This window comes from Solenopsis invicta, chromosome 7, assembly GCF_016802725.1.
Source record: "Solenopsis invicta isolate M01_SB chromosome 7, UNIL_Sinv_3.0, whole genome shotgun sequence".
Taxonomy (NCBI): Eukaryota; Metazoa; Arthropoda; class Insecta; order Hymenoptera; family Formicidae; genus Solenopsis; species Solenopsis invicta.
The window spans coordinates 16,100,283-16,172,371 of NC_052670.1; the positions used below are offsets into that span (position 1 = coordinate 16,100,283).

Sequence of the window (72,089 nt, forward strand, 5' to 3'; positions counted from 1 at the left end):
ACGAAAATTTTCATCACGTGCGACGTAACACGAAAGACTTCTATAACGAGAATCGATCGCGTTTATGATTCGAATTGAAAATGTATTGACGTGGTACTTGAAGAGGCAAGCACACAGGTCACTTGCAAAAGAAAGATCGGACCCGCGACACAAAATGATTTAACACTCGACACAAAATAATTTAACACTTTTTTATAAAAGAAACTAGCTTTAATTCAAAAGCTGAATGCAACGAAATAATCAGCGGAATCATTTAAATGTCAGCTGTTAGCTCCGCGTCTCGAACAAGATAACAAAAATCGGCCCCGCGCCTCTCTTGTCCGATCGATCGATCTTCCTTCGGCAAGCTTCTCAAACTCGGCCGAAAAACGAGCACAACAGTATTATATGTTATCGCAAAAATTATGATAAGCGTTACGACCAGGGCATGTACCAGGGAACTTTTCGAAACAGATTTCGTTCGGAATTATTCTGTTTCCCCTAGAAGACACAATAGAAATTTAGGGAATGACTGAACAATTCTGGTCGGAATTTATTCCAATCAATTTCATAATATTATACGTACTCTGAATCGCAAGAATTCGATGAAACTTTAAAATAACCATTTAAAATAATAATCGCTTGAAATAAAATATAACATCTCGTAATCAAATGCATTTTTTTTACCTCTTCTACATTGCACGACGATTCTTTGGTAATCATCCGGGGACATACCGACTTTCCACGAATAATTTTCGCTGAGCCATGAAAGTGTCCTGGCTCGGGGCATCTGCTCCGAAGCATATCTCCCACATTTCGTACCATTTTGAATGCGTCGGCGACGAGCGCGCGAAGTTTCCGCAGATGGAAACTTTGCTGCAGGTACCATTCTCGGTGCAAGAATCCTGAAAAATGAATTTCGCATTACCGGTTTACCACGCTATTTAATGTTGTTTAATGAAGACATAGAAAACAATCAACATTGCAATCAAAATGATATATTCGTATATGACAAAAAGGAAAAAGAGATCTAACAAATTTGTAATTAATTTAATTTGTATTAAAATGCAAATTAAATAAATCACGAAATTTTTAGATGTCTTTTTTTGTTTTAATAGCGATGAAGAATAATAAATACACCGGAGTAAGCTCGTTGCGTGTTACGAAAATAAGTAATTGAAGATAATCGTACTTTTCTAATTTATTTCAGCGCGTAGTTCGAAAGAATTGAAAATTGTAAAATTATACAAAATATTATTTCAATACCAATATTTTACTGTGACCGTATGGCTCATTTTTTATTTAAATTGTTGAATACAAATCACGTTCTTGAGTCTCATGTGCCTCATAAATATTATTCAAAGAAAAACTAAAAAATACAAGTCAATCAGTAATTTACAAGACATAAATAAAAAACAAAAAATGCTCGGGTCGTAAGTATTTTCTGATTAGGTAAAATTATTATTAAGGACTAAATAACAAATTATCGTAAATTTTACATGATAAAGGCATCTCTTGCTTTAGTAGATAATACTAAATAATTATTAGTTGTACGGAAAAAAATATCTCCGAGTCAAATGGATTCGGATTCAAATACCGATATGCATTTTAAATGGTTTAAGAATTTTCAATTTATGAAGCTTTACAAAACAAAAAATATGTTTCCAATTGTACATATAATCATTCTAATAGTTTCCGATACTTACAATTAATTTTTAGAAGAGTAAAGGGTATTATGGCTACTGTCGAAAATATGGCTACCCCTATTATCTCCATTATTAGGTAACGTATTCTAACAATTGCTTATGGAGTTATTCGTTTAATAGCCCGTCGTTTTTTAGTGATGCTAATATGTCAATACATAATAACTGGCAATTATTATAAGGCATTTTTACTTTTAAGCACTTCTAAACTTTTTCAAAGTACACTTTTAACTTTTAATTATATATACTTTCTCGTTATTCTAAAGTCGAGTGTATTATTACATGTACATACACTCAAGTGTTTTTTGTTATTTAACTTTTTATTCAGCTGTACACATTTCGCGTTATACAAAGTTAAAACAATAACGTGGAATTTTGTTAATATGGTTTCTTAAGCGAAATTTTTATATTGAAATATTTCTTCGATAAATCGATTGTCATTTTAAAAGGCGGTGTTTAGAAACAATAGAGACATTATTTTGTTCTTGTTGTTTAATGTTCAACAGGAATAAAATAATATTTTTAATGAAATTTCTAACAGTATTTCTAAAGTTTCTGAACACAGGAAAATTCTAAATCAAAAAAATTCTAAACAACGGAAAATTAATAATATGTAATTTTGTAACAAAGTATTGTGTTTATTTTAAACTAAACTAATTTTCTAAAATTATTTTTATGGATAGCCATATTACAGCTACTTTTTTTCTTCAGCCACCGATTATGCAATGCATTAGACTTTATAAATAAAGACACGTCCTAAATAATATTTTATTACTTTAAGCCTGTCAAACAACACTTTGATAAATGTAATCGTTCAAGTTTCAATAGAAAATGTTAATTATAAACAAAGTTATTCAATAAAATAAAAATGGGTGTCATATTACCCTCTTCTTCTCTAATATTTGAGTATTCACGTCTTTCAATCCACATATTTCCTCTTCTAGTTCTGTCAAAATTAACTTTTCCTTACTTATAATCGAGAATGCACTTCAAAAACAAGTCATTTTACCTGATATTACACAAATTTTAATTCATAGATATTTTGGCATTAAAAATAGATCTTAAACTAATATTTCCTCTTTCAAATAAACTAAAACTATTTCTACTTTTTTTATAAAGACAACATGATGGATTGATTTCAAGTTTATTATATGTATTTTCAAGAATATGTAAAATAAAAATTGTTAAAAAAGGTATTAATTTGGGTAAAAGATATAAAATAATGACGAAGGCTTCTAAAAAAAACTTGCTTTTTTACGAACACTATAACTTAATTTATATTCTAAATAGACATATACTAAAGACATGGAAGATGGGAAATAATGCATTATAAATAACAAGTTGCCCTTTACTTTTATTTATAATAACGAATAAATTAATAAAGACGTTTAATTTTTCATAACGCTAATGTCAACGTCTGGATTAGGACAATCAAAATTTTGACAAATAACTTTTTACTATTACTTAATGAAAGAAATAAATCGTTAGTAAACTCGTTGCGTAACTTCTTTTCATAATAAGTGGCTTGTCAAAAATGATTAATCCAACCCTGACCTTATAAGAAGTTGCATAACGTCCTCACCAAATCGCTATTATAAAAAAAGTAGGGATGACGTAATAGCGTTACTCAACTCATTACTTCTCTGACTAATTGTACGAATATGCTAAAATAGAAGTCAATAATTTCTTAAATGTCATATTTGCTCCTTCGTCATTATTTTATAATCTTTTAAATAAATATATATTTTTTAACAATAATTTTTACATTGTTAAAGATACATAGAACATATACAAATAAATATACGCTAAAATCGCATTAAAAAATAATATTTTCATTATATTATTGATCTAATGGTTTAATGATTCAAAATATTTCAACTTGTTTTTCAGAAAATTTTTTTTTGCGTTACTTATGTTATCTGTTCTGAGCGATTTAGGAATATATAATTAAGAATTAAATATCTTACAATTAAATGCAAAAATGTCATAATATTATATGAAAGAATATTCAAATTCCATTTGATTGAAATGCCTCATTTACATAATAATTTATGCAAGTTTGTTGATACGATAAATTTTTAACGAATTTTTGCTACGACGAATAACATTAAATCTATGGTAAAATATCTCAATTGTATATCGCTGATATTGTATGGTCAATACATATACAAAAATGTAAAAATAAATATGAAGATAAATAAATCTAAAAAAAAAAAAAATTATATGTGCACATTATATACATACATATATGTGCATACTTACGGAACACGGTGCAAGATGAACTGTCACTCAACGTCGTCGTTCCTTTTTTATTGATCTACACGCGCCGATGAATAGTCGCAAATCGACTAAATTGCTCCGTGTAATCACTATGTTATATTCGTAAAGTACACGAGACGAAGGCTCGAATTTATTCAGATGTATTATGGCTGCTTTCTTTTTAGAGGATACAGTCGACACTTTTGACACAAAGCGACACACGTCGCTTTCCGTTTGATACAAACTCTATCGATACTTTTCGACTCTACTCACGAGGAGAGTCTGAGTGTTCCACTAACTATGACGACTCTCTGAGTTCGAGTGTGCTAACTTGTGTCGATTTGTGTCTTTTAAAAGGAAAGCGGCTTATGTAAAGATGACGAAAGGGACGACACGTGCGTCCCCACCATGATAACCTTCCGCCGTCACCTCCACTACCACCACCACTACCACCACCGTGACGGTCGTTGAACGATCGTTGACACGAGTTAATTTGGAGTATGCTTATACTTATTCTTTACTCGGTTGATGTCTATGCTGCGCAGTTTTATCTCTAATCGCTGTTTTAGGTATAACAGTTTTTATGAATAAACACCAGCGCTCGAGCTTTTTGCGAACAGACACCAGCATTCCACGCGTACGTGCGCGTGAATATTTGTATCGCGCTATTTATAGTAACACAAAATATTACTACTTCTATTTAACGCGACACAATAATCTTGAAATATTAATGCGAGCGCGTTTGATAATTTTATATATTTCGAGATATTTATGCGTCATACCTTGCGCGTATGAAGGAACAGAGAATGTATATAAGGATAAAAAAAAGAGAAAATAGTAACGGCACTATTATAAATCGATAATGGCAAATATTCTAACTTTTAATTTTCGCGGCAAAAGAAGAAGAGAAATAAAGTAATAAAATTCTGTTGGAAAAAAAAACGCTGGCACTATCAATGTCGCTGGCGCAACCGCTAAAGTGGAGGACGGCGCAATTTGCGTGTGTGTTTTTACGCACCGGACGTAACGGTAAAAAAACATATTTGATAGCTTCACAGTAAATCAATCTTTACAAACATAAAAGAGAGATACTAACTTTGAATGGTTACAATCTCTTCGTCGAATTTAACATCTTTCTCGTTTCCTTTTTTGTTGCCTTATTTGAAGATTTTCTTGTTATAGAGCTCCGTTTTAGATCGTCTTCTTCGAACATGGATCTAGCTGCGTTTCTTGCAAATGGGGATGCATTGGTATCGTTATTTATTAAAATACCGTTCCACTTTTCATCTGAAATTCACACATTACCTCGGTGTTTAATCCAGCACAAAGTAGCTACTGTACAAGCAGTAGTATCGACAGTGAGTATAACACAGTAGCCTGTAATAATTATACAGCTATCCGTAATAACCACACAGCTGGCAGTAGCTTTTTTTCGTAAGGCCAAGTTGGAGACAGTCGTGTAATGTAAATTTTTTACGCCGATCTCTAACTGTTGTAATAACAGTAGTTAAAAACCGCTACTGAGATGCGTTCAGACTTCTCACCCGGCGGATGAAGATAAAGTAGACTGGGCGTAAGCGGAGCTACAATGGGGTGACTTTGATAGAATAAAGAATCTGAACGCACGTGGCATTCTGGGGACTATGTAAAGACGCCACTTACAAACAAAGCGTGGATATGGGGTCGCGAACGTGTTTGTCCGTTAACGGAAAAAATATTTTTGTAACCGTCGATTTTGCGTTACAATTGACTGCCATCAAACTTGTTTTATATCAAACTTTATGTTTGCCACTATAAAAATTTTCATTTCCTATTTCCAATTTATAAATTATTATTTATTATTATTTTTAACATTGCTCGACAGACAACATTTTTGTTTCTGATACAATGACAACTGATATTATTTATCTTTAAAAATTTATCAAATAAAGTAGACTCACATACAATATTTAGTAAGAAGGATTAGTAAACTAAACAGCTTGCCTGAACAATTTATTTCAACCAGCAGATTTAAAGATGTTAGAAATTCAGATGTTACATCAAGGTGCACTGGACAATTATCTGTTAAAATAAAAGAAAAGTAAATATTGAACAATAATTAAGGCTCAAATATTTAAAAATAATACTAAATATGAACTACGAGCTGAATAAGTTTTTTAATGTTTTATTGTAAACAATTCTATATATAAGATTTGTTCGCGTCGCATGCTCCAAGAGCACTTGGATCACTAAATGTGATAAAAGTGATCCAAGTGATCCAAGTGCTCTTGGAGCATGCGACGCGAACAAATCTCTAATGATAACATATATTTCAACTTACGGGTCACCTTCAGTGTAAAGCAATATATATAAAGATAATGCTATAGCATTATCTTTAGTTATAAAAAATAACAATAATCATTTAGAGAAAAAGAGGGTAATATGGCACCCATTCTCATTTTATTGAATAATTTTGTTTATAATTAATATTTTTTATTAAAATTTGAACGATTATATTCGTCAAAGTGTTGTTTGACAGTCGACAAATTAATTCACGCTCTATTTATATAAAAACAATATAAAGTCAATAGGTCAAATAAAAACAAAAACAAATAAAGGTGTCAATAAAGAAAAATATAATTGTTACATGGTATATACAATAATCACTGGACGTTTTAGGCTTACTTGCCCTTTGTCAACATAAAAACTTAAAAAAATTTACATGTTATAAAACACGAACGCAGGCACAGTAGAGTAAATTAAATACGCGAACGCAAATTCAATAGGAACGCCGATGTAGAAACAATATATGACATCTTCAGAATTACATTCTCTTTCATGATTTGGAGATGTAATGAATCATTTAGATGGAAACGACAGCTTCGTAGTGACAATTATATATAGCGTTATTGTGAAAGGTGTATAAATTATTTAATATCCTATCCATGGTCAATATTTTAAGATTCACTGAGCACACAGTTGTCGACCTGTCTCCATTCCGTTACATCTCTCCTCGGGGACAATTGTGTGCTCAGAGAGTCTGAAAATATTGACCATGGAGAGAATATTAAATAATTTATACACGCCTTTTACGATATCGCTATATATAATTGTCACTACAAAGCTGTTGTTTTCATCTAAATGATTCATTACATCTCCAAATTATGAGAGAAAATATAATTCTGAAGATGTCATATATTGTTTCTACATCGGCGTTTCCATTGAATTTGCGTTCGCGTATTCAACTTACGCAATTGCGTCTGCGTTCGCGTTTTATATCTGATCATGTAAATTTTTTAAGTTTTTATGTTAAAAAGGGACAAGTAAGCCCAAAACGTCTAATGATTATTGTATATATCAAGTAACAATTATATTTACATTTATTGACACCTTTATTTGTTTTTGCTTTTATTTGATCTATTGACAACTTTATGTTGTTGTTTGATAGATTCTAAACTCAAAGTAATAAAATATTTATTATATAGGATGTGATTTATGAAAATCTAATGCACTGCATAATCGGTGGAAAGAAAAAAGTGTTGTATTATGGCTATTTATAAAAATAAATTAATAAAAATTAGTTCAATTTAAAAGAAACACAGTATTTTGTTATTATATTATATATTTTTAATTTTCCATTGTTTGGAATTTTCCTGCGTTCAGAAACTTTAGAAATATCATTGGAAATTTTATCAGAAATATTATTTTATCCCAGTTTAACATTAAACAACAAGCATAAAATGATGTCTCTAATGTTTCTAGATACCGCTTTCTAAAATGACAATCGAATTTATCGAAGAAATATTTCGATACAAAAATTTTGCTTAAAAAACCATATTAATAAAATTTCATGTTATTGTTTTAATTTTGTATAACTCGAGAAATGTGTATAATAGAATAAAAAGCTAAATAACAAAAAAACACTCGAAAGTATGTACATTTGTGTGATAATACACTCAAGTATAAAAATAATGAAGAAATATGTGTAATTAAAGGTTAAAAGTGGACCTTGAAAAAGTTTAGAAGTACTTAAAAGTAAAAATGCCTTATAACAATTGTCAGTTATTTATGTACTGGCATATTAGCATCACTAAAACACAGTGGGCTACTAAACGAATAACTCCATAAGCAATTGTTAAAAAATATATCACATAATAACGGAGATAATAGGGTAGCCATATTATTGCCATAACAGCCATTATATCCTCTTCTCCTCTATATAAACAGTCAATTAAACGGTCAGTTAAAAATTAAATTTATTCGCAAATATTAGTTATTGAGGTAGAATATTTAAACAAACTGTTCACCTCTGCTTTAGCAATTTCCAAACTGCGTACATTTCCAATGCACATACTTTTCCGGTTTCAATTTTTAATATTTATTTTGCTTAGGTTGGAAATGGTTAAAGCGGAGATGGACAGTTTGTTTAAATATTCTACTTTGATAATTAATGTTTGCGAACAAATTTAATTTTTAATCGGTTGATCGTTTATGCATATACATTTATTGTTATTTAGCTTGTATTATGTGTGTGTATATATATATCCGCTTTAACAATTTCCAACCTAAGCAAAATAAATATTAAAAATTAAAACCGGAAAAGTATGTGCATTGGAAATGTACGCAATTTGGAAATGGCTAAAGCAGAGGTAAACAGTTTATTTAAATATTCTACCTCAATAACTAATATTTGCGAATAAATTTTATATATATATACACATATTACATTACGTACGCTGAAGATGATCTGATGTAGGTCAAAATATTTGTTATCGTTATATGTAATATTATTTATAAGTATATATTACAATTAAAACCTAATTTTATTCGACTTATTACCTATCTCAGACAACACATGACATCCATTGAGCGACCAGATTTGGTTTCAATTTGGTCCAAACGTCCATAGACTAAATATAAAAGTTTTAAAAACGTACGTTGTTCAACGTACAAAGTATATTTAGATTTGAACATTTGAGAAATGTTTATCTTATGCAAATAATTTTCTAAAACCGGTATTCATAGTTGATTCCTTTGAATTTATTTCGTATAGAGAATATTTGGTCTAGATATATCCCAGTGAGAAATGATTTATTGAATCGATGTCAAAATAATATTTTGATGATTTTGGCATTAAATTAATGTCAAATTATTATCAATTGCATTATCATTTTTCACTAGAATTGGATAATAACCTAAAACTTTTTACACTACAAACCATACAATTCTTATAGATTTTTCGTCATTGAAAACAAATCCGCAAACAAAATTTCTATATCACATCACATTCAAGTAAATTAGACTTGCCAAAAGTTGCCAAAATGGATGAAAAAAAATATATAAATCTTGTAATTTCAATCTCACTTCATGAATTAAAACAGATTCAAGGAAGTCTTAAACTTTAATTGGAAAAATGATATGGATTCGTATGGTCATTGCCAAATCAAAATTCATCATTTTTTAAATACATTTCTATTTATTTTAAATATTTTGAATCCATTTCCGTTTATTGAAAATTTACTCTATTTAAAATCTTTCTCTTGTACATTTTACTTTAGAATAATTGCGTTTTTTTTCTACTGCTGATTCTATTGTTATGCCTGCATTTTGGCTGAGCTTGAGAAGCTGGCCGAAGAAAGATCGATTCATTTGATAAAAGAAGCTCGACCGGTTTTTGTTCTGTTTCGGGATGCGGAGCTGTCACGATATTTTGAATAATTCTGATGCGGTTTTATTGTACAGAGTTATTAGATTAAAGTCAGTGTTCTTTTTTGTAAAAGAGTGTCTAATCATTTCGTGTCGTGCGTTCATTCTTCCCTTCGCGAGTGTTTTGTGTGCTCGTCTGGTCGAGTACAAAACTATATTACGTCGCACTTATCTTTTTCTTCTTTTTGAAAGCAGGTGCCAGAAATATCCTATTTTTTGGTATAAAATTTTGATTTCATTCTTTTCTTAATTTATTTTTAATGAGACTTGATTTATTTAATTTTTTATGGATTGGCACATTATAATCTACTGCTATTAGATAGACACGCGATAGACATGCAGACCGAATGATCGTGACGACATTCGAGATAAAGAACGAAAATAAATTATTTATTGATCAGATATTTATGACTGCGTGTCCTTTTTAGTCCAGTTTCTGCGAACACGCTCCTTCGCATATGTCGTAATTTACTTGGCTTCTATCATGTGGGTCTCCGTTTGACGTTCAAAAAACTTTCCTATTACCACTTATCTCGTATTTATCAGCGTGACACAGCTTTAAAAGTCATAGGATATCACAAGAAAAAAAAAGAAAGAAATAACATAATATTTTTGACGCAGTACGAATTTATGGGGAGAAAAAAAAGAGAGACACGAGCACCGCGCGTGTTACCGCAATGATTGACGTTTAGCCAAGTATAATTTCTCCGACGTTTTCTTTTTTTCTCTTTGCTCCGGACGACGAGAGAAATAAGAAATGGAGGAGCGCACTAAAACATTCGGCAAACGTTACCGATTATGATTATTACATACAAACGCTAATAACAATTCCGTAACGCGGAAACACTGAGGTTGCGACACTTCTTTTTTTGATAAATTTCAGAATGCGCGACGAAATTCAAGATGCGAATCCCTGTCACGCGCTCATGCGCATAAATGACTATGATGCTGTTAATTTTTTATATATAATATGTAACAAATTTAAACGAGCGTCATGTGCCGCGCGCAAAATTTATAAGGGGCAATTAAATGAAAACGACGCAGACTGTATAACGAGCATTTTTCCATCTGTCTCGTTTTCATTTGATTGCCCCTATAATATAATGAATAAATAAGAAATGCATGAAATGTGTTTGTTTAAATTTGTTACATATTGGCTATTGATTACTATTGAAAATATATAGTTTACGTTACGTAAACTATAGATTTGCAGTACTGGCAGTGAATTTTGGGACGCACCTATTATATATGCAAATTTAACATCGTAGTCATTTATGCGCATGAGCGCATGACAGAGGTTGCATTCCGAGTTAAGGCTCTAGCACACACTTTTGCATAGCTGCATAACCATATGCATAAAGAAATTGATTGGTCCATTTCCTTATGCATGTGCTAATGGACCAATCAATTTTCTTATGCACATGGTTATGCAGCTATGCAAAAGTGTGTGCTTCCGCCTTTACGCATAGAATGCATAGAAAGTCGTTCCGATTTAACCAATGCGCGCGCATTGAAAGCACACTGAAAGCGCTAAGGATTCCCCAGATTGTATTAACTGTCCTGAATTTGTAGCATCCCCCCCATTGACTGCATCAATTTCGACTCAAAGCAGTTGATGCGTCTGATGCATTTATGCAATTAATGCGCTTCATGCGTAATTTGGAACGGCAATTGACGACGACGTTATTTTTGCTTGACAGCTAATGGAACATTTGTACTCGTTTATTGCGTTTTTGTATGTGTATCTTTGCGATGGAAGAGCAATTACACGAACAATATTTCTTTTGTGTAATTTGGAATAATGCGATCGGCGTATCTAATTTGTAATTTTTTCGAATTTTTCTTCGCGTGACTTACTTAACATTAATATAAAAACTAATATCTGCATATCTCTTAGAGATATGTCTTCAATATTTTGATCATTTTCACTATCGCTCGATGCGGAACTATCGCTTTCATCATTTTTGTTCAAAAAATATTGAAAAGATTATAATTATTAAAATTTCAGAATTGACGTTTTATACGGCACCTATTTTCAAATTTATTAGCGCGCAGACCGCATAGACAATCGAATAACTAAAGCGCATGAAGCGCATTGTTAAAACGAAACGATTTCAAAGTGCTGCGCAGCACTAATGCGTTCCATGCGTTTCATGCGCAACTCGGAACGGGGAGGCATTCGCATTTTGAATTTTGTTGCGCGTTCTAAAATTTATCGAAAGAAAAGTATTGCGCCTTCTAAAATTTATCGTAACCTCAATGCTCCCGACTAGTATATACATGTACTATCTTTCGTTTAAAAAAATTATCAAAGATACTACGGTCGGTCAAATGAAAACCGAACATCCGCTATGGCGGGTGTTCGGTTTTCATTCTAGCCCTAATAAAAATATCATATTTTACATACATCGCGTCTAAAATTGTTTTCGTCGCAATACGTACATATTGGTCATTTACACATTGCTTTTCGTACAGATAAATAAAACGTTAAAATGCAGCGAGGTATTCGCAATTATTATCGCTAATTTTCAATTTGATAAACCTGAAGAAACGTGACTGAGGATTACGAATCCTTCAGTCTTGACCATGGCAGTTATCATTCCAGTATAGGTTAAAGTTCACTAGACCACCATGATAACAACCGATACGAGCTATATTGCTACATATTCGCGTAATACGCAACACGTACGCAGTTCGCCACTATCGTATCTAATATATGTCATTTATCTTCTGTACAAACATCAAATAAATTATTAAATTAATTAGCAAAATTTAACTTTGTGATATTACATTAGGGTTCTTCTTTAGAGCTGTGTTTTAAATCCGGCAAATACGTGGTGCGCAGTTTAGAGGCAATCTTGTAAATGTTTATAGAATTCACTTAAAAATATTATTGAATATTACTAAGAACTGCTTTCGACCGGCAATACCGTATTCATTATCAATTTGTTATTACAATTTCCGGTCTTATTAGGATTATTTGTATTGTAAAATTTTTTGCTTTCTTGATAGAGGCGCATTATAAAAGAAAATAAATTTGTTCTATTTATTTTTTAACACTTTCTATACACAGAGAATTTTTTTTTCTTACCTTCAAAATCGTGCTAGTTGAGATACATCGTCAATTTCGAATAATTTTATTAGAATTTTAGTAAAATTTTATGAATATTAAATAGATTTAAGGCCAATAAACGAGCAATAGCGGTTGTCGTATATAAAATATTTATTCCGTTATGAAGTCATAACGGAATAAATATTTTATATACGACAACCGCTATTGCTCGTTTATTGGCCTTAAATCTATTTAATATGTATACAATACGAGCGTAAAAAATTTATTTAAAATTTTATGAAATTTAACTAAAATTATAAAATTTAACAAAATCTATAGTTGTCCCACGTCCCACAACTATCATATTTTTAAAAATAAATTTTAATAAAAAATTCTCTTCGTGTAATTTTTGTTAAGTATTTTAAAATTATTTAGTTACCTGTTATAAAGAGACCCGTCACTTATATTAAAAAAAAACCGTAAACGATCTGCTTGTTAAAAATGGCATTCTAATAAATACATTTTCAAACAGAAATTTTACTCTTTCTGGGGGAGCGATTGTTCGTTATCAAAGACTTATGGGCTACCTAAGATATATAAGCCTAAAGCTTATAGCACATGAAATGCATAACAAAACATAAACGTAACATAAGACCGATGAGTCAATGAACATCATAGCATAAAGTCGCCATATTGATTTACACAAGATTCTTATTGGTCTATTGGTTTTATGTTATGCTTGTGCAGTGTTATGCATTTCATGTGCTATAACTTAACACTTCATTAAGAATTATTATGTTTTCAGTAGGAACAGCTCCTTTATCCACTAATAGCTTTATTACAAAACATATAATATCGGACAGTATTCCACAGGTATTGGATCACGTCGATAATAGTTTCGAACTCTGTAAATTGTTAACGAACAAAAGCTCAACTTTTGAGAACTCAACTTAAAAGATACCAATATTCCGAGAGACGAGTTTATTGCAGCAGTACAATTTGTTTTAACGTTAATATATTTTACTTTTAACAATAATATTTATAAACAAATTTATAGGGTTCTCATGGGCTCACCGCTATCACCGGTGATAGTGGATATAGTGATGCAGGACATAGAGTTTAAAGTTTTGAGTGACATAAAAATTAATTTATTGTTTTACGTACATTATGTAGACGATATTGCGGTACCCGCTGAAGCAATAGAAAATATTTTAAATGAATTTAACGTTAACGAATACCACAATCAGTTGCAATTCACAATCAAGCTTGAAAAGAAACGCAGCCTCAATTTTTTAGACACTTCAATCAAAGTCATGGAAAATACTATAAATATTGATTGGTTTCATAAAGACATCTTTTCAGGAAAATATTTGTCTTATTATTCACACCATCCGATATGTCAAAAAAGAAGAACTATTTACAGCATGGTGGATTGGGCAGTTTTATTATCAAATCCATAATATCACAAAAAAATATAGAATTTTGTTTAAATATTTTAATTGACAACGGCCATTGAAACGTAATCTTTAACAAAATTAACACTACAATAAAAAAATTGTTTAATACACTGAAAAAAAAAGATTTGCCGCAATGGCCAATCTTTTTTATTAGCTGCATAAAAGTTTGCTGTAATAATCATTTACACTATTAAGATAGCAAATCGCAATGCCAGTATATGAGTTTGACTAGGCTAACGAACTAACTTTCAAAGGTATTAAATAATTGGTTGCACTAGACAACTTCTTAGTTGCAATAGCTTTATCGACTAAGTTGATGAGACAATTAGTTAAACTAGCTCAGATTTATGGTGCGAGCAGCAATCAGCGCGTCGCGATAGGAATTTGTTCCGCGATGCTCACTGTTTTCTCGAATAATCTAATGTGCACACGTTTTTCACTTGTTCTGTGTTGTGTCTGTTCGTGCATTGCTTGAATATAAGTGAAGAAAGAGTTTGATATCTACATATACAGCAGAGTTCTGACGATTTAAATAAAAAATAAGTGTGATCCGATAATTTGCTAATAGGGGAAGGTGGGAGTAAGACAGGGTAGTTAAGCTTTGAAAATGAATAAAAGCTAGATTTTCATAATTAACGAGTCATCTTTATTTTTATAATACTCTTTGGACATTTGTCTTTCAATATATTTATCATTAAAATAAAATTTCAAAGTATTATAAATTTTATTTAATAAAAACTACAAGCTAGAGGCATTGCTCCCCATCTTGCCCGGGTGGGATAAGATGGGTATTCTCGCGGACAAGCTAGAATACCTATACGTTTTCAGCTTAATTTTTATCTCATACGTTTCTTTGGCTCTTATATAATTTTATTTCATATTTTTCTTGCTCTTTTCTTTTCTTTTTTTTGCCTCTACCTGTTTTCTTTCTGTTATATCTTCTTGTAGTGTAAGAAAATCGCAGAAAAGTATAAATTATAATATATCTCAATAACGCAGCTGTCTATTTTGCTGACTCGTAGGTAACTTTTAATGATCAAGGAGTCGCATCTAACACGTATGCTCAATTGTGATTTCTGCATTTGAATCGCGCGATACAGGCAATACACCGTTTTACCTCCCTACCCTTTCTTGCCCCACTTCCCCTACAGAGCATTTTTTATATTCTGTTTTTGAAAAGATCTATCGATGATATGAGATTGTAGTAATATATACGTGCGCAGTAAATAACATACGGAAAGATCAGGATATCACAACAGTATATAATATTATTCTTTGCCCATATGCATATAAAATGATTGTAAAACCATAGTTCTGTTATAATTATAAGAATAAATATTACATTGAAAATTGCTGTTGACATAAGCTTATCTACACTTCTCACATACAATTCTTATAGTTATAACTGGTTATAACTAACAGAACGCGCTTCATATTCTTTACCTGTGTGCAAATCATAGTAGACCAGTGGACTATCGATATATTAGATAAATGGGAATTGTTTTTGTATAAAACAATATTTCAAAGTAATTTTATTTTTCCTTGTTTTGTTACATATTGTATAATTTGTGTAATATAAATTGTCTGTATTTCTTGTCTATATAAAATTAGTGCAAAATAGAGAGATATTCGACCGATACATGTAACATACAATTTCAAATAAGAAGGCTTATTCGGTCATAGCTAGATCTTAGTGCTTTATATATACGTGTGATTTTATATATTTTCTCAGACTCAACCAAACTGCGCGCCGTTACTTTTGGTCATATAACACAGTTATGATCGAATAAGAGTTAGTAATATCACTTTTATTAAATTAAAATTAATTTAATAATACTTGATGCTTACTAGCATCTATATTAACCCTCCCCCTCCCCTGAAAAAAGATGCTAGTAAGCATCAAGTATTATTAAATTAATTTTAATTTAATAAAAGTGATATTACTAACTCTTATTCAATCATAACTGTGTTATATAACCGAAAGTAACGGTGCGCAGTTTGGTCGAGTCTGAGAAAGTATATAAAATCACACGTATATATAAAGCACTAAGATCTAGCTATGACCGAATAGGCCTTCTTATTTAAAATTGTATGTTAGTGCAAAATACTTTAAATAATTTGAAATCATAGTATTTGTACTGTTATCGTTATTCTACAATTAACATTTTTTTCCCTTGCTGTCTTTCTCTTAGGGCAAGAAATAGATAAGGATAATTTTCTAAAAGTAAGTAAAGAGTACATACGTTTATTGATTCCTCGAGGGTCTTTGGCCCTCAAACTAAATTTTTAAATTTATGAAAAAATTTAATGTCTTTATTACAAAAGGTAAAATATGTTCACTGGCTACAATAATGACAATTTAAAAATTTTTCTATAAAATGTTTAGCAATACAAAGTACAGTGCAGTGCAGTAAATCATGCGGGTAAAACAAAGAGACTTATCGATTTACAGATTGATTTACCGACGGTGAGTCGATGACGCTCCGCGTACGCTTATTCAAATAAAACATATATAATAAACATGAATAATAGTTTTGACTCTCTTACTAGCATAAGAAAAGAATTTAAACAAAATATAATTGCTGATCTATTCATATATTTTGACTTCTCGTCTAGTATTCTCGTCTAGCGTTCTCGTGCAACCTTGGCAAGCATATTTCAACGTGACCGCATAATTGGAATGTGGGAAGATGGAAACAGCGTACAAAAAATCGCACGTCGTATTTCGTGCGGTGAGCGAACCGTGAAAAATAGATCAAGCGATATCAAGAGAAAGGAGAAGAAGGTATGACGGAAACACAATGAGTAGACCGCAATTAACGATTGCTGAAGAAAATGTAGCCTTAATCAATCAGATAGATTCTAATCCTTTTCTTCCAGTATCGCATTCTGTAAATCAAATTGATTTACAGATATTTAATTGGATAGCGCGAAGGCGTTTACACAAAGCGAACGTGCATTGGTATCGTGCCGCGTGTAAAATTCCTCTAACGAGAAAACATCGCGATGACCGTGTAACTTTTGTGCTGCATAAATTAAACACGACTATACTTGAAAATTGGGACAAAACATATCTGGACTAATGAAAAAGTATTTTGTTCGGCGGATGATCGTCATTTACAAGTGTGGAGACCGGAAAATTATCGCCTCGACTCAAGGTATGTAGTTCCTTACGGAAGAAGTGGGCGCATCACTTGTACTATGTGGAGATGGATAAGTGCTCATTGTTCGGGAGAATTAATTGAACTGTCGCCGCATATGGGTGCTTTAAAATACGTGAATAGAGAACGTGTTGCTTCTCAGCGTTTGCAGAATATACACTAAAGAAAATATGCAGAAAATATGCATTTCTGTTAGTTCAAGACAATAGTGCTGTCTATATTGCCCACATACAGGGTGATTATTAATGAATGTCCCCACTTTTTACCATAAGTGCATGATTTACCCACGGATACGTATTTCTAACATATTATTATATTAGAAATTACAAATACGTACTCCTATGGTAAAAAGTGGGGACATTTATTAATAATCACCCTGTATAGTAAGAGAATGGATAAAACTCTAGAAAAGGAGAGCAGCCTCTGACCTTGACCTTGATGTATGTATAGAGGCAAGGATACTAAACAACTTTTTCATATAAATTAAAATCGGCGCTCTCGTACAGTTTTCGAGATATACTTGGTAAAAAAAAAACAGTTTTTTTTTATTATTTCAAAAAATATTCATTTTACAAAAAAAATATGTCAAACAAAAAATGAAGCTAATTAGAAAATAGTTAAAATATGTATATGACTTTTTTATAAAGCTTATTACGAGCTTATTTTTTTATTTGACACATTTTTTTGTAAAATAAATATTTTCTAAAATAATTAAAAAAAACTGCTTTTTTCTTTTACCAAATATATCTCGAAAACTGTACAAGAGCGCCGATTAATCTATAAAGAAAAGTTGTTCAGTATCCTCTCTTTGATAACATAGACATCAAAGTCAAGATCAGAGACTGCTCCCCTTTTCTAGAGTTTTACCAAAGAATGATTCGCTCAACATCCAAAAATTAAAGTTGATTGGCCAGCCAAATCCCTGGATCTCAATTTAATAAAAAATGTTTTGGAAATAATTGCAAATTCGTATGTTTCTGGACATGAGAGAACTAAAAAACATCTGGTTGCTCATGCAAGAAACTCGTGAGAAAATTTGAAGCGTAAGCCTCAATATCTTAAAAATTTAAGCGATTCTGTAGAAAAGAGATTGCAGCAAGTGGTTGCATGAGAAGGATACTGAACAGACTATTGAGTTGTTTGGTTTCATTTAAACAGTTCTTTTTAGAACTACCAACTTATTTGGTGGAACATTCATGCAGTAAATAGACCGATTATGTTTTGTTAATATTTCTTTTTCATGCTAGTAAAAAAGCCAAATAGGGGAAAGTAGGTTTATTGTACCCACTGGATAATTGCACGCTTCTTGGTTTGACATCTTCCCAATGAATAGAGATTGTATCACAGTAATTTTTGTAGGTTGAAGGTAGTTTTTTTAATATATAACTATAGATCATTTAAAAACATAATTAATTGAAAAAATAAAAAAAAATAAAATTATGATTTTTGTTGCGATTTCGGCGTTCAGAAAATAAGGTAATAAAACGGTATTTTTATTTTATTCATTTAATCTTGTTATATCTAACAAAAATACATTATTTCATGCGTTTTTGAGCTATTATTTATTAAATTTAATTAAATAGTCTTTGAATAATTGTTTTTTTATCAAATCAAGTCCGCAGTGGACAATTTTACGCATCCACCTTGAAAGGCGTGAGACCAACTATAGTGCCATTAGTACAGTGTAGTTCAGTTTGTTCAGTTAAAAGAATGGACTATAATCTCATTTTTTCTCCGCGTACATTTATCCAACCGCGCGTACAATTTATCCAAGTCGCGAGACATTTTTTTGTTTATCGACTTGCCCCTTTTTGCTGAATATAGCATTACCAAATAAAAAATTGTTCAATATGACAATACATAATGATAGAAAAATGTTTAAAGTTTCTATTTCTGTACTCGTATCGATTTCAACTTCAAAAATCACTTTGCTGCGATAAATTTCCCTTAGATGCGTGCAATTTACCTACTTTCCCCTAATAATCACCAGAATTAGCAAAGTTACTTTATAAAAGTAACTCGTTACTGTTACCGTTACTCAAAAATGAACCAATCGTTACTTTTTTGTTACTTTTTCGCATTAATAAAATACATATAAATTTTTTAGATAAATATAAATAGAATTTTTTTATCTTCTAAAGGAATAAGGTTCAAAGTATGTGTACACAATTTTACTAAATACACGTATAATTTTAAGTCATCCTTTTATTATACATATGTATTTATCTTACACGTTTGTATCCAATACGATGTTATTTTTGACTTTGCTACTTTTAAGTAAAATAATCAGCACAATATATACTTTGCCACAGGTGAGTAAATAAAATTGCATTATTTATATTACCGATAAATGAATAACTCATGATAAAAAAGTAGCATTAGGTTAGCAGGAAAACATTATATTTTAACATATTAAAATTTTTTTGGTTAATAGATAAAAATGCTTCTAATAAAAATGCAAGAATATTGTCTTTCCCCAAAGTCGGACGAAGAAACTAAGATACATAATTCACACGCGGAATATGGGCAAAAATTTGACTACGCTTATACGGGTGACTTTAAAAATATAATTAGACTTATTACAATTACATAATGCATTAAGAGAAAATACCAAAATTTCGAAAACACTTATACCTAAGTTTTAATTCCTAAATGATTTTGAATATCATTTGACATATATGATAATATCTTTGAAAACATTTGACGATTTAGAAAATATCAAATCATTGTACAGTTATTGTTAATAATAATAGAACCTAACAAAAACTTAGATTTGAATAAATTTTTGCATTAAACTTTACCAAAAAATCTGTTAATTTTTGAAAAAAGTTGATATTCTATAAAATCATCATCATTAAGATGACCTCTTTGCGGTGTTAATACACTGTCTCCTACGCTAAATAGACTTTCTACACTTGCACTACTTGGGAGTGCGGTGTTATAGTTTATGCATAGTGATTTAACTTTGAAATAATTATTTATATTTTCAATATTAAAATTATTTGACCTCAAAAATTGTTGTAACTCTTCTTCAGTTGATTCATTCGGTAGCCGTTCAAATTCGAAAAAATTATCCTCATTGTCAATCATGTCGTTACTTGGAGAATCGGCTCTTGACTGGATTCCGAATAAATTTTCTAAACAACTTTCAGCAAATTTCTTTCTCTGTCCGGTTAACCAATTCAATTTGAATTTAGGATGTAAACAACTTGCAATGAATAAATCTCTTCTTTCGAATATTTCAGAGAATCTATAATTAAATTAAAAATAATAAGCAATATTTCTTACAATTCACAAATAAATACTATTTTATTATTTAAAATTAATAAATACATTGCACTAATAATTAGATTGACAAATTATCTTTTATCTAAACCTGATAGAACAGATCTAACTAAAGAATGACAATTTGTAAGTCCGTTATCGATTAAACGTTGTTCTATATATTATAACGTGTTTAATACTGGTAATAAGTATCCCGTGTACATCCCTGAATCGTTTTGTAAGATATCTAACGCACAAGCTAATGGTTCCATTATCTAAATCAAACAAATAAATTAAAAAAATAGTCATAAATAATATTTTATTATAATACAGTATATCTTATTTACCTGACAATAATCTTCCAAAAATTTAATTTTATTATTCGTTAACCTCTGTAAGTTGCAGAAATCGAAACACTGTTTTACTTTATCTGAATTAATTTTGAAAAATGATACTAATTGAGATATAGAATCAAAGATAGAATTCCATCTATCAGGATAGAAAACAATTTACAAAAATTGTAATTATTTCACAAAAAAATTGATGACCTAAATTTACAAATAAATTTTTCAATACTTTTTACACTTTAGTAAATGCTATATATCTATGTTAAAATATATGCTGTATATGTTAAAAATATAAATTAATCTTTAATTAATTATGAAATTATAAATTAATAAAATCAGTAATAGAATGTCATTTATATAGACACAAAATTATTATACAAATGTTTATTATTTCTTTTAAAATATTATCATAAAAATTAATTTACTTACCACAAAAAAGCACACATGTAATACTTTAACAAAGAAAATTAATTCTGCGCTTCTAGAATATCATACCCAAAATACAGTGGATAATAATGAAATAAATTTTATTAAGCATTTCGGCAGATTAATATTTATTCTACATAAATCTTTATATTTTAGTCCAAATAACAATGTTTTAGGAAGAAAACTATATTTCTACATCTAATAAATGTATAGAAATAAATATACAAACATAGATTTTTTTTACCGTGTGATAACAAGAGTTTTCAAACATACACATATTTCCTTAATTTTGTCGGCCACTTGTGAGGATTGATTTTGGTTATTCCATAATTTAGTCAGTTTTGCAAAGGTAGTTCTGTAAGTCATTATCCATTGCTTTTTCAATATCTTTTACTGCGATTAGATTCAACTAATCACCCTGTGTGCACATATGTGTGATGTAAGTCAACATACACGCACACATGCACACACAGCTAATTTTATTATTGTTACTCCTTAAATAACAAGAAAAACAGAATAATCATCATTTATATTGAAGATATTCATTTTTAAATTTTATTATGGTAACAATAGAAGTTATTATTTAACATAACATTTCTATTTTTTAATTGTATAATACCGCTTTATACAGAATACAAGATTTCATATAGAATACAAAATTTAAATAATATAAATCTCTACTGTCATTTTGTACGAGCTACACAACTTCTGTATTAAGATAAAAAATTAATTAACCTCAGGTGACGGCTGTACGAGTGAATTTTTAATGATTTATTAACTTTTTGTTTGATTTGTTTGTAAAATTTACCTCAGCACCTCTTCTTTTTATGCGTATTTCAAGTCTATAAAAAGTTTTTGTGATTCTGTAACGCTAATTATAACGAAGGTCTTTATAAGCTGTAAATGTTGATAATTCGCGGTAGTTTAACATCCTCTTAAACATGATAAATAACACTTAATAAATTAAGTTTTCGGTAGCTACGGCGTATATGCCGACCATATATTCAGAGAATATATAACGGTAGTATTTAATATTTACGAGATTTTTGTCAGATGTTTTAATTTCATGTTGAGTTAGATTAATGACAGGCAGAGAATTCGCTGGTAAAGTAAAAATATCGTAGAATTCTAATATAATATTTCAAATTTTATCGGAATGTCCCGAGGTAAGCAAAAGACAAGTTTTCTCTTTTAATATTCTAAACGCGTCTTATTTAAAGTTTCTTTTAATATAGAATAGACTGCTTATGCTTCGCGAAAATCTTTAACGTCTTTGATTTTAGAATATAAGTACGTCAGTAATATATTGGTTTATTTAAATCATATTTGTCTTTGTAACTGCTGTAGTGTTATTCTTAAATATCATATAACTAATACGTCCTTTCATTTATTTATATCATCAAGGTAAGTTTTTTTGAATTCTTTTCCGTCTAGAATTAATCCCTTATTTAAAAATACAAAATTTTTGGTTATAAGAAAATCGATAATTTAATCGATACCTAATATTTTTTTATGTTGTACCGGTGAATGACCGTCTAATACATGAAATGTTTGCTTTTTCTCGAATATTTCTACTATTACTCCATATTTAGTTTTTATTGAATACGTTGTTTTATTGAATACACTAGACAATTATTGAATTTATTTTTAATAATTTATAATTTTGAAACTATCTAAATTTGAATCCCTGGATAATCACTGATTACCAGTGGTATACTTGTTTCTGATAAAATGCAGTAATTATTTTAATCTAAGAATTAATAAAAAGTTACTGATAATTATTAAAAAGTTCTTATTGATCATTATACATATTAATAAATACACTTATAGATTTTTTAGTTCAATTCAGTTTATTCACTAATTACCAGTGTCATACTTGAGACTGATAATTAGAATTATTCACTGATAATTAGTGATTATCTATTGATTCAGATTTAGTGAAAACATTTCGTGAATTAAGAATATGTCTGAGCCCATATCTATTAAAAAAACCTTGATATCATTAATTCTGGGTGCTCTGAACGTACGTTCCCTCCGACTTCTTAATCTTCGATCTCTCGTCGTACTGGTCTGGATCCTAATAGATTGCACGTAAATGATGCAATGCTCGATCCGGTAGTCTGCTGAGAGGTTGACGTTCTTGAAAATCTTGTTGACCTTTTTGCTGGTGGAATGTTTTCTTTCTACATTTCTTTTCCTTATGTCTATATCTCGATAATTTTATCTGTAATAATTGCATGCTTTTTTTTTCTTGAATTAAAACCGCGTTTTTGTTGAAGCGGTTTTTTAGATGATTTCTAACGTTGCATTCGTAATATTCTCACTTGAAGTTCTGCTTCGAATACTCTTGCTTTAGAAAATGCCTTGTTTAGTAAATTAAATTCGAAGGAGTAAAGATGACCGCCGATTTTAGGTTTTACTTTACTGTAAAATACCTCGATACTGCCTCTTGCTGATATAATTGCTCTTATGTACATACAAATGATTGCCATGTCGGTACCTTGCGAGTTTACTTATGATCTTGTCACGGAGAAAGCGATTTATAGATTTGCCACTGGATTCATTCTATCGTTTAACATCTATGGAGATGTTTTTTAGACTGTTAAGGCTGAAAGATTTTGAAATCTTCCCTAAAAATATCTTAATTTTTTGTAAAATTGTGATGAGTTTGGTGTAGTGTCCTTTCATACTAAGTTCTTTGCTTTATCATAAATATTGTGTACTGTCTGGGTGCAAAATTGTGCAAAATATATCGTACCTGCAAAAAATTGAGAGCGATACTTTTACCAGTTGTGAATAAGCTGACCACGCTCTTATTTAACAGACTGTAAATATAAATTAATTACATACGTTTTTATTTATTCCACAAAACGTACTTAAAATTATATTTCATAATAGAAAATATTTTTATTCATTTTGTTGTAAACACATTACACTGCAACATGGCTCCAACATTGCAATGCAATCTTGCTAAAGGCGGACATTTTCATCTTGTTATGACATTGTAACATTCAATTACGATATCGTTGCAACTACCTTGCACAATCAATCAACAATATTGAAATATTGCAATATAGCATAGAGATATTTCGGCAATGTTTCTACAATCTTTCTGTGCTGTATGAATTAATTTTATTCATTAAAAGCGGCATGATTTTTTATTTAGTCTTGATAAATGATGGTCAGTGAAAAAACAAGTATTTTGATAAAACCGGAATACATAATATTTATTTTATAAAAGTAATTTCACATAGAAATCGTCCTGTTACACTTAAATACTATATTATTTTTTGTCTTCAGGAAATATGGGAGAACTACGGCGAACACAAAGAGGTTTTTGACAGCAGTCTGGAAATTCTTTTTTGTCGTCCCTGGGCGTAACATACAATGTTGAATCAGGGGGGCAAGTTAATCTTGGACATCTGAAAAGAAACAAACTAAAATTACACTACGAAAAAAAGATTTGATAGAAAACTTACATTAAAATCGTGGTAAAATTTTGTAATTGTTAATGACTCATGACGTAAGACTGATGTAAATTATTTAGAATATATTAATCAAGAGAGAAAGAAAAGAGAAATTTACAAATGTAAAACGTGAAACTTTGAATTATAAAATATTTTCTTGCGATATAGTTGTAGGATTTTCAAAACAAAATTCTAAAAAAACAAGGTGAAATTGAAGCGAACAAAATATTTATTATAAACTCGTAAAAATATGATTAAACGCTTCTTATTTATATAATAATTTAACATTTTACTCGTTCTCTTACTATTCGCTGTTTACTGTTTTCTTTTCAACTTTTTGTTAATAATCTGTTCTATTAAATTTATCTAAATTTATTAATTTAAAGTATTTTGACATTTTTGACAGATCTTATTTAGTTTACACCCCTATAAGTATTATTCATATGCAAGTTTGTTTAAATCTGTAATCTTCATGGGCTTACTAACAAATACGTTGTGCACAAAAAATTGTATACTTTCTCTAATCGCAAAAAAGAAAAATTATATAAAGGGAATTTGAATTTGAAAGAGAGTTTATGTTGTGAATAACCACATAACACAACACACGCATGCACGCCCGCTCAAAATTAAATATCTTCAATGTTGTTATCTGTATATTTAACTCTCGCATTCCATATTGATTAGACAACGTATTACAATCTCTATGCAAGAATCGGGAGTTAATTGCATATTGTACAGTTAAAAATGAATGTTTAGTAATTGCCTAGTAAACATTAAACTCAAAAAACTTGTATAATATTTAAAATAATTTTGATACATATTGTTGTAATTCTTACAATTAGAAAGAACTCTACAACTTTTATTATATTATATCAAAATATTTATATTATTGTGAAAAAATTATATTTGCCTCTTTATTCTTTAATACAGATAATTTTTTCAAGTGATTACTACGTGATCACAATAGAATTCAATTAAAACTATTTAACTTTATATTATTTTTGTTAGATAATAATTAATATTTCTGTTAGGTCTAACTCTGTTATAAGTTTGTGAAATAAAAAAGCGGTGCAGGGATATTTTGTATATAATGATAAATTATGACTTTGATAAATTATGACTTTTTTTACTTACCCGACAATTTTTATTATATCATTCTCTTTACACTCTAAACGCCTGCATGGATAAATTGTATGCGAACCCAGTTCTAACATTTGGCCTCCCCAATGGCAGTAACCTAAAATTCACATTCAGCCATTAAATATTTTGTCGACACACACACATTTTGCTAACAACTCGTTAAAAAATGTTCCAAGCAAGTTGTCTACAAGAAGACTCCTCATTCGAAGTGATATATTATTGCATGAAAGAAAAAACATGCAAACTGAATACAAATTTTGGAATACAGCAATTTTGGAACAACAATTATAATAAAAAATATAATTGTGACAATATTTCGGCAAAATGATGGGAATTTTGTTTAGTATCAGAAGTAAAGATATTATTTTAATAACATACAAACAAAAGTTTAATTCAGCAAATAATTCTGCTATTATTATTATGGCAATATTTTGGAAAAAATTTTTCCACACATAATTATAACTACACTTATGTAAAAAGTACAACAGTCCATGATTCGACGTGTCGCATGATGCTTGTATTGAATCAATTGAAAAATACTTCGAAAACTTTTGGCGTAATTAAAAATTGAAAATAAATAATATTAAATAATAATAAATATTACTTTTTTATTTACCTTTATTAATAAACATTTTGAGCTGTATTTGACAATCAGTAACAGTAAATTTTCAGGGTATAAATCCACATGAACTTTTTTAATGTTTTAATAGGGGAAGTTTGTTATTTTATTTACATCCTGTATATTTATATATGGACATATTTGATGTATAGTTTCTCTTTCAGTAGCAATTGAGTTTTCGAAAAAATACCGACGGCAAAATTGTGTAGTGTGTGAATTCGTTAAGCTGTGCTACACATATGTATGTATAACTTTGTATAGTATCCCGATGATACCTTTTTTTTTGAGCGATAATCTCCTGATCGGTGAATCAACGAATGTGAAATTTTAAAACATACCTCGTACTTGCGTAGTAAAATGAGCTAGCCCGCACATCAAAAGTAGGATCACGTAAACGTAATTCTTCATTTCACTTTTATGCTTAGAGAGTCAGGAAAAAGAGGCGATAATAAATAAAAAAATCGTGACATTTATATATCATTTCTCCTTCCTTCATAGTACCGTAATCTTTAAGAAAATATTTCAGCTTTGACACGAACAAGGCATAAAAAAAAATGTGCGATACTGCACGTGGAGATAGCAAGAAGATAAGAACTAACTGTAAGATGCAACACTTTCAGAGAGCAGATTTGAATAGAAAATACTACCAATTTTTTTGTGGCAAATTGAAAACAAATTGTACACAAAGTCTAAAATATTTGATGATATCGATAAACTGTCGTTAGTAATAAACAAAGCATGCTATGTCAAATCTTGAACTTGCGGACACAGATGATGGCTATGATTCTATTATCAAAATCTGATAAAATTTGTTGTTAATCAACACGCAAATTGTGCACATTTAAGCTACCGGAAATATAATAATTGTAAATATAATAACAAACAGGCAAACTCGTTTATGTTTAATTAATATGCAAAAACAAATTAATATGAATATTAAAATAAGGAACAATATTCTTTAATAGATCTTGAGGTTTATTACAATTCAATAATGTTCGCAAATATTTAAGCGCGGAACATGTTTCGATTTCACTTGATCCTCTTCAAACGACAAGTATAAAATAAATAGTAAATTTACATCATGTTGAGAATAAAATTCCCAGCGAACACAGTTACATAATGGCAATGTTAATAAAATAAAATCGAAAGTAACACGCAATATAACATGCGCGTTACATGTAATGTCCATGTTAGTTGTAATTTCCCACTCATAAGAAAAATAACAGTTACATAACAGTTGTATCATATTTGTTATACAGCCCTGTCGAAAATGTACGATTAAAACCGATAAAAAAAAAAGTAATCCGAATCGATCGGGATTTCTGCACCGAAAATATAGTATTAAAACCGACTGAAAATAAAAACCCAATCGAAACCCAGATAGATTTATTAAAACAGAATACATTAATGTAAATGTAATAAATGTTTAATTTATAAAAAACATTTTTTGTATCTTTTTCGTTAACAAGGATTAAAAAAAGATTAAATTTGAATTAAACATTTTATTTAAGTACAAAATTAAATAACAATACAAATTGTTATTTACACATAAAAATATAAAATTTTATGTGGAACAGCGTTCCACACATACACATCATGTTTGAAAAAAGTGAGAGCAAATATTCGTCTCGAGGTTACAATAAGCAGCTCCTAAAAGTCTCACTGAAGTATGAGCTGGGGAGTCGGCCGCCGTGACGCCTAGATATAACGCATGTGGCCGCACCCGACTCACAAGAAAATCTCCCACGGCGTGGCCACCTAGTGGTGGCGCCAGAACTCACTTGTTAAATCCATTTTAATTCGAAATTACAGAATTTCATAAATTATAATTAAATCAAATTTTAATGCAATGTGACACGTTGAGACGCTAACAATTCTTATGTACCATTTTTAAATAGATATTTTGATAACAACACTATAAATCACGTTAACAAATTTGTAAAATTGTCCGAAAGCTATGTTTTTTTTGGCAATTAATAATTCTTGACAACCGTCAAGAAAAAAATAGTTTCCGAACAATTCTATAAATTAGTAAAAATGATGTACAATGTTATTTTATCAAAATAGCTTTTTATTTAAAAAATAGCACGCAAGAATTTTCAGCGTTTCAGCATATCATTTCTCGCTACTAATGTCAGGATTTTGAAACGTACTCGCTGAGAGTATTTAGGAGTCTTAATGCAAATGAATTAAAATTTTAAAAAATTTTTATATTATGCATTACACTTAAATAATTCACGAAAACGATATTAAAATCAATTACGATTTGTATATAATTAAAACCGATTACTTTTTAATCCGCTCGTGGATTGAACCGATTGAAACAGATTAAAATCAATTAAAAAGGATTCCGTTTTAATCGGTTTTAATTGCACATTTTCGGCAGGGAGGAGTCGTATTAATAATTCAGTTTTATAACAGTTATATTATTAAAATAAAATGTTTGTTATATAAACCTGATAAACGGCAGTTATATGACTGTTATAAGTTATTGGGTTGTAATATCAACAATTCAATTTTACATAACTACAATATTGCTAGAATGTAAAAATTCGTTATATAACATGACACACACAAGTTATATAACTATTACTTACTGTGTTTGCTGGGTTATAATTTGATTGTAAGGCGCTAAAACTGTTAACAACAGTCAAATTTTAAAATAGCTAACAATTGTTAACGGTTGTACTCACTTGTACTCATTTGAGGAAGATCAAATAAGATCGAAACATGTTCCGCGCTTAAACATTTGCCAACATTATTAAATTGTAATAAACCTCCAGATTTATAAAAGAATATTGCTTATTATTTTGGCCTAATACTTATATTAATTTGTAAATATAAACTTTGAAATATTTAATAAAAGGAATGCATAATATAGTATATGTAATATACAAGACAATAATATTTTAATTACGCAATATTCTTGTACTTTTACTACATAAAGACTTAACATATGCGACAAGCAAACTTAGAAAATTATTGCCCGTTTGATTGGCAAAAGCAACAAAACAAATTTTTTATTTGGCTATATTGACATAAATATGGAAAAACCCAAATTGAAAGAAAAAGATATGTAAAAGTGGTCAATTTTTGTCTCCAGGAAGTAAAATTTGTATGTTCTTTAATAGTTTTTAAGCTGCAGAATTACGTAGTGCAATCAGTTTTCCATGATCATGATCAGAGAATATATAAAAATGTGAAAGAAGCGTATGAAATAAGAATGAATATGTTATAAAAATAAGATAATATGCAACCGTTTTTTTACGAAATGTTTTAATTCTTGAAAATCATCAAATATATGATGTATACATTTTGTTGTGATAGAGTTTGAATATAAAAAAATAAACATGTAAAGAAAATAAACCGCTTATACGAGAGCAATAATGTTCATTTGCCAAACGAGAACAATGAAGGTTTAAATTTCTGATGCGCACATTATGTAGTTATTTCACTGTCGTTCAACTGATCTATATATAAAATCCATAGATATAGTGGCTTAGCTTCCAAAATCTCACTTTTTTATAATGCAAAGTCTAAATTTTACAAATTATCATTATTGTTAAATTTTATTGTGTTTTTGTTTTACGCAAAGTAAGTTGTATTTGAAATATCTGTGTTAATTGATTGTTCTAAAAATTATTGTACAATTAGAAAAAGATAAAAATATTTACATAAATCTATTGGTAAATAATCTGTGTTCAACTGTTTTTGTTTATCGCACGATCGTCTTTGGTAGTTAGCAACATTATGAATAACCCAACATTATAAATCGCACTACTTCAATAGGTAAAAGTAAAAGCAAGATAATACTGTTTATTTTTAACTAGATTGTCTTTATGTCCTGAAATTATTACTTTTTATCCAGCAAATTAAAATTAATATTGTTTAAAAATTTCGTATCGTTGTTTGCATTAACACTATCTTTGGCAAGATTTGTGCAGTATTTTTGATATCAATCTTTGGTGATATCTCAGTTCAAAATCTAATATTTCCACATTATCCCAATCAAACATATGACATGTAGTACTGTGTGTTTTGAACTGTCATGGTTTAATTGTCAAGTTTTTCTGTTTAGAAATCCGTGTTGTCAACTGTTTTTTAGTCCAATGTAAGAGAACATTTCAATTTTAACATCATATTTTATATATTAAATTGTTATTCAATTCCTTCGATTTTTTTATGTCATACAATCCTCAAAGTCCCAAACGTACATTTTTAATTTAAAAAATGGCTATCCGACAGTTGAGTTAAGTCTAAGAAATTCTAGAACGTATAATACTTATATAGGATTAAAAATTTATATATGATTTAATTATAAACTGTCAATAATTATCGTCTATGAATTATTATAAAAAATTTTTGAAAGATAATCAACAGAGATAATCAAAACATAAGAATCAACTATAAAATTAAATAACTTTTTGACAATAAATTTGTTATTGCATTTTTTTTATTAAAATTTCAAGCATCTATGACAATTAATTTCATTCACAAGAACGGCATGATAATTTCTACGAACAATAGGTAAGTGATGAAATAAATATTTTGATGAAATCAGGAAACAATATTTATTTATGAGAATATTATGAATATTAAATATTATAACTAATATCAGATTACCCAGTTACTCGAATTCCACAATCCTATTATTTCTTATCATACAATGTTGAAACAGTATTATTGCTAACACAAACAGGTCGTGGACAGCAATTTGGAAATTTTCTTGTTTCATCCCTGGGCATAAACTTATAAACTAATGAACCAGGTGGGCAAGTCATAAAGGGTGGACATCTGAAAAAAAAATAATAAAATTACATTATAAAAAAGAATTCGACAGGAAATTTACATTAGCTTTAAAATTATGATCGAATATTGTGGTTGTGAATGCTTCATTACGAAAGAGTGCTGTTAATTATGTAGATTTTAAAATACTAGACAAGACAAGCGCGCGCTACGCGCACATTACGAAACTTTTGATGTTACATAATTTTATACAAATTTAATGTGACACTATTAACCACTCAATACACAAAGTCAAAATACACGATCTCCGCGATGACAGCCGATCACGAAGTTAGCGCAGCGAGAGAACCAATCGTCATCGCAAAAAAGCAACAACAATTTCGATATATTCGATATATTCTTTACATGCCTTTTTTCAGAAAATGATAATCAGGAGAATATCAGGAGAAAAACAAAAGAGAAACTTAAAGGTAAAATAATAAAAAAACTTATAATTATAAACTATTTTCTTGTGATATATCTGTAAGATTTTGGGTATGGTATTTCGAAAAAATATTATAAAATGGAAATTAAAGGGAAAAAAGTATATATTATAAACTGACAAAAGTACGACCAAAAGTTTGCTTTCTATTCATGTAACGGTTTGACGTTCCATTCGATTCTTTTAACATTACACAATCTAGATATACGCTGTTTACTCTCTTTGTCTATTCTAATAGTCATTTAATCGAATCTAAAGTATTCTGACAGATCTTATTCACACTCATACACATCTCATTCATTTGCAAGTTTACTTAAAGCCGTCAACTTCATGAGTTTTCTAACAAACATTGTGCTCCGAAAAATCATGTATTTTCTTTGATTGTGAAACACAGAGAAAACTCAGATAATATATATGATATATAATTAAAATCTTTTTTACTTACTCTTCAATTGTTATTGTACCATCTTCGAAACACTCTAACAGACTGCATGGACGAAATGTGTGTAAACCCAGATTGAAAACTTGACCATTTAATTGGCAGGTACCTAAAATTCAGATACATATATGAATAAAATCCAAAAATATGTGAAAAAGAATATAGTTAAAGCTTTTATTCCCGCGCTATTGTTGGTATGCGACCACGGTGGTTTGGGAATGACTGTAAGCTAGTTTGCAAATAAGTTAAAAAACCTGTCATTAAAATATCACGGTTGTACATAATTTATGTAACAATTTCTCTTTCCGTATCAATTAAGAATTTTCAAGAAGGTACCAACGGCAAAATCGCGTGGATGGCGAATTTGCTAAATGTGGTACACATATTTATAACTTATCTGAACATAATGATATCTTTTTTTTAGATATAATCTTCTAATCGGCAAATTAATAAATCTAATTTTTAAAAACGTACCTCGAACTTGTGTAGCAAATTGAGCCAGCCCATACATCAGAAGAAAGGTCACGCAGACGTAGCTCTTCATCTCACTTATTTGATTAGAGAGTCAACCAGGAAGAAAAGACGATAATAAATTAAAAACCGCGACATTTATAAATTATTTCTCCCCCCTTCGTGACATCGCAATTTTTAAGAAAATATTTCGGTTTCTGCACGTACAAGGTATAAAGTAAAATATGTGATATCGCATGTGGCGATATCAAGAAGATAAGGATGAAAATATTGAACAGAATATGCTGAGAAACAAGATATTGAAGCGAAACTTGCTAGCTTTGACGCAAATATTAAACAAATTGCACACAGAATCTGAAATATCTGATGCTGTCGGCAAACTGTGAAAAATGTTATGTCAGCAGGCTTTGGTTTATTTTTGACAACAATTTGCCGACATCATCAAATATTTCAGACTGCGTGCAGTTTATTATCGAAGACATCATAAATGTAAATACAATTTTTAAAATAATTAATAAAAGGAATGCATAATGCATATAAGACAACAAAGTATTTTAATACAAACAAATTCTAATACATATGACCGGGAAGTGTATCAACAAATTAAAATAACGAATATGGCGAAAGCAGTTCTTGATTTAATTACTTTTTTGGTATTTACACACATTTTTACGAATCCCTCCTAATCCCAAAAAATAATATTTTATTCGCGTAACATTCTTGTGCTTTTATAAAAATTTAGTGCTTCTAGACCTCTAATAAGAAAAACAATAAAAAGATTAGCATTTAAGTAACATCGAAAGTCATTAAAATTTTTTTATTGCAATAGTTATTGTATTTTACGACTTTATTATTTGTAAACGTTTAGCAGCGTTAAGTTCTTTACATTAAAAATTTTTTATTTCAATAAAATTTTCTCATTATATAGATATACGACCGTTTATGTAATATAAACAAACTGACTAAAAATAGGTTGTAACGGTGCTAGCATGATCTTCGTGCTGAAATAATATTTGTATGTTTCAATTTATTTTGAACTGCGCGTCGTTATTTTCGGTTTCAAACACAGGTTTTTTTTTTAATTAAAACATAATTAAATTAAAAATTAATTTAATATTATTAGTGATGCCAACTTGCATCTCTAAAATCCCTTCATTCCGAAGAAGATTATATTAACTTTGGAACAAATTTTACAAAAAACTGTAAAAGTGATTACAAAACGCTTGACATTTTTGAATTCTTTAGTCATTAATTATCTTAAATCTTAAACTTTTCTAAATTCTAATACCTTTTAAATAATGATTTACAAAGATTTTTTTTAATATTTTTGCACTGAAAATACATATTTGCATCTATTCTACGGATGTTATGATAGAGAAACTGCTGTCAAACTGCTACTACCTGTTCGGTGTCTTATAAGGACTTTACGTTATAAATAGTGCGAAAATCTATTTAACCGTATTTCATTAAAATTAAACATGTCTTGTATGTATTATTGTATCTAGCCATTATCGTGTAATCGTATCAATTTGTTAGTTGAGACTTTAACGAAATTGACGTTCATTTCGAGGAGAGAGGAAAGATACAAACAAACTCGTCGACAGATCGTGATCGACTGTCAATACATAAAGATCTTCATGAATAATGGAAAAAAATACGCAGCAATGACACAGGATAACAACATATGACAGCTTTTTAGAATATATAACTCGACAAGAAATGTAGTTTTTTGTACCAATTTTGACTCCAAATTTTGACTATGTAATTAATTTGTCAATGTTAGAATATTTTTTTTTTTTATATATAGCGGCTGAAGAAAGCCATAATAAGGCTGAACTAGTCCCGCGTTACTTGTAAGAGAAAATATATTTAATTTCGAACAACTAGAATTATTGCTCGTCATTGGCTCGTTTTGACACTAAAGTTTATGAACATACGAGCGACACATAGCATATTATATAGTATCATCATACTTATATGATCATATAAAGATAAAATTCATATCTATATAATATGCTATACATATGATTATATAAAATTTCATAAAATTATATATAAACTTTTTTCCCGGGAAAGTCATAACTTTGATTACAATCAATATTTTTCAACAAATTTTTCCTGTCTCAGCAATGTGACAGTTTAAATGATATTGCCGAAAAATGACCTTAAGCGGAAATAAAAATGTGTAACAAATCTGTTTTTTAAATTAAATCATATCTTCGCAACAAAGTCCTTTTAAGAACTTTAATACGGTGTTTTAAAACTTAAGAGTAACTCGTCTTCTCAGTCCTTAACTCTGTTACAGCGTGGTGACCCTTCACTTCTACGATGTGCGCTTTTTACAATTTACATAAATGTACTTGAAACTTATATAGTTTAAACAAAATAATTTAAAGGAATTCTCATGGCAAGATACTCTCGATGATTTAGCATTGCCTTCCGAGAGGTAGTAATTAAATAAAATCAGAGAACAAACGCACGACTCTTCGGGCCACGATCGCTATTACATAATAATACTTAAAAAAAATAATAGCGTTGTCATTCTTTTTAAAATCATAACTAAGTATATAATAGAAAAATTATACAAAAAACTTTACTTCCGCATTGTTTCAATTCTAGTTGAGCTCTGAAACTGATCAACATGGATTGATAGTGGGAACTTCTAACTCCCCCTTCTCCCTTCCACGAGAACATTTCTTCACACGGTAAGCGGTCAAAATGTACAGTCTCCCAAACTTAGTGACATATTTAAGGGTCCTAGTTCATTTTCTGGAAAAATGCACATCAATAAATTTTTGAACAGTACATGCAGGATTCGAAATCATACTTTATATATTTAAAATTTGGTTTTTGTCGCTCCATTGTGACTATCATAATTACTTTGCAGCATTGAAGCACGTAAAGTTGAATTTTTCGATGTGATTTTGTACGGTTATAACATCCATGTTTAACGTAATTATATAATTAATACTCATGGGTGATAACACTTCGTGATCTTTTTACGTTTCATAGCAGCAGGCGATAAGGAAAGAAACGTGAGTTGAGCATTTTTATTTTACAAATATTAACACGTCCGTTTATTTTGAATATTATGCCGATAAGTAATAATTTTTCGATAGAAACGCGTATGGAGATACAATAATACTTTAACAGATAAAATAGAGTAAACTAAAGGTATGTAAGGTGAAATATACGTTTATATGAATTAACACACACATTACTACGTAATATTATATCAAAATACGAAGGAGAATAAATAAATATATAAAGATAATTTTTAAATTACGCAGTGACTGTAACAGACTATGGCAAAAAGTAACGTTCACAGTTTTATTAAAACCATTAAATGTATTTTACTTTTGCTTCTTGATTTTTCCTTGTATTAAGCACAAAGACTTTGCGTGCTTCTCATAACTTCTTAACATTATTTAGAATATAATTTTGTATTCCTATCTATCCATATGTAGGAGTAGCACATAGGAATTGGTAATTTATTTTTATTTACTTACGCGTAACATGTTTAATTAATGTCGAAGTGCCTAATATGTTGATTTGATTCTCCTTATTCATATCTTCTTGCTATCGCAACGTATGAAAATGCACGTTTTGCTTTCTGCCTTATTCGTGCAGAAGCTGAAATATTCTCGTAAAAAATGAAGGAGGGAGAAACGATATATAAAAAATGATTTTTTAAATTACTATGTCATCTCTTCTTCCTGGTGATTCTTTAAGCAAGAAAGCGAGATGAAGTATTACGTCTGCGAAATTTTATTGTTGACGTGTGGGCTATCTCATTTTACTACGCAAGTACAAGGTACAAGGTTAATTCGCCGGTTAGAATATATTATCGCTGAAAGAAATATTATCATTGTGTACAGATTGCAAAATTATTTAATTATAAAGATATGTAGTACAGTTTGACTGATTTATAAATGATGTGATATTGCCGTTGGTATATTAAAAAAACTAGTTTAACAATAATAAAGTCTAGTTAGTTACTAAGCTATAATAAATAATTTAATACATAATTTTAATTAAGTGTTTGATTAAAATAACCAAATATTACTAAATGTTATTAAATACTAGTACTATGTTTTGTTACTATTAATATAATGATTGGAACGTAATCACGTATTAGCTAATAATGGCGCGGAAATAAATCGTATTTTTCAGATGTTTTTACTTCATTAATATGCATTTAGGTGACTGCCACTACAAATCCAAGGTTTTTAGCGTAGGTACATACACAGCACGTCCCTGTGCGCATTTGACTTGTGATACAAACGGTCAAATAACTTTGGTTACGTAAGTCAAAATGTTAAATATAATTATTTATTATATATAAAATATTTAATCTTGCGTTTAAAACTTAAAATTATATAGTTAAATATAAAACTATATATTGTTTTAATTAAATAATTTTAAGATAATGTCGCTGTTGAGCTAAAGAATGTAGAATGAAAAAACAATGTATTCATATCTATTAATACATCTTTCTTAAGAAAATAAGAGTTCTTTAAATAATTCAGCTGACAAACGATTTTTACGTGTTATATATATTTTCTGTCCAGTACTAAAGTAGCTTCTAGACGTTTAATATAGTAAAATAATATTGCACAATATTCGTTAGAATTTAACATTAAAAACGGCTTCTAAGTGCTTCATATTATCACATAATATTATCGTTTGTAGACTAGCTACATTAAAGGTTTATGTAAAATATTGTGTCAATTAAAAGTTTTTTCTGAAATATATTGCGCAATTTGTAAAATATTAGACTGTGAGTACTATATTACACAATAAAATGCTAGTTTTGACGTTTCATGCTTATTGTTAATATTAATAGACTCCATTAGAAAGCTTATTAAAGTTAACACTGATTAATAATTACTTAATAGTCAATTTTGATCATGTAATTTATTTTGACACTAAAATTATGGGCATCGAGCATCAATATAAAAAATTTATATCATTTAATTTATTTTAAGAAAATTCATAATATAAATTGTGCTCCCGCCCGCGAGATCTAATGACAATGCGGATAAAGTTCAACGTAAGTTTTGACAAAGATGGTTTTAACGTAAATATAAAATATTTTTTATTGTATATTATGAGTTTAAAATCTAATGTTGACATTATCTAATGCAAAAAACGTAAATTTTTAAAATTTTTTAAATTAAAACACATTTTTTTGCCAAAAATGGATATCATTATTGAATTATATGCTTAAAAACCTCTGTAAAATAAAATATTATATCATATTGCCAGACAAAATATAATTGATCTTGAAATTGATAAAATTCAGCTGTATGGGAAACTCTAATTAAAAATACTTCAAAAATTTATATTTTTTTATATTTTAAGTTTATTTTCATTTATTCGCCCCTTTAAATCCAAATAACAATTTATTTGCATTTTACGTTGAAAAATAATGAGATGTGCTTAAAAAATTTTTTAGTCAAGCAGAAACAATAGAAAAAATAGACAAAGATAATATTAATTCATTATATCTTTTTTGTTTAGGAGACCTATTGGAACAAACGCTTAGATACGTCCAATATTTTTCAATATAGAATTACCAGATAAAATTTGAACCAAATCAAGCTTTTGTTCCAATAGTTCTCCTGGACGAAAAAAATTTTAAGTTAATGAATTAGTATCTGAACCAAACTTTATCTGGTAATTCTATATTGAAAAATATTGAACATATTCAAGCGTTTGACCAGGATACAGTCACTGTAACTCTTTGTTAGATTTTATTTTATTTTTTTATTTAAAATACTACCATTTGGGTTTTTTTAAGTAGTTGTAAAAAAATTATTTTTCGAGAAAACATGTCCTGTATTTATAAAATTTACAGTTATATACATATATATATATATATATATATATATATATATATATATATGTATGTATAAATTATAATTTTATATAAATATATATACACATATTTTTTTCAAATTGAAATTTAGAGATTTCATATATTTTTGAAAAATACATATCGTTTGGGTATTATTTAAAACAAAATTAAAAACATTATCACTTAGATTTTGATAGAATAGTTTTTTATTCATGGAGCACATATATCGGCCGGATCTTTTCTATCCGTATAGATAATGGCAAATATTGAAGATATCTATTTATATCTTACCGTATGTGTACTATGTTATAGTTAAATTGCGTTATAATTACAATATAATTATTTTATTTTAACCAAAAATCTTATAAAATAGCAATTAATTAGTTCCGTACTTTTGAAATTTAAATACAATTAATGATTGGAAAATAGGCTAATGAGAGTCAGCGCGGGTCAAAGAACCAGACAAAGAGACTTGAGTGCTTCCCGTTTTTGATAATTGATGACGGCTTTTATTTCTATTGCCTGTACTATTTTTAGTTGCACTGAAAATGACTCCAAAGCAAGTTGAAACGTTCGTTTTGTAATTTTAAATTGAATAAATGATTCAATATCGATACTCGTGATTGCGCTCTTTGACCTGCGCTGACTCTCATTAGCCTATTTTCCAATCATTAATTGTATTTATAAAATAGCATTAATATATTATTAATAAATAATTAACAACGTTCCTTATGTCATAACAAACTTGCATAACTATACAAGATTTTATCATGATTTTATTGTTAATGTAAATTTTCTGAGAAATCTTTATTTCATATCTAATTTTATTCCGTTTCTTTCCAGATGCTCCAGATTTTCTTGTGGATTACATTACAAAAATGTTGGTTACACATCCATCGATGACAGCAAAAAATATCCACATTGTTGTCCACAACCGATTTGTGAGCTTGATACTACCAAATTCCAACACTATTATCCGGATAGTACAGAGAATCTGAAAAGAATTATTTTTTAATTATTCGAATTATAAAATAAATTTATTTTCCGTTTCATTTTAATTCTAAAAACATTCTTACAAATTTCAAAAAATTTCATTTTTATATCAAAAAGAGCAAGTTTTCAAATTCGAAAAGAAATTTTTCTAAGAATTGTCATAGAAAGCAAAATAATTTTTAAATAGAATACCAAAGCAAACACAAATATGTAACTTTCAGGAATATTGTATTTTTAAAATAATTATAATTTTTACACAGAATGATACATATTGCCTCCAAAGTTTGCATTTGCTCTGCAATTTTGTATGCAGTTTTTCATTGATTTCTTTGCTAATATGATTTACTTTCTCTGATATCTTTTCACAAACCATTTTTACAAAGAAAGAGCAAATATACAATTTCTTTACGCTTACTAAAGGCGCACTTAATGCTTTCTATACGTGTAAGCATCATTTGTTCTTGTTCAACATTTGATAACAAGAATGAAATGATCCCAAAAGCGTTGCAAATGATAAGTGTAACTGTACCTTATGAAATCCTTTCTAATTTACTCTATCTCGTGGCAAACTTCTGTACTTAAATCTTTTATAACATGATTAAAAAATAAGATAAATTTTAAAAAACTTATTTCTTAATGAATGAATAATATAATTCATTCATAACTTCTAATCAGAATTTCAAGATAATATTAATTTTTCTTACAAAAACTTTCAAACATTGTATTATAAAAAAGTTTTTTTACATTCTAAACCACAATTATTTCGAATCTAACGCGCTAGTGTCGTTTGCTTCATGGCATCGTTGTCAACATCTAAAAATTTATAAAGAATATTTTGTTCGATCCAAGACAATTAAAAAAATTTCTTTTCGTAAACTCGTATTATTTTTTAACACATCAAAGTATCTAACGTTAAATTTTTTAAAGTGATTTTGAAAACACTTGTACACAATAAAAGGGTTATATTTAGTTGTAAATTTAAAAAAAAAGTTATGTTTTGAATTTTTTCATATTTTCTCAAAGTACATACGTTTAAAAATATTCTTTATAATTTTCGAATCATACCCACAAAATTTGATGTTATGTGAATTTAAAGTATACTGGTTTGACAACGTATATTGCACGTCATTATAGGTCATTATAGGCTTGTGTTTCTTCAAGGTTCTTCATTACATATCAGCTAAGGAATCGTTGCAGATACCTTGAGAGATACCTTGAAAAATATATTTACAGATTATTTATTGCATTAAATTTCCAATTTTAATAAAATTTGGTGTGAATGTAGAGGGAGTAAATACATAAATTTAGAAATTTTCGTTTGTGACTAAAAAACAGTTTGAAAGGCAAAACCAATCTTCAAATCTTTTTCGCCTTTTTTTTTTTAATTCAATGACACTATAAATTTTTTTTTATAAAAATTATTTTTAATATCTAAATTAACTTAATTTTAATTGTATTAAAAACTCAATTTTAATTGTATTACAAATTATTTTTATTACTTTTTTTATTCAAGTAAAGCATACAGTCATTAGGTACATGCCTATTAGGCTACTAAGAAATGAAACTCTTACTTCAATCGAGGTAACTTTATATCAAGTACGTAATACTTGAAAAGGCGTGTAGAATCTCCCCCCCCCCTCCCCCTCTGCAGTATCGCCAACTTAATCTCTAGAGCTTTCACATCAATAATTATAGTGCTATCATGTTAATCTATCTCTTATTACTATAAAATTGTAATAAAACTATACAAGGATACATATGCTTAATACAAAACTAAACTTAATCTAGGATAAATCTAATAAAATTACATTAAGTTGCTGTACTACTCTATAGTTGATTCAGTTAGAATAACAAAACAAAATACAATACAATAAAAGAAACTATATAATAACATATAAAACGGATCAGAATAACCCAGTAAACGAAAATGTATTGAAAATTTGTTATCCATTTCAATTCATTTGAATACATTTTAAATTAAAAGACAGCAATTAAGTCATTTCAATTCTATGTTATAAATTAAAATGAATTGCGTAGCTACCAAAAAAATTTCTTTTGCATTAAAAAAAATAGGAATCACTACATTTCAATACCGTTTTATAGATTAAAATGGATTATGTGGCATGCATAACTTTCTTGGATTGAAAACAATAGAAATCCCGAAATTTCAATCTCACTTCACGAATTAAAATAAATTTACGGAATCTTTAAGCTTTAATTAGACAGAAATGAATTTATGTGGTCATTGCCAAATCCAAATTCTTATTATAATTTTTTAAAATCCATTTCTGGCCATTTTTTTATTTTTTAAATTTATATCCGTTTACTGGAAAGAAAATTACGGGTCTTTTGCATTAGTTTAAACAAATAAAATTATCCGGATATATACACAAAGTAAGAATAAAAGCGCATACATAAATAGGAAATAAATACCATTCACAGTAGCCTTTAAATACATGACTAAATTTATTTACTAATGGAACATATAAAATTTCCGAAGTCGTAGATGTCAGAAATAGGAAGTAACTCGTTATTTGTAATGAAGTTAAAGTTGTTCTTTTTTTGGTAATTGTAACTTTACTTTATTACTTTTTTCCATCTGTAATTACAACTTAGTAACATTTTTTGAGTAACCAATAACTAAATTAATAAATTACTTTTATATAGCTACTTTAGGTACTTCAAATTTATTTGTCAACTTAGGTTGTATTCGGAATTTTCACTAAACTTTTAAAATAATGTATTCTTTCCCAGTAGTGTTATTACAGAACCATATACATATATCCCTAGACAGCACACATGTCCAAAATCGAGACACAAGACGACTTAAAAACATTTTAAAAATATATCTCAGCATAACATAGCTCAAAGACACCCTTTAAGTTGTTTTAACATATCTAATAACCCAATTTTGAACATGGCGTTGTCCGTTGGCGTTATTCTTTTCTTTTCGTGCAGTACTTGTTCTACTTCGTATATTGCCTATCACTGTGTACTGCATAATTTTTTTTATTTTTTAAATTAAAATTGTATAATATGTAAACGTAAATTAATATTTTTTAATTATCCTTATCAATGTTACTTAAAATGGTTTTGAATGTAACAACAAGTTCTAGTCTTACCCTTGAGAAAAATTTAAATTTAAAACACAGCATACTCTCTCTCTCTCTCTATATATATATATATGTGTGTGTGTGTGTGTGTGTGTGTGTGTGTGTGTGTGTGCGTGCGTGCGTGCGTGCGTGCGTGCGTGCGTGCGTGCGTGCGTGCGTGCGTGCGTGCGTGCGTGCGTGCGTGCGTGCGTGCGTGCGTGCGTGCGTGCGTGCGTGCGTGCGTGCGTGCGTGCGTGCGTGCGTGCGTGTGTGTGTTTGTGTGTGTGTCAATATAGACATGCTTCTTTCATAATTAAAAATACCTTACTAGGGTACTTTTCAACAAATGACAAATTAAAACAGAAGTAATTTTATCCTTTTCCCTCACTGAATTTTAAGCAATAGTATCTCTACATGTGACAATATATTTCAATATAAATAAATTAACTGAGTAATATTAGAAATATGAATCTAGTAATTAACTTAGCAATGCTCTAAAATATTACAAGAAAAACGAAAAAGTAACTGAAAAGTAATAATTTACCTTTACTTACTTTTTGAGTAACTATAATTGTAACAAAGTACTTTTAAAGCTAATAACTTGTAACGGTAACGAGTTACAGTTGTTTTATGAAAGAAAAAAACTGTAATTACATTTACGAAGTACTTTCTCAACCCTGCCTGGTATCACAGTCAAGTGTAGCTAACAGTATTCGATACAGTGAGGAAGGAACTTGCACGCTTCGACCAAGACGCACTACAGCTTCTTGCATTGTTTCTCAAAACCTATACTTTTCCAACAAACGTGATGCGGTATTTCTTCGATATCGATATTACATCTTGCAAACCAAAGATTCAACAATACGAAACCGACAGAAGCTTTTCGCAAGAGACGTATGCCCAATGGAGCCTGTTTATCGCAATTTATCGCCCTTTTTTTTTAAATCAAATTTCTTAAACCACGTATGGCGCTTTTCAATGAGAATTCTGCTCTAGCTTTACTTTTCTTATACTTTTATAAAATTAAAACGTACATCCGTAATTATGTATAATTATATAATTGTAATATGATTACATGAAATTATGTGCAAGCATATATAATAAATATAATTATATATAATTACAAACACAAAATTTTTTATCGGCTTCAGCTATATTAACACCTACATGACACATTCGCGTCAATCACATTTCATTATGCGTATTGAAATTGCCACCAAAAATAATCTTGCCAACAAATTAAGGAAAAAAGTTTTTTCATTTCAAAATTATTATAAATTCATCATTAACAGGACGGTAATACAACACAAGATTAAGTTTCTCACCATTAATGTAGATTACAATCGCGCATACCTCTATTTTGTGACATATATATTTAGTACTCTTCTATGCTTAATACTATTATGTACAGTGATTAGAACCTGTACAATTAGTTCTGTCCTTCCTCACTGTATTAAAATCCCTCAACTTGAAATTCTTGTTTGACATTAGCCAGGTTTCTGAAATTAAAAAGATATTAAATTTTTTGCCATGGTCAGTTAATTTATTGTATCTTGACATTATAAATTTAGTATTCCATTGATCTATTCTCAAGGAATTAATTTTATTTGTTCGATCCATTACCTTTAACTTTCCTGAGATTGTTCGTTACATGCAAATCTATAGTTTTTTTAATTCTTTCACATAAAAGTTCTACATCCGGATCTGATAAAATTATCTCTATAATGTTACATAGCTGATCTTTAACACTGCCTTTAGTTTCTTTTAAAACTGCCAGTCTATATGAAGCGTTCTCTTCCAGTGTTCCCTGAATCATTCTGCGATTAACACCCGTAAATCCATCCCTGGACAGAAGGACGGAGAAATCTCTCGGTGTCCTGTTTGGCACACTCCTCTCAGGTCCATCAGCCCTCTCCACAAGAGACTGAGCTTCGAGAAAAGGAAGGTTGTTGTATGCCATAACTCTGGCAATCTCATGGTGTTTCTTATATACATGACATTCACGATCTAAAGTGTCGTGTGGGCCTCCACAGTTTATACATTTTTTAACCGTTGAACACAATTCTTTCCGCGTAGATTGGTGGTTCCCGGCGCATGTCAGACAAGCAGCCGGGTTTTTGCAGACTTTGCTAGCGTGGCCTATACGTCCACAATTAAAACATACACGTACCGGCTGTATAAACGGCTTTACTGATATAACAGCTTTTAGGATTGACACCTCCTCGGGGATAAAATCACCTTTCAACTCCATACAGACTGTTTCTGAATCCTCCATTTTTCCGGTATTTTTATTGCGCCGCTTCAGTCTAAATAGATTTGCTATCAAGAGGTTAGAATTTTCTTCCTCGATGATTTCCTTGATTTCTACCATAGACATATCATAAGGAATCTCCTTGATGACTACCTTCCTGCTGATCTTATATTTTGGAACGAAAGCTGTTATCTCCAGATCTTGCACCATTTTGTTCGTGATCGCACTGTTCGCCTGTGTTCTCGACGAAAACGTCGCTTTCCAAATATCTTTGGAGTATTTCGTAACTTTGTCAAATTTTACATTACATTTCTTGAGTTTCTTGGAGAGCTTAATCCGTGTCCCATTGGTTGACTTAATGCGAAAGTACACGATAAAAGGTTCTTTCGAGAAAGCGTCGTACTTGAAATTTCTTGCAGTTTCCATCGAATTTGTCTCGCCTTTCATATTTTTAACCAGCGCACCGTTGTCCGTTCCGCTTGCACTACCTTGTACACCCAGCTTGTTACTCTCGAACGTTTTCAACGGAGAGTTAGCTGTGGAATCTTGCATCTTGATCTTGTTTCTTGCGCCTTTAATAACACGAGGAGATTTCTTATTACCATCGTTCAGGATTGATACAGCATCTTCGTCCATTGTCGGGTGACTTTTCTTATTCGAATTCTGCATCTCTACATCATCATGTTCCTCGTGTTATCATCTTCCAGAGGTTAATTATAAAACAGAGCTGGTACTAACTTCTTTAAGGAGATAGCCACGTGCTCGCCGGCCGGCAAGCCCTCGACGTCAAGGTTAGAATCGGCCACTACTACCGTCCCACACGCACAGCTGACGCGAGAAGGACCGGTAGCTCCTTCCAAGGAACTAGAAAAGAGGATTTAAAAGTGATATCTACACAGATATTACTATAAATACGCCGCACAAAATGGATATCAGTAAAATTGGCTGAGAGAAAAGGCGCAAACATTCGCTTGTCAACAATGCTTTACCGAAATATAGTATATAGATGTTAACGTTATCTACAAGACATTCTTCGTACTACCTCGCAGTTTCATTCTGTGACTGTGAATTAACCAACTGTGCATACAAAAAGTGTCCATTGAAGATACCTACTATTTCGACAGTTAATATGTTATTTCAACATTTTATCTCCAGTTCTTTAAATCTAAACTTTAAGGGGATGCTAAAGTCGTCCTTTTTTACCGACCGAACGTTAATTTTCGGGCACGCCGTCTTCTAATTGCATTTACAGATTTAAAAATCCTTTTCCACAATTAAAGTATAGACAGTAATGTATAACGGACGCTATAAAAGGATAATGAAAACGAAAAAAATTGGAAAATTATTTTCAATTTTTTTTATTTTTCTTATCTTTATATAGCGTCCGTTATACATTACTGTCTATACTTTAATTGTAGAAAAGGATTTTTAAATCTGTAAATGCAATTAGAAGAACGGCGTGCCCGAAAATTAACGTTTGGTCGGTAAAAAAGGACGACTTTAGCATCCCCTTAAAAATCCTTTTCCACAATTGAAGTGTAGACAGTAATGTTTAATGGTCGCTATATAAGGATAAGGAAAACAAAAAAAATTGAAAATAATTTTTTTCGTTTTCTTATCCTTAAATAGCGTCCATTATACATTACTGTCTATACTTCAATTGTGGAAAAGGATTTTTAAATCTGTAAATGCAATTAGAAGAACAGCATGCCCGAAAATTAACATTCAGTCGGTAAAAAAGGACGACTTTAGCATCACCTTAAACTTTAAAAGATTTGTCAGTCATCAAAATGACAACAAAAATAATGTTGAGATGTTACAATAAAAATTAAAACAGTTATAAAAAAAAGGTTTTTAAGATAATGCAATTTGAAAAAGAATTTATTTCAGTTTTGATATAAAAAAAATTGAGGTTTAAAGAAAACGCGTAATATTTGGAGGAATATGTATTTTACATGAAGCATCTATAATATATATTTATGTATATATATATATATATATATTTATGTGTGTATGTAAATTGATAATGATATAACTTTTTATCTGTGTTTCTTAAAAAATAAAGTAGGGAAGAAGCAGCACTCGCGTACGATTTATGTATATATATATATATATTGTGTTTGTGTTTGTGTACGTATGCATGTATGAACGCAGGTCTATTTATTAAAAACCATTAATCCGTAATACATTGTTATTTTTTAGCAATATATACATTACATACATAATCCATATATCTATGTACAATGTTGTGGAAAAGGAAAAGTAGGCAGCGTAATTTTTCCCAGCTGCTCTACAACGCTAATTGCTTATTTTTCGCTTTTCACAATTTATTATTTAAAATTTAATTCGTCGAATCCTTTATTATAGACAAATTCTGTAGCTTTATCGCAATAATTTACAATAGCATGTGGTACGTCTACATCATATAAGACGTCCAAAAATATCATACATCTAATAAAATAAGCATCTTTCTTATATTCACTACGGGTTGCTTTCGCTCGTATGCCCGATACCTTATAAGAAATAGAAAACTAAAACAAATTAAGAGATTCCCTGAAACATTCATTTCTCAAAATTATTAATGAATATTTCACAATGAATTAATTATATATTATATAGTTTTTATTGAGAATCCGATTAATTCAGTTAATTCGTGACTAACGCAAAAAGGACTTCACAAAATTTAGATTTACTAAAATTCTTACAATTATAATCTTGAAATCTTTGGATTTACAAGCATTTAAAAAATTAATTTTATTTTTGTAAAATACAAAATTTAATTTTATCTTTTGTGATTATTAAATATTTGAATAAGTGAATAGATAATATTATATTGATATTTACGTGAGAAAAATTTTAGTACGAAAAAAACTAAAGTACACCTTAAAAAAAGTGCACAAAATAAAACCAGTTTTTCAGCTTCCCCACCCCCAAGTCTTTTATATTTTCATCTCGTCATTAAACGTTTTCGTTCCCATGATTTCCATGATTTATTTATTCCATATAGCATTTGGTTGCATTTAAAAATTTGCACGCGTAACGCATTATGTCATATTTTACATGATTAATTTTCATTGAAAAAGATTTATTTAAAGCTGATATTAAAAGTGGAAAACGATGACAGATTAATATAAACATCGATTTATATTTTATTTTACAGCTGTGATTTTATAATTACAATATCATGTATAGTTGTATATTAATACTGTTATTAACATTAATAACAATATTAATATTATAAAATTATTAATAAATAATTAATAAAAATTATAGTAATTAATAAAAATCATTTAATAAAAATTTCAGATCTCATATAACATATATACGATATATCTTCTTTCATCTTGTTTCATTGCTTATACATATATACATGTATATGTATATATATATATATATATATATATATATATATATGTATGTATGTGTGTGTGTGTGTGTAAATTATTTGAAAAACTCAGTATATCTATGTGAGAAATGATGTACCGAATCGACATAGAAATGATATCAATTTGATTTCAACATCGAATCTATTCGATACCAATTCTACTTCTCCCAGGATACCTTCCCATTTTTTAAATCGATGCAATATCAGCGTCTCATATCTCTTATAAATTCTTTAAATTATAAAATTATAGAAACTTATATTTGTTTGAACGTGACATTAAAAAATTATAATTTGCATATAACGCGTGTAAAAAGTTTCAGTATACACTTTTTTAAGTAAACATTTTTTGGGCAGGGAATTCGAAACGATATTATATCATCTGCTTAATAAAATAATTGTTTTGTCAGCATCCACACGTCTTTTTTTATTGCATGCGATTGGAACCGAAACGAAAGAAGAAGCGTAGAGATCAGGCGAAGGCGTGTATACGTGTCACCATGTCATCGCTCTGACCATGAAGACCTTGATTACTTCGATCATCATCATAATCTGTTAGTCACATAGAAGGTGGCGGTAGCATGATCTCGTAACCTGCCGGCACGCTCTGTTGATGATGATGATGATGATGGGAGCTAGACATCATCTGATGATGGGTCTGCTGATAATACTGATGGTGCATACTGGAATGGCTGGAGTAATAAACCGAGCTTTGCTCCACGTCTTTACCTTACAAATTTAGAATATTATAAATTAGAATAATGAAAATTGAAAAACAGGAATTTTTCCAAGTAAAAGTTTCTTCAGAATTTTTTATATAATTTTTCACATTTTCTGTAGAATTTCTGTATAAATTTTATGTTTTCAGAAAATTTCTCTAATTTTTTAAATAAATTAAAACAATTTTTAGAAATAGTTTAAAAAAAAATAATAAGAAATAATCTAATTTTCAGATTTCTTCAGATTAATACAATATCTAAAATATTCAAATAAGGATATTTAAATCAATTTTAACTATTAAATTAATTTAAACTATTAAAGATACAAGTATTTGTACTAGTATTTAATATATATAAATTGATAAAGAGCTAATGAGAGTCAGGACGTTGGTGTTGGTGCGTGTAATTCTGTGTTTATTCAGTTTAATTTAAAAGGTTCGAACGTTTCGATCCGGTTTCGGGTCATCCTCAACAAAAAATAGGTCATAATCAAAAAGCTTCCACTTCACATGGCGTAGTCAATGTTCTTAGAATGTCACATTCAGGTGGTCATCCGAGTTAAAATTCTAAAGAATGATGACCAACCATAAAGTATATACGTTACAAAGATTAACAATCTGCGATGTTTTTAATACTTACCATGTGAAGCAAGGAATGGATTCATAGTAAAAGCGCAAGAACAAATTAATGATTAGATACACAATTGATGACATTATCAAGACACTGTGAAATAAAAATCTCTTAAAAGCGTCGTACAGATATTTCTCGTCTGTGTCACAGTCAAAGCGATACTTCTCTCTGTTAGAATAAGCAGTTTCGGCGACGGGATCGAATGGTTAAAAATAAATATATATTTAAATAATGAGTTTTTTGGCTGAGGATGACCCGAAACCGATGAGTCGAAACGTTCAAACTTTTTAAATTATATTGAATAAACACAAAATTACACGCATCAACACTAGCGACCTGACTCTCATTAGCCCTTTATCAATTTATTTAATTTCGAGAGTCCTTTTATTTATTGTATTTTAATATATACATTGTATCAAGGAGATATATATACTGTATCAAATATATATAGACAGTGTTGAAATACTTTATTTACTTTAACTTTAGAGCACAATTTTATAATAGCTCACCTCAAAATATTTGTATCTTTTCATTAAAATTCACATAGTTGAGAAATGTAATAATATTGGATCTTCTATTCTATCCAATGTAGTTTTTTAATTATAAAAAAAGTATCTTTTAAATCATTTAAAAAAATATATATAAAAAAGTCTACATCTTTCCTAGAAATATTTATATACGTAAATTCTGATATATGTATATAATCTAAAAATTTCTTATTCTATAATTTCTGAAGAAATGTGTGAAGAAATAAAATCTGAAAAATATGTAGATATAAGAAAGTCTGCATCTTTTTTAGAAATTTTTATATATGCGAATTTGAATATATTCTGAGAATCATTCCATAACTTTGAAATCATAAAATTCAAAAAATTTGAAAAGATATATGTGAAAAAATCTCCATTTTCTTTAGAAATCTTCATACATGTAAATTTTTACGTATTCTAAAATTGTTTTATTTTATAATTTCTGAAAAAGATTTAAAAATCTGAAAAAATTTAAAATATTTTTTTCAAAAATTTAAATATGAAAAATTCTGAGAAAAATTTTTACTTGGGTTGAATAATATTTTAAAAAATACTAATATTATATAATTCTTTTATACAAGTATCCCTCTATTTACGACAATCTCAACTTACGAATTTTTGGACTTACAATCGGTAAATTAATTAAAAATGGCAAATTACTTAAATATTGGTAAGTTGATTAAAAATGAACTAGTAAATTATAATGAAGCTATTTATGTACGTTTTGTTTCCTAATTTACATTAAATAATTTTATAATACTACTTTTATGTTGCTAAATATTATATTAAAAGAACTATACTTTTAAGATAAAAATATTGTTTTTAATAATTTATTAAAATTAAGTCTATGTTAAAATATTAGATATTAATTTCATAATAACAAATATTATGAAATTAATATCTAATATTTTAGGAAATCAATATTAAGTGCGGAAATCAAAATTAAGAACTATATTCCTAAAATATATTATATATACAGAGTGATCCATAATGGTTGAAACAACTATTTACCATGAGAGATGACTTACTGACTTCACTCCGTAAATTACATGGAGTGCAGTTGGTAAGTCATCTCTTATGGTAAATAGTTGTTTCAACCATTATGGATAACCTTGTTATGTATACAGGGTGTCAAATAAAGTTCGCCCGTGGTCTCGTGGGTTGATAGAGCAAGTCAAACTGAGTCCTGTACCATTTTTTAATACATAGTAGTAATAGTAGTTATCGAGATAGAAATTAGTAAAGTCGGTAAATGAGCGCGACGGGTGGTCCCACATGCAATGGGTAGAGAAAGTACGCGCTTATTTTCCGACTTTATTAATTTTTATCTCAGTAACTATTGCAAATATTGAAAAATGGTACAGGACATTTTTTGCTCAGTTTGACTTGCTTTATCAATCCACGAGACCACGGCCGAACTTCATCTGACATCCTGTATATAATATTATTTACAATATAAATTCAAAATCATAATTTGTATACAATAAATTAAATAGACAAATGACTATCACGGTCATAGAAAAATCTTACAATTAGTGCTGAAATAATACTTTACTTGTAACTTTTACAGTTTTCAATTCATTCGAACATTTGAAACTGAAAGTAACGGCTCGCAGTTGATTGAATTGGAAATTGTATGTAAAAATCACATATGAAATATTATTTCAGCTCCAAGATCTTGTTATTACAATTATAGCCTTTCTTCTATTTAATATTATTGATTACATACGATATACAAACAATTATAAACCTCTATTTAAAAAATGACAAAACAATATTATTTTTTTAGAATATAATTGTTTCTATAATATTGGTTTATATAATTATATAAATATATATTAAATAATTTTATATATATATAGCAATTATATAGCAATAATTTAATATGTATAATAGCAACTTAGCCCACTTACTGTATTGCTATTCGATCAATTCGATTCGATACAAAGATTCGGAATGTAATTCTATCATAAGTAGAAATCTAGAAAGGGATGCTTCTATATTAACTCTAGAAATTATGTAAAGATAAAAAATTACAAAATTAAAATCAAGTTTTATAGATAGGTTTAAAAAAGTTCTGTCGTCTTAAGTTAATGTTATATTATATAAAATTAAATTAAAAATACATAAACACATAAATTATTATATGTATAAGCGTTCGATAAGATTTCTCCATTTAATATTTTTTGAAATGTTTTGTAATTTACCTGTGTCGTACACACTGCGTCCATAACACAAGGTCTTAACGTCGTTCATAGGACTCAATCCGCCATTATGGGGATGTGCGGTATGAACAGGCGATGGGGTAACAGGAGTTGCATAGCCATGATGAGGGCCCATGGGACTCATGCCCATCGGGCTACATGGAGTCATCGTGACCGGCGACATGCCCATTGTTGAGAGGGGTGACATTGCGAGATTCGGACTATCGGAATCGATACTCTGCAAAGATTGCATGCTACCACCGTTGCTCACTGAGCTGCTAATTGTGCTATTGGTCGTGCCTTGACAATTTAGTGGTAGCATATCCCTATAAATAAATTGTTTTATATTAAAAATTATTCGCTAAAACCTTCGAAAATGTATTTTGCACACATATGCATGTGACCTCTTAGTCAAATAAATCTATCTTGTAATTCACAATTAAATGAATTAATAGAATTTAATTGGATGTATTAGTGTGCATTAGGTGTATGTTAAAGTTGTCATACACAAATCAACGTAAAAATACGAGATTAATATAAATACTAAAAAACAGGTTAAACCTTGAAATAACCCCGTTCTTAATCATAATGTGTATAAAAATAAATATTTTATCCAGAGTTGGATAAGTTTAGATTTCCATAAAACTAATTAAAATTAAAATTAATGGCTTATAAAATAAATTAATGAATTAGCTAAGACGTCCGTACGAAATGTATAGAACTATCCAGGTTCAAATCTTGGCTGAAAAATTTTTTACAATAAATTCTTTGCAGTCTTTTAGATAGGGATTGCTTGTTAAGCCCTGCGTACAATAAAAGAATATTAAATGTTAGGAATAGAAATTAAAATTTTAAAATTAGTTTCCTTAAACATTAAATGTAATGCACAATGGATATGAATAGAACGTAAAACATAAATGTGTCATACAAGGTACCAAATGAATTAGTATATAGTATTTATGGAAGAAACTGATTCTACATATATAAAATTTTAATTCCTATTCCTAATATCTAATATTCCTCTATTCCACGCAAGGTCTTAGTATCAGTATTAATAATTTATTATCAATTTAATATTGTGTTATTACTTTTCTTAACTTAAGAGTTTTGCGTTTCAAAGCTGACGAATATGCGAAGCGCAGTTCAAAGAACTAGAAAATGTATATAAAATTATCTATAAAATTATAATTTGATTCCTTAAGATCTGCTATACTTGTTGTTAACCTTTTCCTGATTTTAACTATGAAAATTAATTTAATTATATAAAAGAAAATTTACTAACAGAAAACTAACTCAATTAAAAGCGTGTTGCGTTAAGATTAAATTAAATTAAATTACAGGAATTAATATTGAAAAACATTAAATTTATATTAAATTAGAAAGTCATAATTATTCAAAATTAGATTACTCTAAATAACAAATATAATATAGATCATTAAATAAATTTAATGTTTAATGTCTAAATCATATGAAATAACAAAAAAAATATTGTTTTTTTTATATAGAAATACATTTTTTTTATTTGCACACACACACACCCACACACACAGAGAGATATACTTTTAAATTTAAAAATATTAATAAGTTAAAGTTTTTTTTGTTTTACAAATGACTAGTTAAAATTAACTCATTTAAAATTGAATTAAAAGACATCAACTTTCTAACTTTATTATTTAATTTTTTACTTTTTAACTAATTATTACTTAATTAACTTTTAATTAATTATTACCTAGTTAATTTTTAAATAATTATCACCCTTTTATTATTTAAGACATTTACATTTTATTTTTATACTTATTATTAGATTAGAACAATAAACAACGGCATTAATGTGCATTAATGCACACTGGTGCAGAGTCTATTCGAATTCTACAAATTATTGCTATAAATTGATATCAGAGATTAATATTTAATTATTCCATTTAATTGCATAAGTACGTTTTTATTATTTATACAAATTTTTGTAAATTTTAATATTTTTACATAAGCTATAAATTTTTTTTATTAAAAGCCACACAATTTAACGATTTTTAACACATTGAATGGCATACCACTTATTTGACTAACTTTATCAAATTTAATTCAGCATTATACAATAACAATAATATTTATTTTTTATTATATATTTATAATTTTTATATATTTATAACAATAATATTTTAATTCTGTAAATATAATTAATATTAAAGTAAAATCTAAAAAAATAAATATACTTATAATGACCAGCTTATTAATGGCTTAAGGATTACAGCTTAATGAAAATAGCTACGTATTTTTTGTGCGAAAACAATCATCTGTTCTATAATTTGTTTGAGAAAGATTATTATACATATATACAAATTTTAAATATAAATATATACAAAATATATTTTTTTAATTAAGAGAAATAAAAAGGTAGGTAGAGATTCTCGATTAGTAATAAAAACTACTGTACTGAATTTCATTCTCTCGTTATTAAGATGTAAAAATTACCTCAAGCGACTACCCAAGCAGATCAACAAGTCAAAATAATCTTAAAATAAATAATGATCGAAAAATGACTAATTATTTTCAACCATTTCAATATCACGATGACTTTTGTTCAGCTTAAAATGCTTCCAGGTTAAGGCAGTGTATAAGGAGCTTAAAACAAAAGCCTAAAGATTTGCTGTACCTACTGTCAAAGTTAAAAATCAACGCTCGTTAATGAAGTGCTCAGCAGAGTTAAAAAGTCAACTGTCTAAAGAAATAAAATTGTTTTAGAAACGAAAGAAACACTCGAATTACTGACGGAGAAACAATCGCGATAGTTATGACTCTCGGGATGCTCATAAATCTCCATTTTTATCTATATAAAAAAGTGCCTTATTTTCTCGGTTCGCTACTTAAAAACATGATGCATGTGGCCACCATTGTCTTTTAAGTCGCCAGAAGAGTAGAAAAAAATCATCAATTTAAGAGTCAATAGGGTCAAGTACGGTCAGTAGGGTCAACGCATTTCAGGTCAACGCAAATATATTTAGGAGAAACGTACATATATATGTGGGCTAGTTCCGACATTTTTTGTCACACTATGACAGTCACATTTAAAGTAAGCCGAAAGGAAGGCCGGAAGCCTCTCAATAACAATAATGACAAGGCCCAACTTTTGTCGAGTATTGTTCGGCGGAATGTTCTACGTTGCCGCCGTGAAAATGAACCGCGAAAGCCGCGCGCGCAAACGAGTTGTATGCGTGCGCACAGCACGCACATACGGTTCACAGTGGTCCCATGTGTGACCACCGCTCCGCCCATGACCATGGTTTGGCCGCTGCAGAACGCTCTCTCCCGCACCCGCGTCCTCCGTCTAACGCGAACGTCGGACCGCGCATTTTTATGGTCGCGCCTCAAGGTCCGGATTTAAAGGAATACGCCCTACGCTTACCCTAACGCCCTGCATCTCGAGTCCCTTTCTCCGTCCTGACGAATGGGAGTCTAGACCGTCATGGGACGGATAGGGGAGAGAGGGAGATTTTAAGACTTGTGTTTAGAGCTTGCCGATAATATTTCGGAGAGGCTATTAATGTCGCCTACGTTAACTCGAAAGATTTGTACATTTTACGACTCTAATCTTTTCTAGAAATTATGAGTCTAATTTTTAAGTGTATCGTATGGGAGTTTCAGTAACTTGTAGATATAAAAGATCGATCGGAATGCATCAGCGATTTTGTATTAGCGCGATTCGATACATTGAACTCCATATTGAGCCTTCATTGTAGATGAACTTGAGTGTTAATAGAAACATACTGTGACATTCGAAAGACATAATCGTGTTTAGTGTTAACACCGCGATGCCGAAGTGTTTTCACACTCTTGGTGTAGAGACCATAGTCCTCGATCTAACGAGGAAGAAGGCGCGTCCTCGTTCTTGCGCGGCACACGCGAAGATAAATCGAGGTAGCGGCGGAGGGCCGGCCGTGGCCTTTATGTAGTAAACTATTGGTAGTGCGAACAGCTCAATGGTGAAACGGGAGATGTAACCGAAGCTGCGTCATAAAACGGTAATGGGGCGTCGCGTTTCCTTTTCCTAGAGCCTTCGGCGAGAGGCAGGAGAACATTAAGGACGAGAAAAGGGGAGGAAGTTCAACTTGGTCTTCTGCCACCAAGAAAAGAATTGTTTTCTCTCGAAAGCAAGGGAGAGGAGAGTTGGATGTTACGAGAATGTTATCGAACGATCTCCCTTGAATCTAAAAATCGTCCAGCATATAATTCAGAGTAGTGAAAGGTCAGAAAAAAATTATGTTGAAGATCTCTTTTACGTTGAATTCATTTTTGAAATATTTTCTAGGCAAAAATATAAAATTCTTTTACTGAAAAATGTTATAGGAATTGGTAAACTGATTTATAAATAACTTAAACGAAGAAAATTTACCAATAAAAAAATAAAACTCGTCAATACGAAAACAAATAAAAAATTTGATAAAAGCCACAACGAGCAATTCAGCGAGGATGGAAATGCTTAATTCAACATCAATTATATTTTTAATAAAAAAGTTCACGGTCTCCATTAGTCGCGTAGATATAAAAAAATTAAATACGTAAAATTTTGTTTAATTGTATAAACATAATTAATTCGATAAATCAATTAAAAGTAACAAAAAGCAACATAGCTGCTTCAATCAAGTTTTTACAAATGAGTTATTCTGTCCGTTATGAATCGCAAACATATCGGTAATATACATATTGATCAACATAATAGATCCTTCCAATACAAGCAAATGACCTGACCATGAAAATAAAACCATTAAATCTTTCTGAGCAGATATTCAAGTTAAGAGAAGCGATCAGTCACGAGTTAAATAGCGGAATGTTTTTCCGTTCGTACGTAATGCTGAAGTATATTTAAATAATTCGTATATCTATTATAAAATGTGTGAAGAAAAATTGTATTGTATCAAAAAATTGTACATGACTGATTATTTGTTGTCGCTAACAGTGTTAGAGTTTCTAACTGGTCTACCAAATAATATGTTTTTAAATAATTGAAATTTTACGTTATTTAATTTTTTTATATTTACGACTAAAGAAAACCAAGTAAGATTGAAAATGTATTGTGATTTTAATAAATTTTTTTATTTAAAATAAAATAATTATTCAACTTAATGTTGAATTGAGCGTTTTCATCCTCTCTTGCTGGTTGTTTTTATCGAATTTTTATTTGAAGAGATTTTAATTTATATTGTTTATTTTGCATATTTTTATCACAGACCAAGCTTAAAATTTTTTAATCTACAAATTGTGCCTATTATCTTTGAAAGCCAAATGTATGTTAAACTTAAAGTCTGTACTACTTTATTTCCAACTGAAAAACTTGTATTAATTAAAAAATATTACACACAAGTCGCTCGGAGTGAGAAAAATTGTATACGAATAACAAACACCATAATGGAAAGAAAATAAGGTGCTACTGCACACATTTCTGAACAGCTAATAAGCTTTTGTTCCAACAACGGCTACATTGTGGTGACAATTTCAACCAACACATTACTCAGAAATTTAAAAATGGACTGATACAATACTCAGAACAATTTAAAAATACGTTCTCGGTACGAACATACTTTGAGTGTTTTCCATTTAGTGATACAAATTATTTGCATATAGTTCTATCTTTGTTAATTAATAAATAGAAAAAGAAATAGTACAACACAAGTGTCGGCTTGTGCAACTAAATGCAAAGCATCTCTTATTTTTTTACACCATGATAAACATTAAAGCGAAACGATCAAAAGAGCGCACATTGTACTGTTTGACACTAATCTAACTCAATTTTTATTTACAAGAGAATTTTGCAAAGTATCAAATTCTAATTTTAATGGCATTTTGTATAGCTTATATAAATAAATTAATTTAAAAAATATCAGTGCGGTTAAAAACTCTTTTAAAGGATGTGGAGCCATCCTTTTATATAGTAAAGGTGATTTTTAGCTTATTTGGTTATATCTCAAAAAGCATTTAAGAGATAAAAAAAACTTTACACAAAAGTTTTATAATAAAATTGTTATTATTTTTCCACGCATCAATAATAATTTTTAAAATAAATATTAAAAATAATTTTTTTTAATTTTTAAAAGTAAATTAGTTATAATCTCATGAAGCGTCAAATTCTAATTTTAACGAAACTTTGTGTTGAAATAAATAGAAAAATTTATAAAATATCAATTGCGACTGTAAGACGATTTTAACGGGTGTATAAGAATTTTTTTTAATAAAGCAATTTTCAGCTGTTTTGTTATATCGAAAACTATAAACGGTATAAAAAAATTTTATAAAAAATTTTATAATAAAATTACATTTCATTTATCCACATCAATAATATTAAAAGAATTTTTGAAAATAATAATTATTTAATATTTTATTATTATTATTTAATTATTATTACATTTATTATTATTTTATTAATAGTATTTTCTAATAATTATATTACAATTAAAATATTATTGCTCTAGTAATTTATTATTTAAAAAAATTTGTATAAAATTTTTTTTTATATTTTGATTACTTGTCGAGATATAACAAGAAAAAGACTAAAATTTATTTTACTAATAAAGAATGGTTTTATCCCTTATTAGAGTTTTAAAAACATTTTAAACATTTTAACACAACTAATACTTTCCAATTTCATCTGTTTATGTAAGCTGCAAGCTGTTTGTAAAATTTCGTTAAAATTAGAATTTGACGATTCACAATTTAAAGTTAATATATATAATAATATAAATAATCACAAAACTAAATAATAGTGCATAATATTTGCATGAAACCAAGTAGCTTACTTTTATCCCGCTAAATTAATGATATACATTACATTCGCATATAGGAAGTTTTGATCATGTCCGCTTTTTAAGCTTTTCTGGATGTAAAAATAAGTAATTATAATAATATAAAATAATAAATTCTTTTTTTAATTTCAGAGTCGAGAAATCCCAAGATTTGTTTGTAAATATAAAGTATAAATTCGTATACATATTATAATAAATATTTATATTTTTGTTAAAAAATTATAGAAATATAAAAAATTAAAATAAAACTACATTATTCAAGTGTTATAAACAATAAATGTAATTGTTTATAACAAAAATATTAAGATTCCATTTAATATGTATTTTTTTACAAATCCTTTAAAATTTACATTTAAAAATAGTGTATACAAATAATCATGAAACTAAAAAATAATGGAGAATATTTGTATGCAACTAATTGTAAGTAGAAATACTTACAATTAGTTCAGCAAGATTAGGCAAGCTGTACACTGTTCAGAGGGTAGATTTGACCGGCCGAATCTCTTGGCGCAGGAACGGTGGCGAGCGATATAACGCATATATGTATAACGCACGTATCCTCGCGCGCGCGCGAGAGAGTCGTGGTGTGCGTGCTCGCGTGAATTTCTGGTGGTGCGCGCGTTATACGCAGTTTCTACGTGCGCACGAAGAAAGAAACGGACCAGAGAGTGAACGCAGCGTTGTTATGGCTACGACGGAGCCGCGGTCACGATTCGCTTTCTGCTAGGCCCTTGCCTTTTCATTCTGACGAACCCATTCTGGCGGTGCCCCGCGCTAATTTCGTCCCTCTCCTCTCAAAGCGCTTGAGAAATATATAAGGTCTAGCTGATTACTAATTAATATAGGTGAAATTAGGTCAATACGAATCTATTTTGGAACATGCACTCTCTAGGAAAATTATTTTTACGAAACATTTTTAAAGAGAGATATCTTGCAAAATTTTTACATACGTAAAAGCGAAGTAGCGTCCGATCCGTATACTGAGAAAAAAAGTTGTTAACTTTATCCAGTTTAAGTATTTATGCAATTAAGTTTTTATATATTTAAGTTAAATGCTGAAATTGAAGTTTAAATATTTTACGTATTTAAGTTGTGAGTACATAATACTTGAACTGAAAAAACTTAAATTAAAAAATTTAGTCAATTTAACAACTTTTTTTTCCTCAATATATGAATATAATTAAAATTATATTACGTTTTTAAAATTGAAGACTAATACGCCATTGTTATTTTTTCAAGAGTTTAACAATTTTTTTTTTTAATCTAAACTAAAATTTTACAAAACTGCCACTCGTATTTTTTTATGCAATCAGCCATTTTTTAGTTAAAGTAACAAATTGAAATTAAAATTGTAAATAGAGTCACTTTTTATTATGAAACAAATCGATATCACACATAAAAAAATGATAAAAAAAAACAATACCTAAAAAGAAAATAAAGCATCTAAACAAAAAGAATAGTATACAACAGTAACTAAAAAGAAAATGTACTTTTATTCGACAAAAAAAATTACTTTAATTTGAAAACGGTCAATTACATTAATAAAATACATGATGCAATTTTTGTAGAGTTTTAATTTGAAATTTTAAAAGTTCTTAAACTTCAAAAAAAAAAAACAGTAGCGTGCTATTCTTTAATTTCAAAAAAGTTTAATTGTTATCCATACGAACGCTCCTGATAAATTTAAAAATGTTTTATTGGTTTACTGAAAAATGATTCTTAATATCACATATAAGCACACTGAATTTGATTAATATATCTCTAAGCGCTTTATAAATTTCTAAAATTTTTATTTTTCAACTTTGGTACCCTGTATTTTGAAAAAATAAAGGACTTTAGGACATATATAAATCTTTTCTTTATAAAATAAGCCACAAATTATGCCCTTAAATTTTTACACTTACTCAGAGATTACCCTCCACTATTATAAGTTCATCATAAGCATAAAATTTATTCAAAATATGTTCTAAATACTAATAATTTAACACTTTACTCAATAATATTAAATTAAAGCAAAAATTTGATTTGCTCATTATTCTGATGTTTCTTTGATATAATTTTATAGTATTCTTTGAAAGAGTATTTGAAAATTATATTTTTTACACATATATTCTACATATATTTTCCATACATTTTAATGCATATAATTTTTAGTTTATCACTTATATAAATGATGAGTTTTTTTTAAATTTCTGATAAATATATTTTAAGACAATTATTAAGAAAATATTCTTTAAAAATAATTTTATTAAAAGAAAAAAAGGAAAAAGAGTGCTTTCCGTGATAATATTTTTTTGTATTTGCGATAAACATATTCTTCGAGAATAATACAAGGATAAATCGGGAATGATATAACATACATATATATGTATACTTTTATAATAAAAAATTTTTTATCTTTTATAATTTATCTGATTATATCAATTATATATTTGTATGAGTGAATAATATATTTTGAAAATAAATTTCCTATAAGTATTATTATTCACGTAACGCTAAATTATTATAATATTATGTAGAACGTTAAATAAAAATTCTTCTTGGTCTTCGATCGACAGAATTTATACGTCGCTTCGAGAATTTTGCTCTCGATCCCGTGCGTCTCGATTGAGAGATTAAGTCTGCGCTGCGTGATCTTATCGTAATTTGCGGCCCCCTGTTATGTCAATAAACGGCTGAACACGCGTCCGGCATTATCTAAGCGTGACTCCGTCTACGGTTTTTTTTTTCTACGTCTCTCTCACCGCTTTTCTCCCGAGTGTATCGTTTACCAATGAACCTCGCGCGTAACATAACAACCCTAGTGTTACGTAGAGCTGTCAGACCTTATCCCCCTACTCATAATCGTCACAAAGGACGTCAACACGACGCAGACATTAATTAGATAAGCACGCGGATTAGATAATCACCCGGAGCGGAAAAGAGAACTGAACAACACTCGCTCTCCGAAGAATGTTCTAGGATTATATCAGCGTTGAATTATCACCTCGAACAGTAAACATTTCTATGGATGCAAAACGTAAGAATCTGTACATTAAATTGAATACTCTAAGCCAACTAGATGTGTCTCACTTCATATTTCCTTGAATATAAGATTTAATAATAAATTCCATTTTATTAATATATAACCCTCCTCATTTACATATATATATTCACTGGAAATCATATAATTATATATTACTGAGAATAATAAAATCTGTCTTTCGCACATATAATTAACTTTTGTTGTGAGATGTTATAAAATTATATTTTTCTTTCATCTGATCTATATAAAAATTTTTATAAGGTCAAACTTGTTTCAAAAGTTGAATTTTCTGACTGTGAGTCATATCGTTTTCAAATTAATGCTACTCCTGAATTGTATAATTACCATATCCAGATTCCAAAAAGTAAAGTTACTATTTTGCATCTTGGAAAAGTCAATGATCGAAGAAAATTAGGCAAAGTAGGTATAAAGTGTAAGGTGGAATGATTTATACATCCGGAATCAACGAAGAGAACACATGTTGGGCTGTTGGGACACTTGTTGCTTTAGGTAAGAAGAATGTGGAGAGACCCCCCATCGACAACTGGCATATGTTGAAACAATGCAGTATATTTTATGTGAATATGTGTGCATGCGTTTACGTATTCGAGGAAACAGGCCCACTTAATTAATTTTATTTTTTAAACACTCTATTTGTGGGGACTTATATTGAATATTGAAATAAATTAAGTGAGAATAAAATCTTTATTTTTCTCCCTCAATCACTCACAAAAATAAAATATATTTTTTATATAAAATGTTTTTAAATAACCAAAAAAAATGTTTTTACTTAGACATATACTTATGAATATATTAAGACCCAAATAGAAGATAGAGTGAAAATAAAAATGAAACAAAGTTATCTTCTAGATCAGTTTTGTCAAAATAAAATTCTTTACAGTTTTTGCTCTATTGTTAAACATTACAATTATCTTTAATTAATCTTTTAATCTTTGGATATTTCTAGTCATTTGGATGTAATCTTAATTTTTCCAAAATTAGCAGTATTAAAATCGTTCTCCTCTAATGAAAATCTTACGTATAACAAATAACAATAACGATATAAGTAGTCCTTATTTAAGTACATTATAACTAAAAAGATATTTATTTAAAAACTCGATATATATGTATATTCGTTATTTTCTATTAGAAAGTTGAATAATATTATAATATATTATATTACATCATAAAATAAACATTTAATAAACTTTGCAGCTTTCTATATAAAGGGCTTATGCACAGATTTTGTCACAAGTTCTTTTGCACCAAAGAAACGCGTTGCTGTCGGTTCTAATTTTACAGCTCTTGTTTACCTACTTTCTATGATATATCTATTAAGAATACTATAGGCGTAAAACGTGTTTTAAAGTGGTAAATTCAAAAGTGGGCTTTATTTAGTGTTAAGTCTTATTCAGTTGTATTCAATGAATATACACTTTTTATTACTAAAAGCCGAAAATACCATGGAAATGTAAGATAAATATAAAAAACAAATTATTCACTTAAAGAAATTAATGATGATTACATGGAAATAATTGAAACAAAATATACCCCGCTTGTTTCAAGTTATAAATATTTTTTAAATTTCTCACTAAACAAAGAAAAAGTAAAATTAGAAGAACAATATTAACTTTAGACACAATAGATTAAAAATTAAAAGATAATAAAAAAGGATTGTTAATTAAACTGGTCCGTGCAAGTATAAATTAGAAAATATAAATTGATAACAATGTCAAACATTTCGATCTTAAATGTGACCATTATTCTCAATGTATGCACACTGATAGAATTTAATAATAACAAATAGAGCCGTTATATGAAGAAATACAAATGCACAATCTGAAACGATTGCCAAAATGTTGTTTAGATATAAAAAGACGATGATTGTTAAAATAATACGGATGAGTCTCTTAGATTAAAAAATTCTGAATTATGCTATTAACCATTAGGATTGCCACTTCAAACTGATAATAAAAGTTAAAATAATGGACAGTAGCAATTTTGATAATTATTGTGTAAAATAAATTTTGCATTATTTCCAAAAAAGACACTCGATAGAAGATTTTGCATTATAAATAATTAGAAATAAGAAAACAAATATAAATACAGATTAAAAATTTCGGAAGTCTTATTATGAAAGTTGCCATCCGTCTTTTTCTGTGAACACAATATCCGGGAACAGGATAGAATGTCCCGTGGGATTTCTTGACGGTATCCAAGCTAATTAATGGTCAATTAACATTAAAATGTTATTTTTTGACTGATTTATGATGTAATTACAAAATAGAAACCAATAATGTAATCTATTTTTTTTATTAACGTTGATTTAAAAATTTTTTTATATATTTATTTATTTTTATTGTAACTTTAAGAATACCAAGATGCACGTAGATCTTAAACTTATAATAAAATTATTTATTTTAAATAAGAATATTCTTTATTTATCTTCGAATTTAAATTGCTTTCTGCTCTAAGTAATTCTGCTCTAATAAATAATTACATTTGAAGTAATTATTCATTAACTGTTTGGGATTGCGAGCGAAAAGTCTAGGGTTTTTGGCCTACAAGTACTAGTTTTGAAAATTTTTGTATGGCAACCCTAGTTGGGAATGACTTGTATAAATAAAAGCAATTGCTACATGAGATTCGGTAATTCGATCAATTCTAATTTTTAATACAAAAGGAAAATCACTTCAGATTAAATAGTTCCATGCAACCATCGTGCGTATTTGAATATATTCTCAATTTTTGCATCATTTTTTTTACCTTCTCAAGAGTTCGTTTAAATTTATAATATTTATATACATATACATTACTCACGTTCTCGCTTGCGGCGTGCGATCTCGCTGTCGGCGATTCTTAAACCAATTGGACACCTGAGTCAGCGTCAGTCCAGTTTTCTTCGCGAGATTCTTCTTCTCGTCCGGCGTGGGATATCGATTCCTCATATAGCACTCCTTTAAAGCATTCCTCGACCGCTCCTTGAAGCAGTACACGGTCTCTTCGCCGTCCCAGATTGTCTTTGGTAGCGGATACTTTTTGCGTAGCCGATACTTGTCCACGGCGCCCAATGGCCGGCCGCGGATTTTCTCAGCTTCGCGATAATGCGACTTGAACCACATCTGCTGGAGCTCGGGGTGTCGACGCGGCGAGAAAGGGTGGCTCTCCAGAATCGAGTAAAGTTCGTGATAAGCTCCACGGTGAAAGGCAACGGCGGCACGCGCCATTAGCACGCTCTCATTTCCGCGCAATAGTTCTCCAGGCGGCAGGGACCAAAGAAATCTGATGCGAATATCATTTTTTTAAACAGATGTCATACAAAGGTAATTTGTAAAATAACTTTATAACTTAATAATTTTGTAAAAAGAACAGAATTTTTATAAGAAATCTTACAAACATAATTTTTAAATAAATAAATAAAGAATATATAAGTGAATCGAAACGCGTTCTTTTTGAGTTACCTGGCCAGTCTCTCGATGTCTTGGCTTTGCGACAACGCCTCGCACATGCAGGATATCTGCTCGGGGGTAAAGTTATTGGTAGCGTTGCTAAGGGAGAGACCGCTGATGTTCCCGATGTTGGTGTTTACGCTGGCAGAGTTACAGGTGACAAGATCCTGGGAATACTGCGGACTGCCGTTTGACGTCGGCGTCAGATTTTGAGGATGATGAGTCAGCCCGAGGCCGGACATCGACGACGTACTGCTGTATTGCGCGGTGGCGTTGCGATGCACGACGCCCATTTGGCTGTTGCAGTCGCTGTTCGGTGATGACAGCTGATCCGAGCTATCCGACATCCTTGGCTGGTGGCTGGGTGCCTCTCATGAACCCAGGTGTCGGACAGGAGACAGGATTCCGTGCTCATTCGCCGATCCCAAGCGCAAGAGGTTTTCAAAGACGCAAACTTTCCCCGCGATTTCCTTTCCAAGTCAGTTCAATCACTTATCTTAAATCGCGAACTAAGATGCGGTTAAGTCTCAAACGAAACGTAAATTAACAATTTATCGCGCAACTCGTCCACATCAGTCAAGTTTGAAAACTTGACTTGGGCATAATATGTTTTATTTACTTTATTACTCTACTGTTTATTTCATTCTTCAATAGATGTTTGTGTGTTTTCAGCTTTTATACGTTCTCGTCTCTGGATTTTCTGGCGTAAGCGAAATTTTTATCGTGAAACGTTTGGAAGTTACAGCCAACATTCTTGCAAGAGAGACTCACTTTCCCGCCTTTGCCATTCGGCAAATCGGATACCGTTGTGTCTTATAGATCAACCGGATGAATAACTGATGACGAAGGTAAGCATCCGTTATTCGAACGTACAAGTCGACGCGACGGTTGTTTAATCACGCGCGTTTCATTCATGTCGATGCCCGACTCCATTCCCATTCATCAAGGTTTACTCCAACAACGCTGCGACATTTTTTCAAGTCAAGAGTTTAAAAACGTTGACAAACTTTAACTTAAGAAAAGAAATTTACTTTTGATACGTGTACAATAATTATATGCTCGTTAAACGATCACTGTGGTCTCACGATATATCCGACGGTCCAAACACTTCATCGCAGAAGAGCGGCCCGAATTCGCAATGATTACTTTTCAATCATTACAACGACTACAATTCCATTTTTAACGTAAATTCTCATTTTTCATCTACACTTTGACGCAATCATTTTCCCTTTATCAACAATTAAAAAAATTCTCGTTACGCGTATAATTATTTACTTGTCCTTCAAAATCGTGTTTAATTACCGCACTGTAAGCAAATAACTTTGAACTTGAGTTTCGGTGGCGTCTGAAACCAAGTCTGAACTCGTCGATTTCAGCAAATCGGCTCGTAATAAATTATGTAATCATAATGGGATACTTCTCACATTCACAATAATCCTCTAAGAAAGCTCAGCTCCTTTCGAAGGACCAATTGTCAGTCGGTTCATCAGGTGCAAGTCGTGCAAATCCGCTACCTGGGTCGCTAATCCTTGTGACTAACCACTACTAACAATCAACCACCCGCGGCGAAGCTGTCGACCCATAGGGAAGGGAATACAAGTAATTCTTGACGAATACACACCAACGTGCGATAGTGACCAGTGCACTGCCGGATCGCCTCGCGTGACCACCTTTCGTATCGAGTGTTCGCAAGCACCACCGAGTTTTATGCCGGAGGACAGCGAGTTTATCGAGAAGCAGCCGACGACAGACGATCGCGCGAACAAACGACCAATTGCATAACGACCGGGGAGGACACTCCTGAGGAGGATGCCTTTGACGCCTCTCTCACTGAGTGACCAAGTCACCAAGTTAGTAAGGTGATCACCGTCGTCGCGTTCGCGGCGCGGTAGCCGTACGTCGTCCCCGCTGGCTTCCGTCGTTGAATTGTGGTCGTGCGGCGGCCGCCTTCGACGACGGCTGTGGTGGTGCCCGGTGGCAATGCTGACGATGCCGATGCCGATATCGTTCTCTCTATCTCTCTCCTCTTCTCTCCTTCTCCCACCCTTCTCCGATCTCTTGTTCGTCCTCCTCTTTTATTTCGGCAGCGAAACCGCGCGATGAGCGAGAAACGGCACGGCCACCACCCGACTATTGGTCGCCGTGCGACGTGCCGCTCCGCTCCATTGGTGGATCTCGGGGGCGGTGCAATCTTCTACCCCCTACCGACCACGGGCTTCACCCCGTCCGAGTCGCCGCCGGCCCCGCGACGCTTTCGATTCCTACGCGTACGCCGCTGAATTCTCACCTGGCGACCTCCGTGACAGACCGATTACCTGGATATATCGAATTTCGGCGATTCCTTCCTCGACTCGGACTCGCGTAATTTCTTTTGTTATGTAACTGAAGTGACGAATTATGCTATTGTGCATCGGGTTTCCCCCTTAGCGTCGCACTCCACTCTTTTTTTTTTATTTACATGTTTGCTTTATCCTGTTGAATGAATATCCTTAATAAAAACCTATATTTCTTTAGATACAATTATGTTCTCGAAGGAATAAAGGAATTAAAATTAAATTCATTAATCGATGAGAAATTGCTTTTCTATTATCTTGTTTATCTGGTAAAATTTACTGCAAGTTCAATTAAAGTTTAAAATAAAAATTTGGGACGCATGTAGATAACAAAAGAAACTTGTTTGTCAAAGGTTTCATTTCATTTATATCCTTATCGCGTGGCCTTCAATTTACGGACATTCAGCAATTTTTGCGCAATTTTTTCGCGTGGTAGATACTGTTTTTCACTATCACGGAGCTATCGAGGAATCACGAAATACGCGTGTGACCAATAAACACCGGAAATGGAACGTGTCAACGTTACCGTACACCGTGTTGTGATTCCACGCAACGCTATCGCACCTTCTGTTTGATTAATTTCACAACAACCTACAATAATCATTCACCTTTCGTCGGTAGATTTGACGAAAGGAAATCAACTATAAGTTTGTTTATGGATTACTTAGACATCACATTTTGGGTAATTTATTAAGTCATAATAATTGCATGTGCAACATAAATATTAGTACAGTACTTATGTAAAACTTAATGATGCAATTTTACAATTTTTGCAGCAAAATTTGTATACATATCATGTTAATATTAATATTAATAATTAAATAACAAAAATTATATAATTAAAAACAGTATGTACAGAGAAAAAAATTTATTTATACTTGAAATATTTACTTGCAGTACATAAATATTTATTCGATAAAAAAAATGATAATTAAATTACATTAGTAATTTTTGTACTAAACAAATATTTATATATATTAAATATATTTATTGCAAGTATTCAAACAAATGTTTATTTAAATTCAGTGATTTTTCTCAGTGTACATAATTTGATATGAAATATTTAAATGTATACAGAAAAAACGCTAAGATATTTAAAAATTTAGCTAAATATAGATTTAAATTTGATTAAATCATCAAAATGCTGAAATATGATGAGTAATTTTGATATTCTGGCAACCAGTTAAAACGTCCTACATAATTATTTAAAGATCAAACAAAATTATATTCAAGTTTGTATCTAGCTAAATTTTTGGAAACTTCAGCAAAACGTTCTTTTTAGGCAAAAGTTAAAAATACGAAATAATCGTCGGATGTCGGTATATCCTCTCAAATTGTACAATTGTTGCAATACTTGATTATATCATTTTATTTTAGATTTTTCAGAATAATGTCGATGGGGACTTCCGATAATATAATAAGTGAATATCACTTTTTAGAGTGTTTATTTTTCGCGATAAGATTTCCACCCCCTCACGAAGGTCGTCGGCTCATCTCTGGAGTCGTATTATGATACACATTTCTGCAAATATGATCCAACGACAAACGTAACTTTAGCTGCAGATCGGTCCGAATACGAACTCGTACACACCCAAGGATCGGTTTCGTTCATTCACGACCATCGTATATATCGTTTACCGTTACGTATCTTGTACACATGTATTTCAATCGTTTACGTTCACTTTACGAAATTGAACAAAATATTATATCACACGTTATTATGCGTGATTTAATTAAATTTTGTCAAATATTTCCAAGAATTTGTTGAACAGCATTATACTTGTATGTGTACAAAATTTTACATATAACTAAATAAACCCTTCGCAATTTATATAAGTAGTGCAGCCAGAGAAACCATTGTCATTAGAAAAACTGTTAAAACATTTTTTTTACTTTGATTTTTGATCAACTTACTGTTAATTGTCTAAGGAGAAGAGAAAACTCAAAATGTATTAATTTAGCAATATATTGACCAAATTATGAACAAAAATGACATAAGTTTGATAAATACGTCAATTGATATTATTTTAATTTTTCTGTTCTCCTTAATTGATTTGATTTACATATATTTTGTCCTGGTCCGATGAGGATTGATACGTGGATTCTACATTGTACACGCATGTTTTACGTTGACTACGTGGATTGTGAAATTATTAACATGATATTCAGATAAACGTAGAATTTTATTGTTGAATCGATATAACTTTTCCTAAAACCTTCGACGTAAATTTTATGTTTATCTCTATAAAAATTTTACAATTTTAATACATATATATTTTTATAAAATTTACGTTGAAAACTTATGAAAAATTTATATTGGTTTGGAAATTCTACGTTGCATTCATGTTAATTTATGTCGAAAAATTTGTGATCACGTCAAGTAAAACATATGGATACAACGTGGAATCCATATAGCTATTCTCATCGGACTGTAATTATCATCGGGATGCAGCTATCCTTCCCATACAACACCTTGTTCCTGTTCTTTAGGACGTACCCAAATGTTCATCGGACGTCTTCAAGACATCCCTGGAGACATCTGGGCTGTTGGGTATCTATTGGCAAAAAAAAGTTTAAAAAGGTTAAGAGGATATTCATGCTTTTGAATTTCAGATAATTTACTTGAACGAAGAATAAAGGCATTTCTTTAATCGTAGCAACAGTAAACCGGTATTCTTCGACATGCCCATATAAATTTGCAAATAATTTTCAAAAATACTTTTTTTAATGTTTGAAAAAAATTGTAAAGAACAAATATAGAATAACCAAAGAATAAATGTTTCAAGTTTTAAGTTTATAGCTTTTATGTTAAAAAAAAAATTTCTATAAAGAAAATTATAAAAATAATAAAAAAAGTGTCATACAAGCGTTATACAAGCATCTTACGTTCCAACGTTTCAATCTTCTTAAAGAGTTCGATCACGTTTTCATCACTCTTTCCATACACTTTCCGTGCTCTTTGTTACGATGTTTCAATTTGTGCTTTACGTTTGCTTCACGCTTTGTTTTCACCGAAGTGTAAAAGATGGACGAACCAAATAGATAGTTAGATGAACAGATAACGGACCGTCAGACCAACATTGTAAAATTCCGAAGTGTTTGCTATACTGCATCACTTAATAAAAATTTCCTTGCTTGATTAACATAGACATTGCATATTAAATCTTTTATAAATAATTCATCTGCGTCATAATTATGGAGAAAGTATACGATATACATACGAAGTATAAAAAATGTACATACTAAAAGATAAATAATAATCTAAAAACTCTTTTTCTCTTTCGTAAAAATTACATAGAAAATATTGATATTGTGACATTATTCAAGTCCTTTCCCTAATAAAATACTTAAAAGCTGATTAAATCAAGTAAAAAGATAGTAACGCAGATTTAGAATATCACGTGATGGAAATCTGGTCGTTCCAAATATGACGGTGTTAAGTAGATCAAGAGAACCGATGCATCGAGAGAACCGAGTAGATGACTGAAGTCATCTTTTCTCGGCACGCCTGGCCAATCCTTTGAGTTTGCTCCGCCTTTTTCGACTAATTGCCATTGTATGTCGCGAGATAGAGACGTAGCGTAACGTATTTTGAAGTTATAACAGACGCTTGGATTTTAATTAAAGAATTTGTGAATTTGTTCAAAAATAACTAAACTATTTTAACATCATAAAAGGTAAAGCTTCTCCGAATAAATCATAGAAGATACGTACAATGTCAACGTGAGCTGCCACGGTTTAATAACACTGTAACACGAAACATCAAAACGAAACAAATTGTTTTCTATAGTGTTTTAGAAGCTGAATAGAAATTTGCTGTCCAAATTGCTCCATTACGTCATAATTTTGAGAAATTTGCAATTAAATTTGCAAAAAGAGCTATTTTTGCGTACTTCGTTACGTTATAACTACAATGTATAACGTTTGAAGAAGTTTAATTGCAATCGAAATTAAATTGTTATTAGGCTTTTTAGTCCTCAAAAGGAATTTTTAGTGTCGACTGTGGTTAATAAGATATTCATGGTTAAATATGTGGAAAATTGCGGAAAAGTTGCAAATTAGATAATTAACAGTTGATCAACTAGCTTTCAACTATGTTCGTTTAAACTTAAAGGTTTTTTTAGGTCGCTGAAT

The 72,089-nt window shown here is 29.8% G+C and overlaps 6 protein-coding genes across 9 annotated transcripts in view; 1 reads left to right on the forward strand and 5 right to left on the reverse strand.

Annotated features, from left to right (window-relative positions):
* LOC113004777 overlaps nucleotides 1–4,346 on the reverse strand; it is a 6,494-nt gene extending 2,148 nt beyond the window's left edge. The window contains exons 1-2 of the mRNA XM_026139083.2: nucleotides 3,945–4,346; nucleotides 667–884 (exon numbers count right to left, since the gene is read on the reverse strand). Coding sequence (XP_025994868.1) covers nucleotides 667–868 — 202 coding nt within the window. The 5' untranslated portion in view covers nucleotides 869–884; nucleotides 3,945–4,346. The remainder of the gene's footprint in view (nucleotides 1–666; nucleotides 885–3,944) is intronic.
* A 20,187-nt stretch (nucleotides 4,347–24,533) lies between these two features.
* On the reverse strand, nucleotides 24,534–27,008 carry LOC105199526. The gene is made up of 3 exons (XM_011166670.3): nucleotides 26,898–27,008; nucleotides 25,935–26,037; nucleotides 24,534–24,755 (listed from the first exon to the last, which is right to left on the reverse strand). The coding sequence occupies exons 1-3, from the start codon at nucleotides 26,965–26,967 to the stop codon at nucleotides 24,617–24,619; spliced, it is 312 nt and encodes a 103-aa protein (XP_011164972.1). The 5' UTR covers nucleotides 26,968–27,008; the 3' UTR covers nucleotides 24,534–24,616.
* A 3,988-nt stretch (nucleotides 27,009–30,996) lies between these two features.
* On the reverse strand, nucleotides 30,997–32,824 carry LOC105199527. Its single transcript, XM_011166671.3, has 3 exons — nucleotides 32,700–32,824; nucleotides 32,232–32,334; nucleotides 30,997–31,353 (listed from the first exon to the last, which is right to left on the reverse strand). Exons 1-3 carry the CDS (start codon nucleotides 32,767–32,769, stop codon nucleotides 31,209–31,211), a joined length of 318 nt encoding a protein of 105 aa, XP_011164973.1. The 5' UTR covers nucleotides 32,770–32,824; the 3' UTR covers nucleotides 30,997–31,208.
* Nucleotides 32,825–36,398: 3,574 nt separating this feature from the next.
* Nucleotides 36,399–39,614, forward strand: LOC113004774. The gene is made up of 3 exons (XM_026139080.1): nucleotides 36,399–36,510; nucleotides 36,899–37,001; nucleotides 39,400–39,614. Exons 1-3 carry the CDS (start codon nucleotides 36,441–36,443, stop codon nucleotides 39,569–39,571), a joined length of 345 nt encoding a protein of 114 aa, XP_025994865.1. The 5' UTR covers nucleotides 36,399–36,440; the 3' UTR covers nucleotides 39,572–39,614.
* Nucleotides 38,750–45,901, reverse strand: LOC105199528. Of its 4 annotated transcripts, none has more exons than XR_003269216.2 (4): nucleotides 44,265–45,901; nucleotides 43,995–44,140; nucleotides 40,615–40,762; nucleotides 38,750–39,550 (listed from the first exon to the last, which is right to left on the reverse strand). XR_003269216.2 is itself a non-coding variant. In XM_026139079.2 (3 exons), exons 1-2 carry the CDS (start codon nucleotides 45,559–45,561, stop codon nucleotides 44,043–44,045), a joined length of 1,395 nt encoding a protein of 464 aa, XP_025994864.1. In that variant the 5' UTR covers nucleotides 45,562–45,901; the 3' UTR covers nucleotides 38,750–39,550; nucleotides 43,995–44,042. The 4 variants fall into 4 exon arrangements, 1 of the variants encoding a protein (XP_025994864.1); XR_005575199.1 differs by having other exon boundaries at nucleotides 40,619–40,762; nucleotides 43,296–44,140; XR_005575198.1 differs by having other exon boundaries at nucleotides 43,296–44,140.
* A 2,329-nt stretch (nucleotides 45,902–48,230) lies between these two features.
* On the reverse strand, nucleotides 48,231–66,000 carry LOC105199529 (homeobox protein SIX2). The gene is made up of 4 exons (XM_011166674.3): nucleotides 65,635–66,000; nucleotides 64,994–65,455; nucleotides 52,358–52,680; nucleotides 48,231–49,003 (listed from the first exon to the last, which is right to left on the reverse strand). Exons 1-4 carry the CDS (start codon nucleotides 65,967–65,969, stop codon nucleotides 48,834–48,836), a joined length of 1,290 nt encoding a protein of 429 aa, XP_011164976.1. The 5' UTR covers nucleotides 65,970–66,000; the 3' UTR covers nucleotides 48,231–48,833.
* Between the last annotated feature and the right edge of the window lie 6,089 nt (nucleotides 66,001–72,089).

What these genes read in the sequence shown, in the direction of transcription:
- LOC105199526 (XM_011166670.3), bottom strand. Translation starts at nt 26,967, where the DNA reads ATGAAGAATTACGTTTACGTGATCCTACTTTTGATGTGCGGGCTAGCT. An exon ending in TTTTACTACGCAAGTACGAG is followed by an intron (nt 26,038 to 26,897) that starts GTATGTTTTAAA and finishes TGTGAATTTTAG; the next exon opens with GTTACTGCCATTGGGGAGGC. An exon ending in GATATAATAAAAATTGTCGG is followed by an intron (nt 24,756 to 25,934) that starts GTAAGTAAAAAA and finishes GTTTCTTTTCAG; the next exon opens with ATGTCCAAGATTAACTTGCC.
- LOC105199527 (XM_011166671.3), bottom strand. Translation starts at nt 32,769, where the DNA reads ATGAAGAGCTACGTCTGCGTGACCTTTCTTCTGATGTATGGGCTGGCT. An exon ending in ATTTGCTACACAAGTTCGAG is followed by an intron (nt 32,335 to 32,699) that starts GTACGTTTTTAA and finishes TCTGAATTTTAG; the next exon opens with GTACCTGCCAATTAAATGGT. An exon ending in GGTACAATAACAATTGAAGA is followed by an intron (nt 31,354 to 32,231) that starts GTAAGTAAAAAA and finishes TTTTTTTTTCAG; the next exon opens with ATGTCCACCCTTTATGACTT.
- LOC113004774 (XM_026139080.1), top strand. Translation starts at nt 36,441, where the DNA reads ATGAAGTATTACGTCTGCGAAATTTTATTGTTGACGTGTGGGCTATCT. An exon ending in TTTTACTACGCAAGTACAAG is followed by an intron (nt 36,511 to 36,898) that starts GTACAAGGTTAA and finishes ATATGCATTTAG; the next exon opens with GTGACTGCCACTACAAATCC. An exon ending in GGTCAAATAACTTTGGTTAC is followed by an intron (nt 37,002 to 39,399) that starts GTAAGTCAAAAT and finishes GTTTCTTTCCAG; the next exon opens with ATGCTCCAGATTTTCTTGTG.
- LOC105199528 (XM_026139079.2), bottom strand. Translation starts at nt 45,561, where the DNA reads ATGCAGAATTCGAATAAGAAAAGTCACCCGACAATGGACGAAGATGCT. An exon ending in CAATCTCAGGAAAGTTAAAG is followed by an intron (nt 44,141 to 44,264) that starts GTAATGGATCGA and finishes TTTTAATTTCAG; the next exon opens with AAACCTGGCTAATGTCAAAC.
- LOC105199529 (XM_011166674.3), bottom strand. Translation starts at nt 65,969, where the DNA reads ATGTCGGATAGCTCGGATCAGCTGTCATCACCGAACAGCGACTGCAAC. An exon ending in CGCACGCCGCAAGCGAGAAC is followed by an intron (nt 52,681 to 64,993) that starts GTGAGTAATGTA and finishes ATTTATTTATAG; the next exon opens with GGATATGCTACCACTAAATT. An exon ending in ACGCAGTGTGTACGACACAG is followed by an intron (nt 49,004 to 52,357) that starts GTAAATTACAAA and finishes TAAATTTGTAAG; the next exon opens with GTAAAGACGTGGAGCAAAGC.